Genomic DNA, 72089 nt, shown 5'->3' on the forward strand with positions numbered 1-72089 from the left:
CGAGGAAGAGGAACCGACGATTCAGTTTTCTAGAAGGAGGGCATTTATTTCTGTAAATTTTCAGCGATATCTATTGTAATTTCATTCCCCATTTTAACTTCAACGATACATTACAACCACCTGCGGAACGTTTTCCCGCGATATCGATGGAGGGCAGTTTTGTCATTTTCACGAACCGACGATTCAGTTTTCTAGAGGGAGGGCATTTATGTCCGTCCGAGGAAGAGGAAGCGAATGGTGGTAAAGGTTACTTGAGTCTTTGCTGCGGCACCAAATTATGATGCAATATGATGGCGACCCACATGGGGATACATGCCAGTCTGCATCTTATACGTGGCCCGGTTTGGAACCCCCGAACATGAGATCTCAGTACCGGCTCTGTAAATAATTCCGCAAATCGCTATAGCGATTTGTAGTGTCTTCCGCAAATCGCTATAGCGATTTGTAGTGTTATTCAGTAAGCAAATCGCTGTAAATCCCGACCCGAATTAGGACCAACTTGTCAGGGCCATATCTCCCTAACCGGAGGTCATATTCCAAATCCGTAAAAAATGGTGTCTTCGTTATTGAGTCTAGTTTATTTCTGTAAATTTTCAGCGATTTCTATTGTCAGTTCATTCCCCATTTTAACTTCAATGATACATTACAACCACAATCATCAAAAGAAAGATTGCCCAAGCCTTGCCGGATTCTGCACTGTTGCTTTAGAAATTGTTGGGGTCCTCTCGAGCGAGCTCTCCAAGCAATGGGAGTCCCATCATCGCCAAATCTTCCAAGGTGATCGTCATCTCTCCCCACGGAAACACAAAGGTGTTGGTCTCCCAGCACCATGCTTCAAACAGAGCCCTTATCACGTTGGCCTGACACTTTATGTTCCCTAAGGATGCCTTCAAAGCCCCGTAGATCCCAACCTTGTTCCAACCTCCTCCAAACTTGGGTTCCAGTCGCCGGAACCAGTCGGACAGTCCGGGCAGCGGCCTCGTTGAACCTTCTAACCTGCAATTTTTGGACCAATCTGCCCTGCCGGACTTGATTTCGGCTTCGAGGGGTGGCATTTCCATCGACGTCTCAAACGCCGCAACCTCCTCTTCTTCTTCCACCTCTCCAACGATTGGCTGCAACAGTTGGGCTTCACCCTTCCAAACAGCTATGCTCAGAGCAACATGTCAACGTCCCACTGATAGGCAAAACAACATTTCAAAGGTTATTTATCATAATGCCAGCTTTAGTTGAATCTGTTTTGATTGCAATGTTTGAAGCATCTCTTTCTTGCTTTGATTGTTTGTGTTTGTTGCTTGCTGCTTAAGTGCTTCTCAGTAAGCAGAATCTGACCCTCATGCTCATCTCGATTGGATTACTGAGATTCCACCAGTAAGATCCGTAGTCCTTCTTGATGCTAACTCTTTACATTTGCAGGTTGTTTCTTCAAATGATTATAATAATGACAAATATGCGAAGGAGTTCAGTATCAGTGTTTCTAATGCGCTTGCTACTTGTCCTGCTCGGGTTTTGCCAACTCCTCGTGTGAGTTGATCATATGTAATTTATTGTTTTGTTCATTATTCTGATCAACTCACACGAGGAGTTGGCAAAACCCGAGCAGGACAAGTAGCAAGCGCATTAGAAACACTGATACTGAACTCCTTCGCATATTTGTCATTATTATAATCATTTGAAGAAACAACCTGCAAATGTAAAGAGTTAGCAGCAAGAAGGACTACGGATCTTACTGGTGGAATCTCAACCCTCTAACTCGCTCTCTCTCCCTTCTATTTATGCTTCTGTGCACATCCATCAGAAGATCCTACATTGCTCCATCAAGCACCGACTGACCTGCACATTGACTGTTGTGGGTCCTTACTGATGAGCTGCCTCTAAATTTATTCGACTCTGGGTCCTTACTGCACTTGAAGTTGAGTCGTTGTATTTTTTGTTATTCGGTGGGTGGTGAGGCCCTCCTCTACTCTCTCAAGACTCTTAGCTTGGGCAATCTTTCTTTTGATGATTGTGGATACATTACAACCACAATCATGGTAGTCTATCAAAAGAAAGATTGCCCAAGCTAAGAGTCTTGAGAGAGTAGAGGAGGGCCTCACCACCCACCGAATAACAAAAAATACAACGACTCAACTTCAAGTACAGTAAGGACCCAGAGTCGAATAAATTTAGAGGCAGCTCATCAGTAAGGACCCACAACAATCAATGTGCAGGTCAGTCGGTGCTTGATGGAGCAATGTAGGATCTTCTGATGGATGTGCACAGAAGCATAAATAGAAGGGAGAGAGAGCGAGAGAGGGTTGATGAGCCCCCGGACCCCCCTCCTGTAAGGGCAAAAGGCCATGAACACGCTGGGAGGAGCCCTCAGACCCCCCTTCTGTAAGGGTAAAAGCTCTGAATCAGACTCCATAACTCTTCAAGTTGAATGATGCTACCCACACTGGGAGGAGCTCTCAGACCCCCCTTTCTGTAAGGGTAAAAACTCTAAATCAGACTCCACAACTCTTCAAGTTGAATGATGCTACCCACGCTGAGAGGAGCCCCCAGACCCTCCTCCTGTAAGGGTAAAAACTCTGAATCAGGCTCCACAACAGTAAATGTGCAGGTCAGTCGGTGCTTGATGGAGCAATGTATGATCTTCTAATGGATGTGCACAAAAGCAGAAATAGAAGGGGGAGAGAGAGAGAGTGAGAGTTGAATGATGCTACCCACGCTGGGATGAGCCCCCAAACCCTCCTCCTGTAAGGGTAAAAACTTTGAATTAGGCTCCACAACAGTCAATGTGCAGGTCAGTTGGTGCTTGATGGAGCAATGTATGATCTTCTAATGGATGTGCACAGAAGCAGAAATAGAAGGGAGAGAGAGAGAGTGAGAGGGTTGATGGCACTGGTTGGAATGTTTGTGAATCATTGCTTTCTTCCATGATGCCTAACGACAGCAGTAATGAAGAGAAGACACTGGAATGTTTTGTAACACTGGAACGTTGATAATGGGAGCACCGTTACAGCAGATGGCGCAGGCGAACGTCTCCACTTTAAATGGTTAACATCAAACTTTCTGGAATTTCTGCTTTTTTGTCCTTTTCCCCACCCGTCGTTTCACAACTTTTAAATGGAGGATATTTTTGTCATTTCTTCGAACCATCATTTCAGGGCAAGAAAAGCAAGTAAGGGTGATTAAGTCTTTGCAACATCACCAGAGTCCGATGCAAAGTTATGTCAACATACACGGGAATACGAGCCCCATGTGCTTGTATATGTGGTGCTCATTCAAAGCCCCAAACACAGACGTGGGATTCAGTGAATCATCGGGGGGAACATATAACCTGCTTCGTCCTTCGACTATCTGATTTTTGGTGTCTGGGTGGACAAGATGAAGGATCATGCGAGACAGATGAGGGTAGCGCGAATCTAGTTGTTTGTCAATTGCTCCGATTTGGTTCGTCTCCTTGCGTAAACGACTGCGTCGGACCTGGGAATGACGCTCGAGGTCCGGAGACGGACCGACTCGTTTGCTGGTAGAGGGTCTCTGTCCGGGTCTGGTTGGGCCTGGCTTAGAAAAAACAAGGTCTGGGTCCTGCTCCAAATGGCAAGAACCAGACCTGGATTAAGTTTTATACATCACCACTTTCTTATGTCCGTTGTTTTCCTTGTCAACCACTTTCTCCTTAGACCTTTAAATTGAATGAGGAACAAGAACCAGGAAACATAAACTATTACGTAGCTTTCGGTGGGTGGTGACAGTTCCTGGGATGGCGCACTTTTGAAGCATGTCCTTTTAAGCCTCGAATATTTATGAAAATCTTAAACCGTCCATTTATCAAAAAATGTGCAAAAATACATTTTAAATTTTCAATGGCGCTTCAAAATACCATTATAACCCTTTTATTTAATACTGGTTGCATTCTGCTAGGGCCTTTTAGCGGTGTTTTAAAGTGCCGCTAAAGGTCCCAGAGAGACTCACACCTTTAGTGGCGCTTTAAAAGCATTGCAAAAGCCCTTTTCTTGCATTTTTCTCATGTTGATTGTTCATCAACGCCCGACAAGTTAGGTAATTCATTTTGATTGAGACATTACTTGATTCATGATTGTCCTTTCATATTTATCCTCTCTCCTAGGATTTCGAATGTAGAGCCAATGTTTCTTGTTTGTTTTTTTAAAAACCCTATCATGTCCCATATTTTGGTTCTTCAGATCCCCCACTAGTACCAGAAGTCATAAACTTGAGTATATCGGTGATGGATCAAGAAGATAGTAAACCTGCTCAGAAAAGCAAACTTACTTGATTAGTAGTACCAGGAACCTTAGCTTGAGTATATCACGAAAGGTTTGGTATGAAGAAAGGTCATCTCATTAGATCCTATTTAGAGTGACCATATAAATTTTTGAATCTTTCAAGGAGATCTAGGAAATCTATTTTCAAAATCTTATTTTTTATGTTGTTTGATTGATTTGGATACTTATTTGTTAAAAAATCCTATCTTTTTTCTGCAAAAAGATTCAATGAATCCAAACATGAACCTAAACACTGGGATAGGTCAGGGTTCCCATAACCTAGACTAACCTAAGTCTATGACCATGATTTCACCTAAGAATATCCAAAAATTGAAATTCCACTAGAGGGGGGTGAATAGTGAAATATTGTAATGATCGATAAAATAAAAATAAAAATGCAATAAGGCACAACACATGAAACACAAAATTTATACTGGTTCAGTCAATTTTCAGACCTACATCCAGTCTCCAAGCAAACTACTTGAGCTTTCCACTATAACATTCGAGTTACCGGATAAATAGTACAACACCCTCTTCCTCAGAGGTCTTCTTCTCTCAACAGAAAAGGGGCACATCCTCTTTCACAGAGGTCTTCTTCTCTCAACAGAGAAGGGACAAACCCTCTTTCACAGAGGTCTTCTTCTCTCAACAGAGAAGAGACAAACCCTCTTTCACAGAGGTCTACTTCTTTCAACAAAGAAGAAATACAGTCAATAACAGAAAGTTACAATACTTCCTATAGAACCTTCATAATGATATGAATGCACGAATGAAGGATTCTCAGAATGTTCTCTTCTTTTTCACTCAGAAGATACTATTTGTCAAAGAGTTATTTATGACTTTTTCTCTTTCTTTTCTTTTTCTTTTTCAAGGCTCTTTTTCAAATATCGAATAGGAATTTTTCTCGTTGTAAGCTCACATGTCCTTGTGAAATAATTAATTTGATTGTGTTTATATAGCCTTAGAAAAATAGTCGTTGCCTTTTTGAAATGATAGTATTTTTGGGATGTGAGATGTCAAGTCATTTCAAAAAACATCTTTATGGATTTTCGAAAAAGTCTTCTTTCCATAAAAGTAGTATTTAGGGTACACTAGTCGTTGTAATATTTTAGGTATGATATATTTTATGTAAAAAGTCTTTTTCTTATAATAGTACATTGAACGTTGGATGTGTAAGCCATCATGTAGTTTTGTCTTTATTATAATTAAGGATTTGTAGTACTTAAGTATTTTATTTAGAAATTGTCACTTCTTTACTTAAATGAGTGTAAGTACAATAAATGCTTTGAGATCTTTATTTGTAAATAGTCATATCAAGAATTGCTTTATGATGCATTTTTCAATGTCTACAAAGAGAATGAAGACTTTAAGCAAGTCGACATTCTTGAGTGGGATTAAAATAGTTATTTCTAGAAAGAGTTGTAGAGGAGGTATTTAATGTTTTACAAAGAGAATGATGACTTCAAGTAAGTCGACATTCTTGAGTTGTAAAAAGGTAACTAAAGTCTTTTCAAAATATATTATATTTGTTTTTCTTTGTCTAGCCGATTTCTATGTTTTGTCTTTTTCTTACATAGTTGAAATCATTTCTTTTTATTTTTTCTCAAGTTGTCTTATACATGATAGAAGGTACAATTATTGCTTTTTGAAATCATGAGCTAATATATCATATCAAAATACCTTTTCCATAGAGGTTTGTAAGAAGGTACAATTATTGGTTTTCAAAAAGGTCCTTTTTAAACTATCGTATACTTTTATGAAATAAAACTTTTGGGAATGAGTGACTTTTATGATGAAGTATGTAATATGCATGCTTCTGAAGGTTCTGTTACATATGACTCTAAAGAAGAAAAAAAGTCTTCATTTTGAGGTAGCCGATCTCTTTAGATGATCTTTAGGAATGCATGGCTCATCAAGCTTTTTCTTCAAGGAGTATGATTGCACCACGGTTGTACTTAAACAGAAGGTCTTCATCCTTTTTGGGTGAGATATCCTTACATCAAATACTCGTTAGATACATGGCAAAGCATATTCAGTCATAATATAACATTTTTCAAGAAGACATATTATCATATCATATTAAATCAAATATGACAGTGTATCATATTGTATGTCATCAAAATATAGTTTCTCAACATTCTTCCCCTTTTTGATGATGACAAAATATGCTCCCTTTGTCAAAATAGACAATATGCATAGTAATAATAATATCATAAAAAAAATGTCAAAGAGTATTTTTCTCTTATTGGAGACAGGTTTTCTCCCCCTTTGTCATGGACAAAAAGGAGGGGATCAGAGTAAGTAGAGTTATTACAGACCAAATGAAAAAATAGTTAAAGTTATTACAGACGATATGAATGAAGAGTTCATTTTGAGCTGGATGAGGGGTGAAACTTCTTTAGTAATTCATCTTGGCCGATTTGCAGTGATGCTTGACTCTTGAGAAGGAGATCTTGGGTGTTCTGGACATTGACAAGTGCTGAGAAGATGTCAAGGTCAGAAGTTGTTGTTTGATCTGCTTCTTAAGGGCCTTCGTCGTCAAAGTTTAGGTGAGAGGACTCTACCTCATGGAGAGAGGAGTCATCAAACGTGCGGTTGGAGTGATAGACGACATCGGTTGCAAGAGGTATTTGGAAGAATTCAAGAATGAGGGTGATGAAGTACCCAAATGGAAGAGACTGAAAGGAACAAAAGTTGATCATGTTGTGGAAGATGACACTGGACCAGTTTATGGGAAAGGCACAGAAGATTGCATAAAGAAGAAGGGAGACTTCATTTGCAATAAATCTCCTTGAGGGCGACTTAGGGACTACATTGGAGGAAAGAATTTTGGACAGTAATAGTGCATGAGGCTTTAAGTTGCTTTCATGCCACTGAAAGTGGGTGGAGCGAGTGGAGAGGAGGACTTTCTTAAGCACAGATTGGTCGAGAGGAACAATGTTGGGAAGCTCAATCCCGTAGGAAGATATATTCAGAATGTGGCCTAGCTTAGAGATGTCGAAGGAGAAGACTTTTCCATGTACCATGGAAGTGATGATAGAGTGATCATGGTCGACAGAAAGGTTTGTGTAGAACACTTTGATAAGATGGGGATAGATGGGCATTAATTGTGGAGAGGCTAGGACATGAATAAAATTGGAAAGAGAAGATTGTAAATCAAATGATGGAAATGCTTCTAGATGGACTAATTTACCTGGTTGGATGGTCATGGAGTTTATGGAGTGATATGTGTGAATGAGATCTGGAAATCTTAACTTCGAAGCTTCAAGGATGTTAATGTCGGATGAGGAGGAGGATGCCATTGTAAGTACTTGAAAAGAGACTAAGAAAGAAGAGCTTGGGAAGAGTGATAGCTTGTATGAAGATAGAGAAATTCGTGTGGAATTGGTGAGGGATGACCCAATCTATTAAATAGAAGGAAGAAAATAATTGTGATAAGAAATGAATGACATTTGAAGTGTATGATTTTTAGATTTTAGTTGAATAAGGAAATTCGTGAGTATAGCATGTGAATGATAAATCAAATTAGTTTTTGGAGTATAGTGTATTATATAAGTATGTAGGTCAAGAAGGACATAGTTTTTAAATAATTTTTCTATATAGAGAAAAATTTACTATGGGAGAGTTTTTCGGATTGTGAGGTGTGTCATGAATTGAGTATGAAGTGTCCTATTGGACAAGGTTTTTAGATTTCAAAGATTTTCGTGAAACGAAGTGATGAGATGTAAAGATTGTTATAAAGTGAAAGAAATAATGGCCTAATAAAACAAACAACTTTTTATATGATGTTTTTACTTTATGTGAAAGCATTCTAAATTCGTAAAAGAGTTTGGAATAAGACAAAAAAGGATATTTGAGTGAGAGATGCAATAATTTCTTATTTAAGAAATGTTTTTATGGATATGCGTGGAAGGAGTGAGAATAGTCATAAAGGACAATATCTCTTGAGGTTAGATATGAGATGTATGACATAAAGTAAGGTTATGATTGACATGAATTGATGTTTTGCTTTAAAGGACATGGTTTTAATGAATCTCGTTTGGAGGGAGTTCATGGTTTTTGAAAAAGATTAAACATTAAAAAAATTGTAAAGGGGTCAATGGTTATGGTTGGAGGTTTGCTTCGTATGAAGAGAGAGAGAAAAAGAGTGGCACAATAGTACTCATGAGAATAATAACAAATGAAGGACAAGTTGTTGAGAATGAGTTTTTATAATTTTTCATAAAAGATGTGAAGGACAAAAAAATTGGATTGTACTTAAGACATGATATAAAAGATGATATAGTAAATATTATACGTGAAGATAAAAAAGGTGGTGAATAAAAACTAAGAAGGATAGTGACTCAAGTTTGAAAAACAATATTTCTCATAAAGTGGTTTTATCATGCTATTCTTTACTTAAGTAAAGTTTTAGTGAAGTGTGTTGAGGAAAGGAAGTCATGATAAGGGATATATCATTTGACTGTAAAAAGCTAAGAAAAAGAATGATCAGTAAAGGTCTAATAAAATAAGTGAGGATTACAATATCATGTTGAAGAGGGTCTAGTTTATCGTAAGAGAGGTTTTCACAAAAAGACAAAATTGATAAAAGGTGTTATGAGATGAGTGATGTGAACAAAGTCATGATAGCTTTACTTAAAGTAAAAGGAAAAAGGACAAGGAGTTATTATTGATGTGTACTTGAAAGATGACAAGTTGAAAGACATAAAGAATGTATCATGATGAATGTGGTTAGAGTATATGTGAATATGGAGACATAGTTTGACTATAAAGAAAATGTATATGATAGATAAAAAAGATCGATAAGAAGGAATCGGTTTTTAAAATAAATACTTTATCAGAACTCATAATATGTTTTAATCCAAATAAGTGTGATTAATTATAAGTCACTTAATTTGCATATTCCTAATTCTCTTCTAATTCGTGTAAAGTCTTCATGTTTTAAAGGTTTAGTGAAGATGTCTGCTAACTGTTGATTGGTGAATATAAATTCGAGTTTAATTATGTTGTTCAAGACTTGTTCTCTTAAGAAGTGATGTCTTATTTGAATATGCTTAGTTCGTGAGTGTAAAATAGGATTCTTAGATAAATTTATAGCACTAGTATTATCACATAAAATAGTTGTATTTTCAAAAATTAGACCAAAGTCTTTTAAAGTTTGTTTCATCCAGATGACTTGAGTGCATGCTAGGCTAGCAACTATATATTCAACTTCAGTAGTAGATAAAGATACACAGTTTTGTTTCTTACTGAACCATGAAACTAGTGAGTGTCCTAGCATATGACATGTTCCACTTGTGTTTTTTCTGTCAGATTTACTTCCAGCAAAGTCAGCATCGTTGTATGAGATTAAATCAAATGTAGAAGATTTTGAATAAAATAATCCAAAAATCAATTATGTCTTTTAAATATTTCATTATTCTTTTTACAGCTTTAAGATGTGATTCTGTTGGATTTGACTGAAATCTAGCACACAAGCAAACATTGAACATAATATCTGGACGGCTAGCAGTTAAATAGAGTAGTGATTCTATCATACCTCGGTATACCTTTGTGTCTACAGACTTACCATCTTCATCTTTGTCCAAAATAGTAGTTGTGCTCATAGGAGTATTCTTTGAAGCAGTTGAGTTCATGTTGAACCTCTTTAGAAGTTCATGAGCATACTTAGATTGATTGATGAAGACTTCATCCTTGGTTTGCTTAATATGCAGTCCAAGAAAGTAGGTGAGTTCTCCCATCATACTCATTTCAAATTCTTTCTGCATGGACTTAGAAAAATCTTCACAGAGAGTGTTGTTAGTAGATCCAAAGATGATATTGTCCACATAAATTTGAACAATTAGGGTATGATCATTCACTATTTTCACAAATAGAGTAGAGTCTGCTTTGCCTACAGAAAAACCAGTTTTTAATAAAAAAGTTTTTAGTCTGTCATACCAAGCACGAGGTGCTTGTTTTAATCCATATAAGGCACGTTTTAGTTTGAAAACATGATCTGGATATTGTTCATTTTCAAAGCCTGAAGGTTGTTTTACATAGACTTCTTCTTTTATAAAACCATTTAGAAAAGCACTTTTAACATCCATTTGATATAGTTTGAAATCCATATAGCTTGCATATGCTAAAAGCATTCTAATAGATTCAAGTCTAGCAACAAGAGCAAAAGTTTCATCAAAGTCAATACCTTCCTCCTGGTTGTATCATTGAGCTACTAGTCTTGCCTTGTTTCTTATAACATTACATGTTTTATCTAGCTTATTTCTGAAGATCCATCTTGTCCCAATGATCTGATGATCCTTTGGTCTTGGCACAAGATCCCAAACATCATTTCTTTGGAATTGATTCAGTTCTTCAGTCATGGCTAGCATCCAGAACTCATCGATGATGGCTTCATCAATCTTCTTTAGTTCAAGTTGAGAAATGAATGCCATGTTTGCAATCCGTTCCAGCTGAGCTCTAGTTTGAACTCCCTTGGTCAGGTCTCCCAAAATCTGCTTTTGAGGATGATCTCTGATTTCAACAAATGTTCTTTGATGATCATCTTCATTAGATTTAGTTGTGTTATCTAGGAACAAATGTGTACTTTCAACATCATCATCGTTAGTCTTATGAACAGATTGATCAATAGATTCACAAAAACTGACATGCATAGATTCTTCAATAGTATTTGAACTCTTATTAAAAACTTTGTATGCTTTACTATGACTTGAATATCCTAAGAATATGCCATCAACAGATTTAGGATCAATTTTATCAAGGCTATCTTTTGTGTTAAGGATAAAACATTTACACCCAAAGACTTTAAAGTAGTCTATTCTTGGAGTTCTGTCATAGAATAATTCATAAGGGGTTTTATTTAATAAGGGCCTAATAAGAACTCTATTTGTTATATAGCATTCAATATTAACAGCTTCTGCCCAAAAATATTTGGCAACATTATTATGTTGGAGCATAGTTCTAACTGATTCCTGAAGGGTTCTATTCTTTCTTTCTACTACACCATTTTGAGGTGCAGCTCTAGGAAAGGCAAAGTTATGAGCAATACCATGCAAGTTACAAAAATTTACAAAAAGTTCATTATCAAATTCTCCTCCATGGTCACTACGGATTTTTATAATAGAACAAGATTTTTCATTTTGTAGCTTTTTACATAAAATTTCGAATTCACAAAACGTATCACTTTTGTTTTTCAAAAATATAACCCAAGTAAATCTTGAGTAATCATCTACAATGACAAAAGCATATTTATTATGATTAAGACTAGCTACTCTAGAAGGACCAAAAAGATCCAGGTGGAGAAGCTCTAAAGGTCTTTTACTTGAAACAATACTTTTTGATTTGAAAGATGAGTTTGACAATTTTCCTAGTTGACATGCATCACAAAAAAAATCTTTTTTAAAAGATATTTTAGGTAACCCACATACTAACTTGTGTTTAGCTAATTTAAACATGTACTTGGAGTTGACATGACCCATTCTCATGTGCCATAAATGTTGAGTGTTGTTATTAGCTATAAGGCAATGTTCAGTAATGTTTTTTAGGTATAATTCATAAATATTATTTCTTCTTATACCTTTTAAAATGATGTTTTCGTTGGTGTCTGCTATAAGACAAGCATCATGTTTAAAGCTAACATTATAACCTGTGTCACACATTTGACTTATACTTAGAAGGTTATGTTTTAAGCCTTTAACAAGGAGAACATCTTTGATAAGAGGTTTATCAATATTGCCAATATTACCAATACCAATTATCAAACCTTTGTTGTTATCTCCAAAGGTGACAGTTCCTCCTTCTTTATGATGAAGAACAACAAAAAGATATGGATGTCCTGTCATGTGTTTTGAACATCCATTGTCTAGTATCCATCTGTTCTTCTTCTTTGGAGCCTGCAAAATATCAAGTAAAAATCCTTTGTGGTACCCAATCGGGTCTCTTTTTGTTAGACTTAGGAACCCATATCCATTTTGATTTGGGTTTTTCTATAACTATAGAGGAGTACAAGGATTTATAATAATAGTACTCCTTTTTAGGTTCAGAAGAACCTTTGACAAAAGTGGTCTTTTGATTCATACAAGAAGGTTTGTTAAAATGAGAGTACCTAATACCATTCTTGTAGAAAGAGACTTTTTGAGAGGATAGGAGTTTATCCATATTCTCTTTTCCTTTAGTAAACTTAAAAACTGTTTTCATAAGGTTCTCAGTTTTACTTTTTAATTCTGAAATTTCTACTTGAAGATTTTTAGTCTTAGAGCTAGTAGAAGAGATTTCAGATGTAATCAGAAAATTTTTTTTTTGTAACTCAGAATTTTCAATACTGAGTTTTTCATTTTTCAACATAAGCTCTAGATTTTCAGATTTCAAATGTTTATTTTTGAGAATCGTTTTTCTTTATTCTTTAAAAAGTTCCTGAAAGGCATTTTGAAGTTCTTCAAAAGAAAAATCAAGGGATTCACTTACAGAGCTTTCTGCCATGAAGCACATGTTGGCGGTTTTAGCTTCAGCATCACTTGACTCTTCACTTGTGGATGGTTCTGAATCATCCCATTGAGCATGCAAAGCCTTTTTCTTGAAGAGCCTTTTCTTTGGTTCCTCGGTTTTGGATTTTCTTTTTAGGAGAGGACAGTCACGTCTCATGTGGCCTGGCTTGTTACACTGATAGCACATGGAATCTTCCTTAGATTCTTTTCTTTCCTTGTGCTTATTTTGGAGCTGGTTCTTCCTCATGAAGCGCTGGAATTTTCTGGTGAGTAACGCAATTTCAGATTCTTTTTCTGAGTTCTCATTCTCAGAAAGAGTTGGGAAGGCTAGAGTTTTCTTTGTAGGTTATTCCTCTTCCCTTCTTTCCTTCATATGGACTTCATAGGCCATAAGATTGCCTATTAATTCATCCAGGGTAAGCTTGGATAAATCTTGAGCTTCTTTAATTGCTGTAGTCTTTTTCTCCCAATCAGTTGTGAGAGATCTCAAGATTTTCTTCACCTTATCTGTCTGGGAATAGGTTTCTCTCAGAGATTTCAGGTCGTTGGTGATGTTGGTGAATCTTATAAACATCTTTGTGATGGGTTCATCTTTGTTCATTTTGAACAACTCATATTTTCGGACAAAAGATGAGATTTTGGCTTCTTTCACTTTGTTGGTTCCTTCAATGCCAAATATCATATGCAGATTCACAAATAGATATTCTATTGAATTCATTTTGATCAATGGCACAATATAAGGCATTCATAGCCTTTGCATTTAGATTTGCCATTTTCTTCTCTTCATCAGACCATAAGCTATAGTCTACGGATGGAGATGTGTATGGATGCTCAACAATTTTCCACACAGCAAAATCTATGGATTTGAGAAATATAGGCATTCTGCATTTCCAGTATCCATAGTTGGAGCCGTTGAAGAAAGGAGGACGAGATACGTGTTGACCTTCAATATCACGAGCATAAGAGATATATGTCATTTGTGCTGGAGGACTTGTTATGTCGAAACCAGCAAACTTGCTTTGATACCAAATGAAATTCCACTAGAGGGGGGGTGAATAGTAAAATACTGTAATGATCGATAAAATAAAAATAAAAATAAAAATGCAATAAGGCACAACACATGAAACACATAATTTATACTGGTTCGGTCAATTTTCAGACCTACATCCAGTCCCCAAGCAAACCACTTGAGTTTTCCACTATAACATCCGAGTTACCAGATAAATAGTACAACACCCTCTTCCTCAGAGGTCTTCTTCTCTCAACAGAAAAGGGGCACACCCTCTTTCACAGAGATCTTCTTCTCTCAACAGAAAAGGGGCACACCCTCTTTCACAGAGGTCTTCTTCTCTCAACAGAGAAGGGACAAACCCTCTTTCACAGAGGTCTTCTTCTCTCAACAGAGAAGGGGCACACCCTCTTTCACAGAGGTCTACTTCTTTCAACAAAGAAGGAATACAGTCAATAACAAAAAGTTACAATACTTCCTATAGAACCTTCAGAATGATATGAATGCACGAATGAAGGATTCTCAGAATGTTCTCTTCTTTTTCACTCAGAAGATACTCTTTGTCAAAGAGTTATTTATGACTTTTTCTCTTTCTTTTCTTTTTCTTTTTCAAGGCTCTTTTTCAAATATCGAATAAGAATTTTTCTCGTTGTAAGCTCACATGTCCTTGTGAAATAATTAATTTGATTGTGTTTATATAGCCTTAGAAAAATAGTCGTTGCCTTTTTGAAATGATAGTATTTTTGGGATGTGAGATGTTAAGTCATTTCAAAAAACATCTTTATGGATTTTCGAAAAAGTCTTCTTTCCATAAAAGTAGTATTTGGGGTACACTAGTCGTTGTAATATTTTAGGTATGATATATTTTATGTAAAAAGTCTTTTTCTTATAATAGTACATTGAACGTTGGATGTGTAAGCCATCATGTAGTTTTGTCTTTATTATAATTAATGATTTGTAGTACTTAAGTATTTTATTTAGAAATTGTCACTTCTTTACTTAAATAAGTGTAAGTACAATAAATGCTTTGATATCTTTATTTGTAAATAATCATATCAAGAATTGCTTTATGATGCATTTTCCAATGTCTACAGAGAGAATGAACACTTTAAGCAAGTCGACATTCTTGAGTGGGATTAAAATAGTTATTTCTAGAAAGAGTTGTAGAGGAGGTATTTAATGTTTTACAAAGAGAATGATGACTTCAAGTAAGTCGACATTCTTGAGTTGTAAAAAGGTAACTAAAGTCTTTTCAAAACATATTATATTTGTTTTTCTTTGTCTAGCCGATTTCTATGTTTTGTCTTTTTCTTACATAGTTGAAATCATTTCTTTTTATTTCTTCTCAAGTTGTCTTATACATGATAGAAGGTACAATTATTGCTTTTTGAAATCATGAGCTAATATATCATATCAAAATACCTTTTCCATAGAGGTTTGTAAGAAGGTACAATTATTGGTTTTCAAAAAGGTCCTTTTTTAAACTATCGTATACTTTTATGAAATAAAACTTTTGGGAATGAGTGACTTTTATGATGAAGTATGTAATATGCATGCTTCTAAAGGTTTTGTTACATATGACTCTAAAGAAGAAAAAAAGTTTTCATTTTGAGGTAGCCGATCTCTTTAGATGATCTTTAGGAATGCATGGCTCATCAAGCTTTTTCTTCAAGGAGTATGATTGCACCACAGTTGTACTTGAACAGAAGGTCTCCATCCTTTTCGGGTGAGATATCCTTGCATCAAATACTCGTTAGATACATGGCAAAGCATATTCAGTCATAATATAACATTTTTCAATAAGACATATTATCATATCATATTAAATCAAATATGACAGTGTATCATATTGTATGTCATCAAAATATAGTTTCTCAACAAAAATAACCTAGAGGTTTTTTGAAATTGTGATCGTTGATTGAATAAGATGCATTTCAAGGACTAAAAGAGCCTTGCTGCCTAGATCCTTCAATCATTTTATGGATGCGAAATTGGATCAGCTACTTAGACAAAAAACAGATCTTGAAGATCAAGAAGAAGAAGAGAAAGATGATGAGATCTAATATGTAGAAACAGACAAAAGCAAAGAAATAGCCTATGAATTCTAAAAAAAAATCGCTTTGGAAAAGATGGAGAATTCAAATGCTATCATGAGAGCATTGGTGCAAGAGGTCCAACAATAATTCTTAGAAAATGACACTGAATTGAAACAGTTTGAACAGAGTCACAAGAAGAAAGTCCAAAGTGGTTTGATTTAGAATGCTCAACTCAAGAAAGCTAGGTCTATCAAACTTGTAGAAGTCATTGTCAGGATCCTGAATCCTCCACCCAATGAGTATAAAGAGTAGGTCCTAAATTTAGAAGAAGAATTGAGAAACATGACCCAACAAATGAGGAATGTCAAAGGGGAAAGAACACCCTATTAAATTTAGGACTTTGTTCTACGCCAAGATAACGATTCTCTGGGGATCACTCCCCAAAGGTTCATAAAGTTCAATGGGGCAGGAAATCTAGAAACTCATATTGCTTTGTTCCTGGATATCTGCTCCAATTATTTCAATAATAATTGAGCCTTAATATAATGGTTCCCAAGAAGTCTTGAAGGAGAGTCCTTGTCCTTGTTTTTAACTCTTGAAGTCCATTAGATTAGGTAATTTCAACTCCTCATGAATCCGTTCATTGAGCAATTTCAGTATAATATAAATACCTTACCAATGATTAGCCAACTATATGATCTTAGGCAGACGAAGGATGAGGATGCTTAGGATTTCATCAACCGGTGGAAATCAGCATATTATCGCATGAAAGACTCGATCAAAGAATTTGATACCATCACCTTCATCATGAACAACATTAATCAACCCCTCAAGTGCCTCTTAGCCACTTAAAGGTATGAGACCTTTGTGAATTTGATTGATATTATCACTTGGATGAAAGAAAATCTTAAAAGAGGCATGCATGATGGGATTATAGTCAATATTGAGTCTGAAAAAGGATAGATCCAAAAGGTATTAGTCACCCAGAAGACAGGTTAGTGTAGCCACAACTTAAAGAAAAAGGAAAAGTCTAAGTCTTTCAAGCAAAACCAGATGCAATTTCCTATTTGGATTCTTGTTTTTATTGTTTTTATTTTTTTTATGACTCTTTGGTAGACTTTATAAATAAGTGTTATTATTCTTGATTAATTATAAATAAAATTAGTGGTTTAATTTTTTTTGTTCTCTCTATTCTTGAGCCCTATTCCTAAAGGGAACACCTTTTCTCCCTCTACTCTTTCTCATTTTTCTCACCATTAGCTCACTCAGAGGGATTGATATTCTCTCTTTGCCTTGTTATTGGCCCTATCTAACCTAGATCCTAGGCAGAGCAAGAACAAATGTCTCTCTTTCCTAGCTTTTCTCTACGTTAGAGCCTTCTCGAAATCAAATTTGTAGAAAACTCCGCTCCCTAGGGTCGGGTTTCTAACAGGTTCCCATACATCATACTCCTTGGATAAGCATCTTGTGGTTCACATCAACCATAGGAGTTTAGACCCCAAAGTTGAATTTCACATCAATAAAATTGGGTCTTCTAAACATTAAAAAATGGTTGCAAACTCTAATCCAAAATGAAACCAAACATCTATAAGCTCTCACCATGTTACCATAGCATGTACCAAGTCTTAGAACAAATTGAACGACATATAAACTTCGGTTATCATCAACCGCTAAGGTCCGTCCCATGTTTTATGTATTACGGATGAAGGCACACCATGGAGACCTCCCTGAAAGGATGACAACTGCACAAGAGAGCGAAGAAACCAAGTGGCCAAGGCGAGTTCTCAAAAACTAGAAATTGTGGATCAATGTTAAGAAGGATAAGAAACACCTTGTAGAGTGGAATAAAGATGAAAACCTAGCTTAGAAATTTGACTACACCCTCCAGAATTGCTATCCAGGGTTCTTGCCTAGCAGACTAGGCAAATTTCAAGGGCGAGAGGATGATGCATATCCATTTGGAATCGGATCTGCCCCAAACTCACCCAAGCTGCCCTAAGATCCAATAGGCAAAGTGGGGCCCAATTGAAGGGGGTGAGTTGTCCATTTTTGTCATTTTTTAAAATATATGGGGTCTACCTTAGAGGTTGAGTTGCCCTATTCAAGTTGCATAGATGGACGTGAAGGCCCCTTGGGTTAATCCAAGAGGTGTTACCTAATTTTGGATTAAGTCAAGAAAGGTTTACCTAAAAGCATTAGAAGTGTTATCTAAATTCTAGTTTATGTTTATCTATTTTTAGTTTGAATTTGTTTCAATGTCTTATAAATGATGAAAGTTGTTAATACCTTCCCATTGACCTATATATATGCTCAAACTTATTGTGTTTAAGGAAAGAAAACATCATAATTGAACTTCTCTCTCAATTCGTCTCTCTCTCTCTCTATTCCTCTCTCTAAGGGACGAGTCTCTCTCTCTCTCTCACTCACTCTCTCTCTTTAAGCCCCTAAGTTCTTTTCTCTCACTTCTCTGCAGTGACTGTGTCATTCCTTGGCTGATGCCTTTTAGGCTCAGAAGATCTTCTAGGTTGCTGCCCCAAACAAGCATTAAGGCTCAATGTGCAGGCACACTAAGGACGATGGCTAAGTTTTTTTAACTCAACCAAAGATTTTGGAGCCCAATAGACCCTTACCTTTACCCAAGCTTAGTCTAACCGCTCTGCAATGCCCAGTAATTAGTCAGTCAACCAGCACCTTCCTTAGGCCTAACCCAAGCCTTATCCTTTTATAAAGACGATTGAACCCAAGCCAAGTCTAAATTCTATGGATTGTAACTTGCAGAATTTGACTTGCCTTCACTAAGTCATAACTCCCAAACCATACCTCCCCCTCAGCTAAAATTTGGACCTTAGCTTTCCCCACGTGTCCTAAGTCTTTTCACCAAGAACTAGAATTTTATTCCTGCCTAGTAGAGAGATCTAATTTTCCTACTAAACCTTGCCAGGCCCAAAAAACAGTCCAGTCCAGTGTAACACTTTATTTCAAAACTCATATCTCCCTAACCAAAACGAGTTCAATTTTGATTTTTGCAAAGAACCTTTTTCTACCTGTCCTCAACCCCTATACAAAATTTCAAATTTTTCTTGTACACCATTTTTGGAGAAATAAATTTTATTCTGAACTCTATTAGAGCAAGCCTCAAATCTGACCCTATTTTCTCATCCTGACCTAATCTAGACCTATGCTCAACCCTAGAACTACCTGTAGGCCCATGATTACAACATTTTATGCGCCCACAAGAGCAACATGTCCAACCAAAAGAAGGTCTAAAATCTACAACAAATAGTATTCGATGGTTTTCATAAATCGGACCTTACATATTATTTATTTAGTGAACATGTTTTGAATTATGAATTTTCAATGTTTAGATGTGTTCTTACCGTTCACAATACTTTTGTACTGTAAAGTTTTAAATGTATTATGAGTTATCTATTTTTCGCGTTTTGAAGAACATGCCTATATGTCATGAAGTCTTCATATAAAGAATAATTCTTAGTAAATAAATTATAAATAACAAATATATGAGGTCCGATCGATGAGATGCTCAAGCATTGGATAAGAGGAGCTATTCAATCGTCGTTGGTTGTAGATTTTAGACATTTGGTTGGACGATTCCCCCCCCCCTTCTTTTTATATATAGTTGTACTCATGTACCCATAATTTTAGAAATTGTTGGGTCGGACTCTTGCACCCGTACCTTTACCCGAATCTGCACCTTGTACCCATGTGACATATGTCATAATTGAAACGAGCATTGGCTATTCGGGTCATTTTTTGCTAAATCCATTCTAATTGGATATTGGCTTCCAGATGCAAAAAGGCTACATTGAATCTTATTTTTGTAGATGTAACTGGATTTGGAGATCCACCAAATCTGAAATCTGAATGCAATTATTAAACGGATTCAATTTAGCTCACCGGATCTGACTAATCGGAGTCAAACTCAGGCTGGGTGTTGGATGTAATCCGATCCGTTACCATTGACTATAAACCACTATGAAGTTGGACCACTGATCCGACCCGATGCTACCGGCCCAGTTACTGTCTCAGGTCTCGCACGTGATTCCAGCCACCACGCGAGACTTAGCATGTGATTGCAATCCGTACGATATGCTGCGTCGGTGCCACACGTGCATTACGCGTGTCTCACGTGGACTCGCTGATCACCTCGTCAGTGTTGGAGTCCTCGTCAGTGTTGGAGTCCCCGTCAGTATTCGTGGTTCGTATGCCAGTTCACCAGAAGGCCTACCAGGGTGAACCACGTTTGCAGAAACACGTGGTTACTGATGGACCGTACGCGTGGTGAGAATCCAGTCAGCCTGGAGATAGCTTGAGGGGTTGGGGTTAGTAACCCTTTTCGCTGGCCTTGGACGGACCCGAAGGTTCCCTCCTAAACCATGGTTAGATCAGGGAATCACCGGCTGGATTGCGTACGGCAGGTGCACGAGAACTGCCGATAGCCGGTTACCTTGACATTGGCCTTTGGGGATCGAGTAGAATTCGTGATGACCTAAATATCGTGCACATTTTGTTGAAATAACAGTTTTCGGATGTCTACAGCGAGCGCTTTTCTGAGGTCCAATTCGTTCTTCGGGTCCTATAACTGTATGATGTATGGACCTAGGGCTGTCAATGGGTTGAATATCTGAAGCTTCATTTGTGGGCACAAAAATACAGATCCTAATGACAGTGTTATTCAGGTAAACGTGAACCAAACCGCAATAACATTTGGGCCAGGCACGAGCTATGGCTTCGGATGTCGAACTGGACCCGAACCCGAACCCACCCAAGGTTTTTATACAACTTTTTATTGGTTAATTTGGTCTCCCCCATCTTTTCGACCGGCATAACCCAAATAGACTACAAGCCATCTCGGCAGAATGGAATACACCCTTATTGTATTTGTCCGATCTAGGGATGGTCTTAGATGTGATCCAATATTTATTTTGGATCCAGACCTCAAGATCGGATCCTTCATTTTAGTATAAGTGTATGAGGTGGGACCCAACATTTACTTGGACACATCTTTTGCAGAGCATTCGGATGACTTGTTGAGAAAAAAAAACCTCTCTTCTTTTTGGAAACATAGTTTTTTTAACCCAGTTTTTATAAACGCTAAAAACCAGGTTTTGTTGTTTGAATCATTGAATGACAATCTACTAACTTAATTTTATGCTTTTCTGCAACTCTTACAACAAAAAAACATTCACTTTTTAAGCCATACGTAGTTAGGTGAACGAGCAGAATACTTTATAAAGTACTTGGGCCACACAAAATGCAGAAAATCACTACATGCGCAGGTAATGATTTCTGGGTTTTGTGTAGCCCGAGTACTTTGTAAAGTACTCGGCCCAATCACCGATCTGCTCTGCTCATTCGGCTAGAAAGTAAGGTTGCAAACAGGTCAGATGAGAGTCAGGTCAAGGTTGATCTGACATTAGATCTGACTTTTAAATGAATGGGTTTGGTTTCAAATTTGGATCCAACTTGTATTGCATGGTAGAATTCTTTATCTGGATATGATCTGAGCCCCCTAATGTTAGATCCTTTGAAAACGGGTCAAGCATATTGGTTTTCCATGTGAAATAGATAAAACAGGTTGGGTCAAATCTAGTCTTGATTGGCTTCGAACCTGTTCACTTGCTTGATTCCAACACAAATCCAAGTAAACTTGATACTGTTTGCTTTGAAACCAACAAGGATTTAGAAATAGATTATCTGGATCTAATAATATACGCCAGATCCAGTTCAGATTAGTTTGGAGGTCTCACCAGTTTATCACTGTATTATTACAGATGACATCATGCAATTATCTTGACTTAGTCTCAATATTTTAGTAATTTCTCCTCTTCGAAAGAATACAAAACCAAGATTAATGAAATCATCTCTAAGTTGGATTTAGTAATTATTGTCTCCCTAAGAAGGAACATAAAACCTAGGATTTAAAAGGAATTAGAGACAAAGATACTCTTGTTATTTTCACAATTGTACCAATCTGTTTATTTAAAATGACTTCATGGTGTCAAAAACCTTGGATTCCCTTAACTACTTTGATACCCTCTAATTCCTCTCTAAATCATACTTTCCTGGCATACCCTAAGAGAAAAAATGAATTCCTTGTGTTTTTTTTTTGCATGTGCATATATTAATGCATACAATGTTTGTAGGGAGGCGGGCCTATTAAGCGACCCGGTTCTCGGTGAGGTTTCCTTCGCCATTAAAAAAAAATTAAATAAGTTCTAGATAGCAAAAGTAAGAATAATTTTTTTTTAAAACTGTATCTATTCAAATAATTTACTCCCCAAAGTATATGTCAACCCTTTTGCAAATATGAAGGGGATAAAAAGGTGGCACGGTACGCCATAGTGGAGCATCACAAAGATTAAGAAGTCAATTGGTCATAACCATCAGGATGGTTACCCATGTGGTCAGTAGTGTATTGTGTCAAGTTGAAGGCCTAGGTAGTCTAAGTTTTGGAAAACTCTTTTTAAAATAATATTTGTGATAAAATTCAAGTGAAAGCCAGACACAAAAAATATAAAAACCGGCTCACACGAGTGGTGGAGTCCAAGTCAATCTCAGTGAACAGAAACTACTTGTATTCAAACACACAATTACATACTTTTTATTGTAAAAAAAAAAATTAATTAAATAAAAGAATATTAAAAGAGTACTGCCCTACACAGAGGGCTTAAACAAAATAATTACAGAGGCCTTATACAACCCAATTAAATTAAATAAATAAAATAAATAAAATTTTAAACTAAAAAAAAAGGAAAAGTCTTCAGTGCTTGAGTCTTCTTATCCCCTTTGAGGCTTTGCTTTTCTTATTTGCATATCACTTTGTGGTCTTCTTGAGAGGCACTTATGAGGGTTCCTTGAGGGGATCTTTTAGGGACCGCGGAGGGCTTTTTAGGGACACGAAAATGGCTCTATTGCACGTTCCAACGCTTCCCTACAAAATAAAAAAGAAACAAAGCAATACGAGGAAAACTAAACAAGAATTTACTAACTAATGACTAAAAAATTCAACAAAAACAAGATTTGAAACCTGAATTAGACTATGAACAAACTAATATAACAACCTAACACTAAAAGATAAAATAGCTAAACAAACTTAACTAACTATAATTCAAGAACTAACTTTCTAATGAACTGACCAATACCTAACTAATTCAAGAAAGCAAGATTTCAAGAAGCAAAAGTAAACTAAAGAAATCAAGAAAAAAACTCAGCTGAACATGATAACTAATTAATTAAACTAATATTAACAAGTAAATCACATAAAGCAAGCAATTAACAAGAAAAAAAATATATCGGCTATATGGAACTACACTAATCGGTTAGCTTAATTCTACATAACACAAAGTATGATAATCAAGTTCTAAACCACACAAATGACATAAATCTAATTAACTAACTAACGTGCATCAATTAAAAAGTTGGTTGCTAATAAAAATAAAAATAAAAATAAATTAAAAGTACTCTATTATCTAATCGGCTAACAAGGATTGGTTAACACTAGTTATCAATGAATTTGCAAGCTAAAGAAAAATAATCTAAACTAATTGACTAGCTAATGCATGACATGTAATATAAGATGTTGTACAAGATTCAAACTGAATAATGAAAATCTGGAATAAAACAACTATATTCTATAACCTAACTTAATCTCAAGAAAACTATAGCTAAAAAGCAATCAGCTATGGCTATTTCCCTAATAAACAAGGTTGACGTCAGAAGTTGGGCTGGACTAATGAATATACAATGAATACCTTGACTAATCTACTTCTGAAATTAATAAAGTACTAAATGGTAAAGGAAGACAACAACCGAACCTACGTTAAATGGCCTACTTGCAAGAAAGAAAGCACTATATTATGTTCCACCGATTCTATTTTTTTCTTTTATTTTTTTTTAAATAAGGAATCTAACTAACCAAAAAAAATCTTTCAATAAAATGTCAACTAACTCAGACTCAACTTTAACCACAGGAAATATGTTCTACTTAATGTCAAAACATGATAAACAAAAAACAATAATAAAAATAAATAAATAAAATAAAATGGCTAATCCTATCAAAACAACATGTATTTTTTTCTTTTTGTTTATTTTTAGATGTAAAACACAAAATATCCTAGATGAATATGCAGATGCTATGATCGACTAAAAATATATGCTATGCAATACTTAATGTAATGTAAAACTCTAAATCTACAGTGAAAAAGAGAGAGAAAGAAACAACTTGTCACGGGTCACCTTCGATGGACGGGTTGAGAAGAGAAGGTGGTCAATCCAGTTGCATTCACGTTGCCCCGACGAAGAGAAAGAAGTTGCCGATGATGAAAGGGTTCGAAGCTTGAAGAAAAAGAGAAAGAAGAAGAATAAGAAGAAGAAAATGAGAACAAAGAGAGAAAGAAATCGGCAAAAGAGAGAGAAGAAGCAAGGGAGATAGACAAAAATGAGGCAAGGAGGGGCATGTTCTCCAATATGAAAAAACGTGTTCTCAATCCTCAACATAAACTGTTTTTTTTCAATGAATAAAAATAAATTGACTATCCTAGATGCTATGAATGCACTATGATTAAACAATGCTATGCCATGCTGCATGATGATGCATGCAATGAGCCTAAATGCTACAGAGATGGGGGGGGGGGAAGTTTACCTTCAGCTTACCTCCGACGGATGGGTTGAGAATGAGAAGAAGAAGAAGAAAGAATATGGTAGGCAACAAGTTGAGAAGAGAACAAGGGGAAGAAGAAGAAGAAGAGGTAGAGAGGAGAGGGGGGGGGGGGCGTAGAAAGCTAGAGGGAAAAATGTCTCTCTCTCTAAAATATTATTTATAGTCTTCTGATTAGTTTTTTAGAAATTCTTTTAAATAGAGTGAAAAGTTTTAAATATTTCAAAAGACCTCTCTTTCTAAAATATTTTCTAAAAATTTAATTATTTTCTCTGAAATACTCCAAAGAAGTTCAATTTGCTCAAATAAAACTTTGATGAAAAACTATGAAAGCCTTCGTAAACAAGCATTTTAAGCAATTATCGCACATGATCATGCATAAAAATGTATGAATTTATGCATAAAAATTATGCATGATCATTAACCTAAAAACTTTTATTATCTAAATTGTTACCATTTTCCTTGTAGAGTCTTGGCAGTATGATCATGTTTCCATTTTCTCTGATTTTACCATTTTTTGTGCAGTCTTGACACGTTGACCCTGTTTTCATTTTCTCTGTTGTTACCATTTTCTGTGTAGAGTCTTGATAAGCTAACCTAGTTTTCATTTTCTTTGTTGTTTAACAAGCTGACTTGATGATCTTCATCATTTAAGGCTGAGGTGCTTTCACTAGGATCAATTCACGCTGGTGCATGGAGACCATCATTGCTTTATGTAAGGCTGAGTGGTTGTGTTTTCAGCCCACAGTTTCACCTTGCAGGGGAAGCAACCTAATTAAGTAACCTAGTTCTCGATGAGGGTTCTTTCAACATCATAAAAAAAAATGACAATAACAAATGATGAGTTTGCCCGAGATCATGCAGTGGTTAGGGCGGTGCTTGGTAAGATGGTGAAACCCTTATTAATTACCCTTAGAATCATGCTGGTGGGTAGGTGTCTTTTGCATCCTAGGGCTCTTGTGGGGGAAGAGGGGAGTTTCCCTTAATCCTCACCATTAAAAAAAGGAAAAGGAAAAACTTGTAACAAATGACATTACTAAGTAATTTGCTTCTTAATTCATTAGTGCTTGCTCTCCCTTTAATACATCCTTTCTAATTTCCTTGTTTCAAAATTCAAATCCGACATGCTTTATCTCTTAGAAATGGATATGAGTTTCTTTAAAGGATATTATGGATAAGGCTCGACAAAGATGAATTCGCTTGGTTTAAAGAAGGGATTAGTATGGCCAACTGTTACTGGTAACATCATATCTCGATCTCACCAACCGACATCCTCTCGGTCAGTGGGCTGAATCCTTTGCAGACGACTTAAATATGTGATGGTGTAATGTAAGTGGCAGAGTAACCTTGCTATCATGATCTACTGAGATTCAGCATCTTGTCATTCATCCTTATAAAACCAATGGAGGCTCCCCTTGTTTGGTAGCAACGGTTAGCACAGTGACAAATATCGCGAGATTTATGAAAATCTCACGATAATATTGTGATAAATTGCCTGAAAGTTTAAAACAATAATTTCTCGCGAGATTTTCAAAATATCGTGAGATTTATGAAAAAAACATAAATACCGTGATTTAAATGTGATATTTACGTTTTAAACAACTATTTATCATAAAAAAATCATGTATTTTTATTTTTAAATAATTTTTATCAATATTTTTTTATAAAAATAAATTTTATATTTTTTAATTTATTTTTTTATTGCCAAGATTTTGCTGAAAAAAATGTGAGATTTATGATTTTTTTTCAATTTCTCACGAGTTTTTGAAAAACGAGAAATTGCTGATAAAAACGTTTGTCACTATGGCGGTTAGTACACATCTCCTTGTGTTGGGAAGTTTCAAGTTCAAATCCCATGATATCATTGCATAGCTGGTAGGGGTCTGCCTAACCCCAGCTTGCCTTAAAAAAAAAACACACATCATATCAGGATCTAGGTTTGGACATCAATAGCGGACAGCCTTGGTCCTATTTGCTAAAAATCTAGACCCAAAATACCCCATCATCTAATGGTACATAGGCCTAAGCTGGGTTTAGATACGTGACCTTATTAATCCAATTTTGTCCAGGTATGGACCCCAACCATGGGTAGAGTAACATTAAGGGTTCATTTGACTGCATCCATTCTCAAACCCTAAGTATTGTATATGAGGAGGTCCTTCGTTTTCAACAATGAGGATCTTTGGTCCGTTCCTCCCATGTTGGGCATGAGCAGGGATATCAATGGATCGGGGCGGGGGCAGGGGACAAGGTCTCTAACCCCACCCCGTCTCAAAATCCTGCCGTCCATCTTTGCACGGGTTTTGATTTTAACTTCCATCCCCGCCTCCATCCTTGCATGGGTCTTGATTTTAACTTCCATTCCCGCCTTCATCCCCGTTTCACGTCCTCCATCCCTGGTCCAAACGGGGCGGGGCCTTGTTTTCCCTCGGTCCACTGCCATCCCTAAAGAAGGATCAGAGTGGGGCGGGGTGGAGATTGGAGACAGGGACGGGGCAGAGCGGGGAAAAGCGTAAGTCCATCCCCACACGGGTTTTGATTTTAACCTCCATCCCCCGCCTCCATCCCAGTTTCATGTCCTCCATCCCCAGTCCAAACAGGGTGAGGCAGGCTGGGCCCTGTTGCCCCCCCCCCCCCCCCCCCCCCCCCTCTGTCTACCCTAAGCATGAGAACCTTGTATTTTGCTTTATATTGTATTATCTTAGAATTGTGCATTTAGCTTTGTGAGTACTTGAGATAAATTGTTTGAAAACCATGAATTTAAGTCTTATGCCCACTCAGCTCACTCATCTGGTAGGGCGGCTTGTCATGGGATATCACAAGTTTGAAACCCATGAGGAGCATCTCTTAACGTAAAGTGGAAGCTAAGTATACTTATCCATAGTCTTGGGGACCTCTATGGTTTTACCAACAGGAGGTCAGCTAATATGTAGTCAGTGAAGGATGGTTTTCCCTTGGACTAGCAAAAAAAAAAAAAAGTCCCATTCCACATCAGAAGCTGCTCATGCCATGTCAGATCCTCGGATCTATGATCTAAGACTCTCAAAGGCACTTTCAATGAATTGGATTTTGACCCACATAAAAACTTATTGGAATTGGAACCATATGTGTCATGCATGAATGCTATTTGGCTTTTTTGCTTTTGATATTGAAGATAAGGACCTAACAAATACAAATTAGATTATTTTACATCCAAATCAATGAGTCTGGCTCGTGAAGCCCGTCCAGAATAGGAGAGATGAGGCTTGATGATGGAGAGGATGATCAAAAGCAACCCTAACCCTAAACAAATAGGACCCATTCATCTTTTTCCCTCTCAATCAAAGTATCTGAAAATATGGTGATTTTGATATTGAAGATAAGGACAAAACAATCTTTGTTTAGGGAATGATGAAGATTGCCCTTGTAGCAGGCCATCTTTGGGGGAGGTCACCGACACCCAAGCTCTTACGGAATCTCCCAGTGAAAGGCACCCACACAAGCGGTGAAAATCGAACCTGGGAAGAAGTAATGATAACTGTTACAGGTGGAGATGCAAATGGGTCGGATCTAGTAATATGGTTTTGTGATTTTTATCTGTACCAATTATACAATCTTTCATTGGGTTTTGAAGTTGCAACGTCCTAACTAGGGGTGTCAATGGGTCGTGTTTTGACCCTAACTCAACCCGTATCAAACCCTATAGGGTCAGGGTTTGGTGATAAATAAGAAGACCCTATTAGAATCCGGGTCGGAGCCTGGGTCTGGTATAAAATTTCACAAACCACACCCGACTCTATGTATTAATCGGACCCTTCAGGTTTGACCTGGATTCTAATCGGGTCTTCTTATTTATCACCAAACCCCTAGGCCCAACCCAAGTTTCCATTAAGATCCACAAATTTTCAATGTAAAAATAATAAAAAATATTATTTTATCATGTATGATTGGGTCTGGTTAATGTAGTCCTTATAAGATTTGGGTATGATTTTTCTTATGATAGATCCGATTAAGCCTGAGTCCAAACCCGGTATCATCATCTCAAGTCTGGTTTGAGTCTGATTACACCTAAGTTCAAACCAAACCAAACCCGTTGACACCCCAAATCAAATTGACGTACACTAATCCTCCCCAACAAGTCTAGTTTTTTTTTGACGACGACGAATTTCGGCGAAGCGAGGAAAACCTCGAGTGGGCCCCACGCGTTTGCATCCCTAGTTACGGGCATTCAAGTAAATTAAAAAATTAAAAAGCCCAAATTGGTATAAACAAGCACTATATGGCGGCGATCAGCTGGCAGAGAGAGAGAGAGAGAGAGAGAGAGAATGCACCGTTGGAGTTAACCATGGTTAGGATCTCGGGTTACCGTCAGAGCCAAGAGAGAGAAACACAAAAAGTGGGGTGCAGTGTTAGATATAGAGAGAGAAACTAGAGAGAGAGAGAGAGAGAGAGAGAGAGAGAGACGCAAATCGCAGAAGGAAGGAAGGAAGGAGGAAGAGAGGAAGGGGCGGTGTTCTTCCTCACCATTGCGAATCGGAACCATACGCCATGACTGATTCGATCGGCTCGGTGTCGCTAGACATCGAGACGATACCTCTTGGTGGCAAGGTAGTTTTCTACAGAGAGATAGAGACTCATTTTGATTCTTTTGTTTTTTCTTCAATTTTTGTCGAGTGAAAATGTGTGAGAGACGATACATCTTGTTGGGGTTTTTGTGGGTGTTTCTTGGTGGGCAGGAATGCTTCGTGCGGACGCGTCTTGGTTCGATTTCCGTGTTTGTCTGTGGAGACCAGGAGAAGCCCGCCCTCATCACCTACCCTGACGTAGCTCTCAATTGTGAGCCCTCTCTCTGTCTCTCTTGAATTTGTGATTTGTGTTGATTCTAATATGAGTGTAGTTTTTTTTTTTTCTTTTCCATGTGGGCATGATTGAAACGGTCTTTTATAGCTGTTTATTAATGATGGTAGTCATTCTGTTTTTGATGGTTGGTGGGTAAGGATTGTGGTGTTTTTGTTTGTCTAATGTGCTGAAGGTTTAGTGAGAGAAAATGGCTTTTAGTGTATGTTGGATTGGATGAAAACCTGTTACACGAGTGGACATTTGCAGATTGCTTTACTGTTCACTTCTCTGATGAGACATGGAAATGTAACATTTGTTTGTTAATCAGTGGTCTCATTCGTTGGATATCTATCATTTATGTCATGGTTGGACGTGATTTGCTGCTAGAAAATGAATATTCATGTTGATGTAATGTTCAGGATCCGCCCCTGCCACGGATCCGCCCCACGATCATTCCCGCAATTGCCGCCCAGCTCCAGGACCCACCCTAGAAATCCCGGCCAGCCTGGGATCCTTCGAGGATTGGGACTCTGGCGAGACTCTCCCTAGGAATCCCATTTAGCACAGGACTTTATGCTTTCTTTTCCCTTTCTGTCCTTACATAGATTTTTTATAAACAGGTGTTTTTTGCTTTAGTTAATTTTGAATGAATTTCTGAGAGATTTCTCCCAAGTTAGATCATAGTGTTCTTTGTGTGATTGTTCCTTGAGAGAAAGACTCACGTGACCATCCATCCCACAGCCGTCCAGTCGAGATTGACAAATCTCCCTCCCTTCCAGCAGTGCCTTTGCTCCAGCAACATTCACCTCTTGATCCGCGCCCAGCAAGGAGAGACGCTGCTGCCTCTCTTTGCCGTCGAACCCCCTGCCTGGGATTCGGTCCCTCCTGCACATCCCTGCGTTACATGTCAGCGCCGAACACTAATGCGCATCTCCCCCTTGCTCTTGCCGTGTCTGCCTGCCTAGGACACGGCCTTGCACGACTGGATGCTGCATCCTTGGCCTAGCCACACACTGCAGCTCGCCCAGGCCTCCGCGTGCTGTGCCTGTTTCAGCTGTGTGCCAGTCCCCTGCCGCATGCCTTGCCTGTGCCTTTCCTCGCTCCGCATGCCCGAATCTGGTAGGATCGACCCCTCTGGGAATCATATCCTATCAATTGGTATGAGAGCATCTTCTTCCTGGCAAGCAACGCCGACCGACATCCTACACGGTCAACAAGGCCCCACGCCCTTCCCTGTCCGTTCATGTATATTCTCACACGTCTACTGAAATTCTGAGCTATATCATATTTGTTGCATTGGATTTTTTACCATACGTAGGATTAGGTGATCCATATTGAATAGGATTCGATTTAGTCCTTGTGTCCCATATTATTTTTTAGGTTTCCAAAGAGCCTGATGACCGTCCTGGTGGCCTTGTAGTTGTGAGGCTGATTTTTTCATAGTTGGCAAACCCGACGAGTTGACTCAAGAATCACCCGAGTCAACCCGGATCAGACCCCAACTGGGTCACCGATTCAGAACCACCGATCAGCATGCCACTTATGTGTCTTTTGTCATGCATTTCGAGGTTTTAATGCATAATGCTTATAAAAGGATATTTTTTTTTATAAATAATCATCTATTTTTAAATCATAGTATTAACAATTATGTATAGTTAGAATACTTATATAGCTTAGTCATTGATGTCATGTACTAAATTTAGTGATTACACAGTTTGGAGTTTGATTTTTTCCATGTCTTAACATTAAAAAATTCATGTCCTAACTCGTTCGAGTTATCGAGTCAACCCGCTGACTCGCGAGTCAAGGGTTGGGCTATCCAGTCTGAGTCACGAGTTTGCCAACTATGATTTTTTCTTAGCCTGCACCAAGCCTCATATGTATCTTGGTACAACCTAGGCCTTTTTGGAGGGTCTGACCAACCTAGGTGTTCGACGTTGTCCCAAGGCGTGTTTGTCTTGTGTATGGGAGCCCCACACCTACTCGATCATTGCGCACGCGGCGCTAGCGTACCATACCATACTCTTTTTTGTACCGCAGCGAGGGCCCAAACCCTTCTTGTTTTTGTAAGTATGACTAGGGCACAAGAGACACTCGACAAACTCCATGATGATTTCAAGGTGAAGTCTGCATGATTAGATGCGAGATTAGCCGAGTTTCAACTCAACATGGGTACTTTGAGTATGCATGTGAAAGCGCTCAATGGCAAGTTAGATGAGCGTTACCAACGTCTACTCATGACCATGGATACCATGCAAGGCCGGATCGGTCATCAAGACCGTAATGGGGAAACTAGTGGGAGTAGCCAAACATCGAGGTCTTCCAATGGCCCCTACCAAACTCGCCTGCCATGACTGGAGTTTCCCAAGTTCGCTGGATTCAATCTGACGAGTTGGGTGTTCTGGGCCGAGCAATATTTTTAGATTGCTCGAACACTGGAGAAAGACTGGGTGGCCTTTGCCTTTATTTACCTGGAAGAGGATGCCATCCGGTGGTTTCACTTGTTAGGGACGTAGTTGGGCACACTTACGTGGGAGGCGTTCTCAAGGGCTCTCGTGAACCAGTTCGGTCCATCTGCCTACATCAACTATCATGTGGCGCTGTCCAAGATTCATCAACAAGGCAATATTATTGATTATTAGGAAAAGTTCAATAGGTTTAACAACCTCGTCATGTGATGGTCTTAGGAGTCTTTGATCAGGACTTTCATTGCGGGTCTAAAATCAGACCTGCAAATCGAGGTCCAGGCCGCGAGACTTATCTCCCTGATGCAGAGTTTCGAATTGGCATGCGTGGTCGAGGAGAAACTCTTTCGGATGAACTCGCGCTGGACTCAACTAGGTGGGATGTCCTGTAATGAGATATGCGAAAATACAAAGAGTGCTATAAGCACTCACAATGTCCTACAATGGACAAACAATAGCGAAGTCCACAAAGGGACAATACATACACAACAAAAAAAATAAAAGTCTCTTTATTGAAAAGAGAGAGAGCTCTCAAGAATGATCAAATACAAAGGGGTTCACCCCTATTTATACAAAAGGAATAGGAGAGGAAGGGAGGCCATATGGCTTCAAAAGGAGAGCCAAAAGGGGGCTCCCATGGAGTCGTTGGGGGCCCCAATGACTCTATGGTGGGGCCCCTTAAATGGCTTAAAAAAATAAAAAAGGAAAAAACTAAAATAAATACAGAAAAATAAAAAAAAGAAAAACAAGTACCCCTATCAGGTACTTGTGAAAAGACCATAATACCCCTATTGGGTATTATGGTGTATTTAAATAAATACATATATATATGTATAGATACATGTATTTTAACACCCCCCCCCTTAAACTTTATGGGGAGATGACCGAAAGTTTACCAAGGAGAAACAAAAAGCGAGGAGCAGGAAGTGCTTTAGTAAAAAAGTCTGCGAGCTGATATTCGGATGTGACGTATGGCAGTGTAACTGTCCCACGGAGATACTCATCACGAACTTAGTGGCAGTCCATCTCTATATGTTTGGTCCGCTCATGGAATGTGTGATTGCTGGCAATGTAGATGACACTTTTGTTGTCACAGCAAAGCTTCAAAGCACCGGAAATTTCAACTCCCATATCTTGAAGAAGATTTCGAAGCCACACAAGTTCCATTGTAGTAGTTGCTATAGCCCTGTATTCAACCTTGGTAGATGATAAGGAGACTTTTTGCTGTTTCTTGCATCTCTAAGCAATTAGCGAATCTTTTAAAAAGACACAGAAAACAGTCATTGAGATTTTATCATTTGGGTTTCCTCCCCAGTCAGCATCAGTATAGGCAAGCAAATTTAATGAAAAGGGTGAGGATAAAAATAGCCTTTTAGTTATAGTGTTTTTATATAACGAATAATCCGAAGCACAACACTCATATGCACAGTTGTAGGACCATGCTGGAATTGGCTGGTAGAGTGAACAACGTGAGCGATGTCTGACCTGGTGATGGTCAGATAGGTGAGAGATCCAATGAGTTATCTGTAGGGTGTAGGATCATCCAAAAGAACCCCATCCTCCAACCGTAGTTTAGCGTTGATAACCTCTGGAGTCTCCACCTTTTTGTCATCAGAAATTTCAGATTTGAAACATATATCTGCAGCACGCTTCATCTGTGATAATATACACCCTCGAGGAGAGTATGCAACTTCAATGCCAAGAAAATATTTGTGAAAACCCAAATCAGACATATAAAAGTTATCTTTTAACATATTTTTAACATCAATAATACCACTTTCATTATTGCCTGTGATGATCATATCATCAACATAAAGTAAAAGAATAACAATACTATTACCTGCACTTTTAACAAAGAGAGCAATGTTAGTATAACAAAAACAAAATCCCAACTTAATCATGATCGCACTAAATCTATCATACCAAGCTTTAGGGGCTTGTTTGAAACCATATAAAGCTTTTAATAATTTAAGAGTTTGACCTTTTTCAAGCTTAATTCCCGGAGGAGGGTCTATATCTATGTCACACGGACTCGGCTAAGGAGGTGCCGCACTCGAGTCGACACGCCCTGACACGGGTGCGGACTCGGACTCGGTCAACGCCGAGTCGGACTCGGTCAACGAGTCGAGGCCGAGTCCGTCCACATTTTGGACTCGGTCAACTTTGACCGAGTCCAAAAATGTCCATTTTGATTTTTAAATTACATTTTGGATCCGGGTCGGGTTCGGTCCGGACCCGACCTAGATCCAAATTTCTTTTGCAGTCGAACCCTAAAAGGGGTTTATCGACAAGGGGAGGGGCTTACCCTCTCGATTTTGCCTCTCTCCCTCAGCCCCTGCAGCTTTCTCCTACACCCACGCCGGCGATCCAGACTCCGGCGACGGTACGCACAGGAAGCCACCGTCTCCCCCTCCGTCAACACTCAACAGGCATGTCAATCGACCCTCCTGCACCCTCAGTTAGCAGCCTCCCCTGCTCGCAGCCTCCCTCCTTGCACCCTCTGTTCGCAGAAGAGGGGCTCGGCCCCTCTCTGTGCCTCCTATTCACAAAGGAGGGGCTTGGCCCCTCCTTGTTTCACTTATGTCAGGCAGACCCCTCCCCTCGTACCCTCTGCTCGCAGAAGAGGGGCTCACCCCCCCTCCCTGCACCCTCTGCTCGCAGAAGAGGGGCTCGACCCCTCCTCCCTGTGCCTCCGATTCATAGAGGAGGGGCTCAACCCCTCCTCGTTTCCCTTTTATCACAGGGGTAAGAAGTAGGAGTGGGGGAATGAGGGGGCTCGACTGATAGTCTGATCCTTGCCCCGCTGAACAACAGGGGAAACGAGGAGGGGCCGAGCCCCTCCTCATTTTCCTTTTGTTCGGCGGGGGTAAGGAGTGGGAGAAGGAGGGGGCTCGACTGATAGGCCGAGCCTTGCCATGCCGGACAGAAGGGAAACGAGGAGGGGCCGAGCCCCTCCTCGTTACCCCTGCTGCCTTTGGCTTTTTGGCAAGGGCGAAGCCCCTGGCACGGATAAGGTTCAGCAGGGGCTTGCCCTGCCCCTCCTTTTTACGTTAGATAGGGGGTAGGCCGCCTATCTCGAACCTGGTTTGAACCTGATTTGCACAGGGGGAACGAACCTGGAGCTCCTATTACTATTATTTTGAAGTGTTTATTAACTTTATTTTATTTACTTATTTTCTTTTCACTTTTCAGATATAATGGCGAGTTCTAGTGGTAGTGTCAATACATTTGGTTCAAGTTCTAACCCTGAATTAGAAGTTTCTCAACCACTTTGGAGGCTTGTGACAAAAGGGGTAAAAGCTAGTAGTGGTGGTGGTGGTGGGAATGTGCAGTTTCATTGTAATCTATGTAAGACTGTTTTCACAGGTTCTTATACGCGTGTGAAAGCACATCTTTTGCATATTCGTGGTCAAGGAATTAGGGCATGTTCTGGGGTTGATAAAGACATGTTAAACAATTAAAAAAAGAACAAGAGGAAGTTGAAAAGAAGAAAATTGCAGAGATGAGAAGCGATTCGATTAATTTATCTTTTCCTACTGCTAGTGATATACAAGAAGAGCTTTTAAAGAAAAGAAAGATGGAAAACAATAAAACAATACAAGCGTCATTCAAAAACATAGCAAGAGCAGAAATTGATAAAAAGATTGGTCGATTCTTTTACTCAAGCTCAATTCCTTTTAATGTAGCTAGAAGTCCATACTAGAAAGATATGATTACATCTTTGGCTAATTGCAATTTGAGTGGTTATGTGCCTCCTAGTTCAGAAAAACTAAGAACAATCATTTTTGTAGAGGAAAAAAATAGAATTTTGAAGACTTGTTAGAGACCCAAAATTTGCATGGAAACGACATGGAGTGTCGATTGTTTCTGATGGGTGGACTGATATACAAAGGCGACCACTGATAAACTTCATTACTTACTCACTTAATGGGTCAATCTTTTTGAAGACTGTTAATGCATTTGGAGAGTATAAAGATGCTGAGTATTTAAAGAGATTATTTGTCGAAGTGATAAAAGAAGTGGGTGAAGAAAGTGTGGTGCAAATCATTACTGACAATGCTCTAGTTTGCAGTCGTGCAGGAATGAATTTGGCAAGTGAAGATACATTTTCACATATTTTTTGGACTTCTTGTGCAACACACAATTTAAATTTGGCACATAAGAGTATATGCAATCCATCAAAAGATGATCCACATGCACATGAAATGTGCTTATTGTTACGACACTAAAGTCGTACATAATACTTCAAGTACAAGGTTTTGATGATGAGCAAGTGAAATCAACTGCATTTCAGCTAAGACAATGAAGAAATTGAAGAATTCGATGAAGAATCTTTGAAGACTAGTGTGCAAATGTTAAATTCATTAAAAGTCGTAGATTCTTGTAAGAGCCTTACTTAGAGTGCATATTTAGGTTGCATTTTACCTAAAAAGTCTTTAGAATTTTTTTTCTAAAAGAACCCTTCATGAAAATCTTTTTAAAAAACTCTTTTCTTAAATTTTCATGTTTATTAGTCGACCAATAGATTCACCAGTCGACTAATCCTTTCGCGTCATATTTTCTAAAAAGTCATTTTTGTCAAATTTGTCGACCGAAGGTTTTATCAGTCGACTGGACAGAATGTCTGTTTTCTGGAATATTTAGCAGCAGCCGACTAATGACTTTATCAGTCGACTGGACAGAACATGTGTTTTTTGAAAATTTAGCAGCAGTCGACTAATGCTTTTATCAGTCGACCGGACAGAATGTATGTTTTTCAGAAGATTTTAGCAGCAGTCGACTGAAAGGTTTGTCAGTCTACTGATGATATTATCAGTCGACTAATTTTATCTCTAGTTGACTAAGTTTCAAATCTTCAGATTTTCAAACGGCTCGATAAACAGATCAGTCGACCGACGATAACTGTCAGTCTACTAATAACTAACTATTAGTCGACTAACTACTGTTCCAGTCGACTAATTTTGTCGTTTTTCCTGAAACTTCAAAAAGGCGTGTCTTTTCATTTTTCAAACGTTTTGATCGTTCAAAATGGATTGTTTTGACACCCTTTCATACCCTCAACGTATGAAAACTTTCAACTATAAATATGAGTGCATTTTACACTAAAAAAAACTTAAATTCAATCAATTTGAATCAATTACTCTTTGCTTTTCACTCATATTCATTTTCTCACTCACGTGATATTTTTCACTTCAGTTTTTCACTCAAATTCCTTTGAGAGATAGTGAATTCGTGAGTAGAGTATTTCAACAACCTCAAAAGCCAAGTGCATCTCATTTGCATTCAAAAGAAGGGCTCATAGGTTGTATTATAAGTTGTTACTTATTTTCTGTAAAAGGAAGGACTCCTTGGTTTAAAGGTGTTGTTTGCTTTCAGTAGGTGTGTTACTGGAAGTGAGACCGGATTTGGTCTGTATGATCTTGTAGTTACACAAGGTTGATAGTGGAAATCTCAAGCGGGTTTTTGCTTGGGGACTGGATGTAGGTCGGGAAAGACCGAACCAGGATAAATTATGTGTTCTTTGTGTGTTTGCTTTTCAAATTGCAAAATCCGTCAATATTCCGCAGACAATTTTTAAAAGAACTATTCACCCCCCCTCTAGTGCTCGTTGCCTCGATCCTACTGCACTTTCACTTATGAATTGAAGAAATAGAGCATGATGTTCGAAATATTAGAAATTTTGTTGTAAACCATCATCATGCCCTTTCTATATTTAATAAGCATTCTAATCTCAAGTTACTGAAAGTTGTTGAAACTCGTTTTGCTTATCTCATTGTTATGATAAAAAGAACTAAGCAACTCAAGAATACATTGATGATTTTGGTGGCTAATCAAGATTGAGATTTTTATCGTACTGAAGATGATGTCAAGGCTCAAGCTACCAAAAAATGCATCTGTGATGATTTTTGGTGGGATAAAATTTACATATTTTGTTGAATTTACAGAGCCTATTTGAGAAATGTTGAGAGAAGTTGACAGAGATGTACCCATGCTTCATAGAATTTATGAAATGTGGGACAATATGATTGAAAAAGTTCAAAGTATCATTTCTAAACATGAGAAGAAAGATATTGCACTTGATGATTCTGAATTTTACAATCATGTACATTCATTTTTAGTGAGAAGATGGGATAAAAGCAATACACCTTTGCATTGCATGACACACTCTCTCAATCCAAAATACTATGCAAAAAAATGGTTGACAACAGGTGTTGGTCGTGTTTCTCCAAATGAAGATCCTGAGATATCAAGAAATAAAGTGATATATTTAGGAAGACTTTTTAATGATCCTCACATGTTTAAGGTTGTAAATAGTGAGTTTGACAAGTTTTCTACAGAGAGATTTGATTCTTTAGCCGCACTTGTGGCAAGGGATGAGGAAGATCCTCTTAATTGATGGACCACATATGGATCAGAGACCAAATCTGCAACGTCTTGCAATGAAGTTGTTATCCCAACCTGCTACATCATCTTGTTGTGAAAGAAATTGGAGTACATATGCTCAAATTCACAACATTAAAAGAAACAAACTCACTAGTAAAAGAGCAGAGGATTTGGTTTATGTTCACTCAAATCTACGATTAATTTCTCGCCGCACCAAAGAAGAGTATTGGTACTTTTTTTTCTTTGTATTCAAAGTTTTAAGTTAGATACTAATATAGTCATTTTTTGATGCAGTTGTGGACCATCCAAGAATTGAGATGTAAATCCAGAAGATTTTGACTTGGAGGGAGAACATAATTTACATACTCTCAACATGAACTACCTCGATCCTGTTCTTCCCTCTAATTCAGACGCTGAGACAAATTTATGATAAGTTTTGTTGTTTATCACACTCACAAGCTTCTTTATGTGTTATATTTTGGTAAGTTTGTGTTGTTAAGAATTGCTTTTTTGTTTTTGCTTTAAAATTTACAATCTTTATGTGTTAATTTATTGTTATATATATAATTATATATATTTAAAATATATATATTTATATATAGCCGAGTCCCAGTGTCCAAATTTTTTGGAATTGCGCCGCACCCGTGTGGCACCCGCACCCGCACCCATGTGACATAGGTCTATATATACTTCTTCATTTAGTTGACCATTAAGAAAGGCATTTTTAACATCTAGTTGAAATATAAGCCATTTCTTAAATGATGCCACAACAATTAGAGTTCAAACACTAGTCGTTCGAGCAACAGGAGCAAATGTCTTCTCATAATCAATGTCGTATTCTTGTGAGTATCTCTTAGCTACTAATCTTGTTTATATCGTTCTAAGGAACCATCCCTTTTTGTCTTTACTTTGTAAACCCAACGGCAACCAATGGCTTTTTTATTTGGAGGAAGTTGAACCAATTCCCAAGTTTTAGCCTTCTTTAAGGCATCTAATTCTACCCTCATTGCTTCAATCCAATGTGATATATTTTTTGCTTAATTATAATGAGAAAACTCATAATATGAATATAAGGCTATTAAACAAGCTCTATAATTTGGTGAGAGAGATTCATGTGAAACAAACCTATTAGGTGGAATAGATTCTCTAGAGGGGAGTGCCTAAGGGAAGTTTCTTCTAGAGGTTCATTAAGCCGCAAGAAATTTTTTAAAGCATTAATAGGTTTCTCTTGCTCACGCTGGGTGTAAACATGTAGATTGTCACTATAAGTTAGTGATATTTCAATATTATGTGTGTCTTTACTATTATGTGTGTTTTCTAATATTTCTGAATGACTTAAAGATTCATCATTTGTATCTTCTAAAAGATCATTTAAAAACATATATTCAATTTCATTTTGTTTGTCTAAGATTTCAAATTCGTTCTCATCTTCTAAGAATGTCACATCTTTCGAGACATATAACTTATTGTTTTTATAATCAAAACATCTATAACCCTTTTGATTTTCACCATATCCCCAAAACACATATTCAATTGCTTTTGGTGATAGTTTATCTCTTTTATGTAAAAGAACAAAGCATTTATATCAAAAAATACGAAGACAATTGTAATCGGGTAAAATTTGAAAAAGTTTTTCATAAGGAGAGATATTATTTAATTTTGAGGACGACATTCGATTGATTAAGTAGGTGGAGGTTAACACGGCTTCGGCCAAAAAATTTTTAAGAATATTTTTAGAGATAAGTAATGATCTAGTGGTTTCTAGGATATGCCTATGTTTTCTTTCTGCTAGACCGTTTTGTTGTGGAGTTCTTGGACATGATCTTTAATGACAAATGCCATATTGTTTTAAATATGTTTGAAATTCATTTGATAAGTATTCTCCTCTGGAGTCAGATCTAAGAATGGATATGTGACTTTGAAATTGATTTTTAATTTTTACACAAAATTCTTTAAAAAAGGTAAAAACTTTCGATTTAAGGTTAAGAAAATAAATCCGTACATATCTAATATAATCATCAATAAAGGTTACATAATATGAATAACCACCTTTAGATAGAACCGGAGATGGTCCCCATACATCGGAATGCACCAATTCAAAAGGTCTAGTTGAAATAAAGGTTTTTGTATGAAATGGAGTAGACTTCATCTTTTCAAAAATACAATCTTTGCAATGGATATCTTTTTCTTTGCAAAACTTGTTTAAAAAAAAAAAAAGATACATTTTAGAATAACTTGGATGTCCAAGTCTTTTATGTCAAGTTTCAACACTTTTATCTTAGATATAAGTACAAAAAGATTTCGTAGAGAGTATCAAGTGATCCATGTAGTAAAGATCTCCCTTTTTATGACATTGCTCAATCCGCTTCCTTGACTGAAGATCCTGCACAAAACACCCTTGAGATGAGAAAGATATTTCACATCCATGGTCGGCAATTTGGGAAACGAAAAAAAGGTTGAGATTTAGTTTAAGAACTATTCTTTCTTTTGGAATAAAAAAGTTTTGAAGATTTTTAGGATCTAGAGTTCTAATGCCATTTATTTTGAGAAAGGTTCCATCGGCCGTAGAAACACAAGATGTTTTTGAATTGGTACATACGTTGTTTAAAGCATTTTCATGGAGTCATGTGAAAAGATGTTTCAGAATCTAAAATCCAAGAATACGTACCGGGAGGAGATGAAACGGCAATGGCGGCACCGGAGGTGGAGAAAGTAGCATTTAGGATTTGTTGGAGAGCCAAGGATATTTGACCAAGAGTGTCTTTGAGATCCCCGTTTTTGCATTCATCTTCTTTAGTAGAGGATTCCTCAACGGAAGCCACCTTAGGCTTGAAGGTTCCATTTAATTTTGGGCATGCGGGTTTGATATGTCTCGACTCATAACAATGATGACATATAATCATCTTCCTTCCACCATTCCCTTGTTTTTTAAAATGAAGTGGCTTGTAGGTTTTAACATGATTGTCGGGTTTAGATATGACAAGAATATCATCCACGCTTTTATTCATGCCATGCCGAGTCTCTTCTTGAGTAATTTCGGCAATGACATCCTCTAATGGAGGAAGAGTGGATCTATGAAGGAGTGAGGATCTCACTTGTTCAAATTCGGGACGAAGCCCAAATAAAAATTAAAACAATCTATCTTGTTCCATTTATTTTTGTCTAAGCTTAACATCCTCCATAGCCACCCATTTAGGCTCTAAAAGAGCCAATTCATCCTACAAAGGGTTTAGAGCACTATAGTAATCTTGGATGCTCATATCCCTTTGTTTTGTAGTTCTACCTTTCTCTTGCAAGAAATAGGCTCTTGCAAGATCTTTTTGAGTATACATACCCTTTATAAAAAATCAAGCTTTATTGGCTCGGCAAAATTTTGCAATATTTGCACGTACCTTAAGTTCAACATTATTCATAAACCATGCTAGGATTTTTGCATGGTTGCTTTCCCAATCTTCCACTTGCCGTTGATGGTCTTCTATTGCTTTGAGGTATCTCCCTCAAGAGCTTTTTCTTGACCTCCTTCCATCTTTGTGAGCTTAAGTTGAGGTTCCAGAACGATCCCCATTACATAACCCCACAGCTTCTTCCCTTTGAGATTATTTTCCATTGCGGATGCCCACATCATGTAATTTTTTCCATTGAGCTTGAATGATAGGTCGATCTTGGTCTCCATTGCTTCAATAAGAGAATGTTGTAAAAGTGGAGAGAGAGATAAGATTTCACCTTGGAAGAATCGGATGGCTCTGATACCATGTAATGAGATATGCGGAAATACAAAGAGTGCTATAAGCACTTACAATGTCCTACTATGAACAAACAATAGCCAAGTCCACAAAGGGACAATAAATACAAAAAAAATAAAATAAAAGTCTCTTTATTGAAAAGAGATAGAGCTCTCAAGAATGATCAAATACAAAGGGGTTCACCCCTATTTATACAAAAGGAATAGGAGAGGAAGGAAGGCCACATGGCCTCAAAAGGAGAGCCAAAAGGGGGCTCCCATGGAGTCGTTGCCCCCCCCCCCAACGATCACAACTCTATGGTGGGGCCCCTTAAATGGCTTAAAAAAATAAAAAATAAAAAAATAAAAAAATAAAAAAATAAAAAAGGAAAAAACTAAAATAAATACAGAAAAAGAAAAAAGAAAAACAAGTACCCCTATCAGATACTTGTGAAAAGACCATAATACCCCTATCGGGTATTATGATGTATTTATATATATATATATATATATGTATAGATACATGTATTTTAACACGTCCACCCAAAGATACATGACCCAAGGGAATTCATCCTCTGGCAAGACCAAGTTTCTCCCACACAGGAGATTGTGCTTCTCGGGTCTTCAAAAAGGGCCCTTGATCACCCAGCACAGTCGGCACGTACGTCGGAAGCGCGCCCTGGAGTTTAAGTTAAGCGACCCTCCTGTGAAGCGATGACAGAGCACTGGAAGAAAGGCCTCTGCTATAACTGCGATGAGGTTTGGGAACCAGACCACAAGTGCAAGGTTCTGAACATGTACTTGTACGATAGCGAGGCTGAGGAAGAGATCAGTGACACCAAATTGTCAGATTCTGCAGAGGATGTTTCAGAGATATCGTATCATGTATTAGCCAACATGGAAGTGCCCAGACAATGAGGGTATCGATTTGAATCGGCCTGTTGGTGATTTCAGTGTTGATTGATACCGAATTGACACACAATTTCGTGTGTGCTTAGACGGCTACACGAGCCAAGTGCACGACTACCCCTTAATAGCCCTTCGAGGTAGTAGTCGGGAACACTAGCAAACTCAGATGTATCGCTCTATGTCCTGAAATCCATCTGGAGATCCAGGGAACTATCCTGACCACAGATATGTACATAATGCCGATTAAGGGTACAAACGTGGTTTTAGGAATGCAGTGACTCCAATCCTTGGGTTCTATCTAGTGGAACTTCATGGACAAAATTATGGAGTTTGATTACGGAGGCCATCAGGTATCGATTTGAGCCCCTTCATGGACACTTGCTTCTCTGACGGAGCCTAAACAACTCACCAAGGTGATCTGGGAGGGTGTGTCGCATATGTTTGTGATAATGACAATGGGTGGGATGCCCACAACCCCAATTGAGACACAAAACGATTTGGAGTTCTTGCTCCAAGAGTCTGAGACAGTGTTCGATGAGCCCAAGGGCCTATCGCCCTCTTCGACACATGACCATGCGATCCCGATAGAGTTGAGGGCCAAACCAGCTAATGTTAGACCCTACAAATATACACACACGTAGAAGTTGAAGATTGAGCGTCTAGTGAAGGAGATGATCTCGACATATGGGGAAACCCTGCGCCTAGTGTTTGACTCTGGAGATGATAAAGATCAGTTGTGACAATAGTTTTCAGAGAGCTCTTGCCTTGGGGTCAAGGTGAATTTGAGAGGGTGGATTGTTACGGGCCCTCACCAGGATCCGCCCCTACTATGGATCCACCCCACGATCCGTCCTGTAATTGCTTCCCAACTCCAGGACCCATCTTCGAAATCTTGCCCAGCTTGGGATCCTTCCAGAATTGGGACTCTGGCCAACCTGGCATCTTTCCAGGATTTGGACTATGGTGGGACGCCCCCTAGGAATCCCATTTAGCATAGGACTTTATGCTTTCTTTTCCCTTTCTGTCCTTACGTAGACTCTATAAATATGTGTCCTTGCTTTAGTTAATTTTCAAGGAATTTATGTGAGATTTCTCCCAAGTTCGTTCCTGGTGTTCTGTGTGTTTTTGTGCCTTGAGGGAAAGACTCTCCTCCCTCACGTGACCATCCATCCTCCACAGCCGGCTAGTCAGGATTGACTAATCTCCCTTCCAGCTGCGCCTTCGGTCCAACCGCATTTGCCTCGTGATCCACGTCCAACAAGGAGAGGCACTGTTGCCTTTCTTTGCTGGTTTCCTGTTGGTCGAACCCTCTGCCTGGGATTTGACCCCTCCTGCACCTCCCTGTGTTACCGTGTCAGCGCCCTGCCCATCTTCTTGCCCTTGTTGAAAGAAATCACCACAGTTAGTATTCAGTTGAAAGAGAGAGAGAGAGAGATGCTAAAAAATGGCAGCCACTAAAGAGATGGCTAGCCCTAATGCTTTATTATGTAACATATATTACAAAGGATTTAAAATACAACCAAATAACAGAAATGCCATTACATAAAGAAAACACTCTAAGAATAATAAGATGCACGGATCTGGATCTGATCCAGATCCAATGATGTCAAAACACATTTTATCACCCTCCCTCAAGTTGTGCACAGTCATGGACCATGGACAACTTGTTCTTTAAGAACCAAAATTGATGCTTTGTTAGGCCTTTGGTGAACAAATCTGCAACTTGGCTTTCTGTACGAATGTGATGAGACTCAATCTCTTTGTCTTCAATCTTCTGTCTGATAAAATGTTGATCTATCTCAATATGCTTTGTACGACACACTCTGATTATCATACATCAAAAATGATTGTGAGATTCCTTCTCCAAGATCTGCAAGAAGATGTCTGACCCATGTAGCTTCAGCTGTCCTAACTGCCATAGACCTATATTCAACTTCATTATTGGACCTGGCAATGACTCTTTGTTTCCTGTTACTCCATGACACCAAATTTTTTTCATTAAATATATAATATCTAGAAACAGATCGCCTTTCATCCGGATCCCCAACCCAATCTGCATCAGTATAAGTGATGATCTCATGTTCCTTATTGTCAATCCAATTTCTTTGATAAAGAAGACCATCACCAATAGTTCATTTCAAAAATCTTAAAATTCTTTTCACAGCTTCAACATGACCTGTTCTTGGTTCATGGATGAATTGAGAAACTTGATTAACAGAATATATGATGTTTGACTTGGTAAAAGTGAGATACTGAAGCATTCCAACGATACTCCGATATTTGGTCGGATCATCATATAAGTCTCCATCATTAGAACTTAGTTTTTGATGGAGAATACAAGGTGTTTTCAGGGGTTTACAACTCAAAAGATCAAGAGTATATTTATGTTGAGTAAGAGTTAAAACATCATCTCTTCTATCCACCTCAACCTTGCGAAAATACCTTAAGTCACCAAGATCTTTCATCTTGAAATTTTGCATCAATAGTTTTTTTACAATCTGTATAGACTGTTAGAATTGTCTATAAGAATTATGTCATCAACATAGATAAGTAAAAGAGTAGTGACATCTTTATCCTTGAAAATGAAGAGAGCATTTGCGAAAACCATAGTTTTGAAATTTGAGAGAAAAACTCTCAAACCAAGAACAAGAGCATTGCTTTAATCTATAAAGAGCTCTTTTCAGCTTACAAACATAATCCTTGGATTCTCTTTCAGTAGTATATCTAGGAGGTTGCTCCATGAAAACTTCCTCTTTCAAATCTCCATGTAAAAAGACATTTTTAACATCAAGCTGACTTAACTGCCAACCCTAATCAACAACCAGAGATATAACAACCCGTATTGTTCCCATCTTAACAATGAGACTGAAAGTTTCATCATAGTCTTGTCCATATTCTTGTGTGAAACTGCATGCCACAAGTATTGCTTTATATCTTTCAATACATCCATCAGGTTTATACTTAATCTTATAAACCTATTTGCATCCAACAACATTTTTCTTTTCAGGTCTAAGAACAATTTTTCAAGTTTAACATTCATGAAGAGCTTTCATTTCCTCATTCATAGCCTCTATCCATTTACACGATTTAATAACTTGATGAAAGTTAACATGTTCATCATGCTTCTCTACTTGAGACATGAATAACTGAAAATCCATAGAAAAATTATCATAGTAGACCCATCTTTAAATAGGATAATGTACCCTTTTCGATCTTCTCAAAGAAGGTGGACTCATACCCTGCTCAACATTGTCCGTGACATTATCTCTTGCCCTTCTGACATAAACTTGACCAGAAAATCTCTGGAATTCTCCAGGCACTTCATTTTCAGAAGGATGTGAAGGTTTGAGACATTGTTCATTTGAATTCAATTCTTCATAGAATGGCAAACAAGATATCTTTTCACTCTCAAACAGTTAAGCACTTAACAAGGGATCATAAACTTCAACATTTTGAGATGAGTTATGTTCTCGGACTAATGACATGCTCTCAAAATTCTGTTCATTAAAGACAACATTTCTGGAAATCTTGATACGCTTGGTCATCGGATCATAACATCTGTATCCCTTATAATTATCTGCACATCCAACAAACTTGCACTTCACAGTTTTATTCTAAAATTTATTCCTCAGAGATTTGTTAATATAAATATAACAAACACAACCAAAGGTGTGCAAGTTGTTATAAACAGGATGCTTTCCAAGAAGGGTAAAATATGGGGACTTGTCTTCTAAAATTCCCATGGGAAGACGGTTAATCACATATACAACAGTATGAAAGGCTTCTGTCCAAAAATTAATAGGAATGATACTATCATGAAGTATACTCATGGCACTTTCAACGATATATCAATGTTTTCTTTCGGCCACTCCATTCTGTTGAGGAGTGTGTAGACAAGACACATGCCTACTTATCCCATTATTTTGAAGAAAATCAACAGTCATTTGAAGAATATTCACCTCCACCGTCACATTAGAAATGCACAACATTGGAAGAGAAACGATTCTTAACAAGGGTACAAAAGTCTTGAAACAATCTAAAAACTTCGGACTTATGTTTCATGAAATATATCCAGGTGAAACGAGAATAACTGTCAATGAATAAAACATAATATTGACTTCCAGATGAAGAACATACAGGAGCTGGCCCCCATACATCAGAATACACAATTTCAAAAGCTTTTGAGGCTTTTTCATTAACCAAATTAAAAGGAAGAACATGACTCTTACATAACTGACAGCGTGAATATTTTTTAACATCTAAGACAAAATGTAAATAGGACTTTGCAATCAAATTTTCTGACACAAGTTTTTTAATGAAACCATGGCTACAATGACCCAACCGACTGTGCCACAAATTTGGCTTATTACATTAAAAAAGACTAAAAACATCTTTATGACAAGACTTGAGACTTTGAGATGTCAACTTCAAAAAGAGGACTTCAAGGTAGAAGAAGAATGAGAAGTTGGATCCTCCTTGAAGATGTACATGTTTTTTCGTCGCTCCTCTTCAGCGAATGTCTCTTTCGTTTGAAGATCCTTAACATACACAGAGGGAGTAAATTCAACAGAAGAATTTGTATCATCAATAAGTTTAGATACAAAAACAATATTCTTTTTAATATTAGGAGCTAAAAGAACATTGGACAGATTAAGAGAGGTACTAGGCAAAGGAATTTGTGCACTTCCAACATGAGAAATGTGATGATGTGTTCCATCTCCCGTGACTATTCTACCACTTCTGAAATAAGAGGATAAATTCGAGAGCTTATCAACATTTCTTGTTACATTAGTGGCTGCTCTAGAATCCACGTACCATTCACCTTGTTCATTTTGCTTAATACTCATCTAAGATAAAGCCGACAACAAAAGTTGTTGCATATCTCCAGAAGATCTCTGTCCATCAGCTTCTCTTTTGTTTCCTAATTTATTATTCTTTCCTTTGTTTTGAGGGTTAAACCAACAGTCAGCTTTCACATGTCCTTTCTTATTACACTGAAAACATGTAGATACCCTTTTTTGATTCCCTGTATTGAAAAATCCTGGTGTAGTTAGAGTAGGAAGAATACCACGACCTCCTTGACCATAACGACGTCGACCTCTGCCACCTTGAAGACTATTACCTTCATGCCCAAAACTGTGAGATATATCTGATGCCAAGACATTATGAGAATCTGCATGTTCATTGCCTTCCGTCAAGTATTTTATGCTCATTTCATATTGAAGAAGTTTAGCTTGAAGATCCTCAAAGTTCAGAAGCACAACTAGAACTGATAAAGAAGTAGAGAGAACATGATAATATGGACCCAGTCCATTTAGAGTTTGCTGCACTTTTTCCTTGTCAGAGACATCACTTCCAACAATAGCAAGTTGATCTGTAACTGATTTCACCTTGTTTAAAAATTTCATGACTGTCATAGAACCCTTTTTAAGAGTCTGAAACTCCCTTTTTAAAAATAAAAGTCTTGCCTCTGAAATCTGAGAATAGGTTTGCGCAAGCGTATTCCATAATTGGCTAGCAGTACAATCATCTGGAATTGAAATCAATACTTTTTGAGATAGGGTGGAAGTAATATATGCAACCAATGCCTGATCACACTTCATCCATGTTGTGAATTCAGGATTTGAAACATAAGTAATCAGAGCATCTCCTTTATCATCCTTTGATTCCTGTGGAATGAACTGTGGTGGAACTGGAATTGATCCATCCAGATGCCTAAATAGATCTTGGCTCCTTATGAAAGTAACAATATGTCTCTTCCAGGTCAGAAAATTTGAGTGATTAAGTCTTTTATAGACAAGCTGACTCAAAAAATTTGAAGAGAGGCCAGCATAGGAAGAGGAATCCATTTAAAATATATGAAAGGATAAAAGAGGAAAGCTAAAGAAAGAAGAGAATAGATTTCAGTTAAGAGAAAATATGCAGCAACACAACAAAAGGATTAGGTAAGATGCATAATATAATATAAAATTTAAAAGGGCGCGATTCCGGACTCAGTCTGATTCCTGCAACAGACCAGCAAAAATCAATATGCTGCTGCTAATACGCATATGCTGAACTAAAATATATGAAGCAATGGAGAGAAATATTGAAACCGAAAAGAAATATCAATAATAAAACAAGATTCTAGAAAAATGAAATCTGGAAAAGTAGCGAGAACAAAAGCTTTTCCCTCCCCTTTTTTTTAGATTAAGAATATTGGAACTAGAGTTTGGATTAGGATATTCGAAAGCAACCACCTCTATTTTGACATCAAATACACTTTTTTTTTTGAATTGACGCCAAATATAAAACCACAATATTGGATGAATAAAACAAGGAATAATCTGCTCTCAGTAAAGAAAGACTGACAATAAAGAAAAAGAGGAGAAAGAAGACAGATTAGAAGAGAAAGGAAGAAAACAATATTTGATCTAAAGGGGCATACCTTTTGGAACAAAACCGAAGTCCTGATCTGATACCATGAAAGAAATCACCACAGTTAGTATTCAGCTGAAGAGAGAGAGAGAGAGAGAGAGAGAGAGAGAGAGAGAGAGAGAGATGCTAAAAAACGGCATCCACTAAAGAGATGGCTAGCCCTAATGCTTGTTTATGTAACATATATTACAAAAGGTTTAAAATACAACCAAATAACAGAAATGCCATTACATAAAGAAAACACTCTAAGAATAATAAGATGCACAGATCTGGATCTGATCCAGATCCGATGACGTCAAAATACATTTGATCACTTGCCATGTCCGCCTGCCTAGGACATGGCCCTGCACACCTGGACGCTGCGTCCCTGGCCTAGCTGCACACTGCAGGTCGCCTAGGCCTCCCATGTGCTGTGCCCCTTTCAGCTGTGCGCCAGCTCCCTGCCGCATGCCCTTGCCTGTGCCTTTCCTCGTTACGCATGCCCAGATCTGGTAGGATCGACCCCTCTATGAATCAGATCCTATCATGTAATCTCATTTTATGTCACTCGGTGACTCAATTTAGATCTTGTTTTTGAACCACTCTACTGGGTGCTCTTTATCGATAATATACTGGATTAGTCCTTTCTATGGGGGAGGAATTTGTATTTCATTATACAATGTTTTCGGCAACAACTTGGATTACTCGGCCTTAATCTTTTTGTTGTGTTTTCTGAGTGATTGATCTTCTTCATTGTTTTCCTTAATTACTTACAAAATGTAATTGCTTGTTTAAGAATATCTATTCAAAATCTTGGCAGACATGTCTTGTTTCCAAGGCCTGTTCTTCTGTCCGGAGGCAGCCGCTTTGTTGCTCCACAATTTTTGCATCTACCACATTGATGCACCTGGGCACGAGGTCGGTATTGATGATACATTGATACTTGGATTTCTTCTATATTACTATTGTGTGCTTTTGAATTGAAGTAAAAGTTTGGGTTATGGCTGAAGTGCTTACACTCGTCACCTTTGCTTAAGAGTTTTGCAGTTGGGAGCTGCTTCTATGTCTTCTGATGTTCCTGTGCCTATTGTGGATGAGTTGGCTGATCAAGTGGCAGAAGTTCTGGACTTCTTCGGGTAATGTTGATTCTCTGGCATTTGAATCATAAACACTTTTTTTTAAATCTGTGTTGATTAGTATTGGTATGCAGCTAGTTAATTTGTTTTGCTCCTTTTTGCTACCAAAACATTGTCTAAAACGAATATCATGGGAGAGCACATCTTCAATAACTGAAGTTTTGGCACTATGCACTATTTGATGCGTAGTGTCAAGACTTTGCCTGAGAATGTTCAGAAAGGAAAATGATGATTAGCCAGCAAGTATGAGAGTACTAAATCAAGATGGTGAGGAAAGGGATTTAATTCTCTGAAATGTTGTTGTAATCTTGTGGTGGGTGTTGGGTCATGACATTTATATCTACACTGTATAATAACCAGAACATGAAATGTTGGCCATTCATAAGGCGTACGAGATGGTTTACTTGCTGATTGAACACGTCTTTTGGTTTTCATTCAACAGGAGCAAAATTTCTTTGATGTGTTTCTATCATGCAAATGGACTGTTTTTCTTTCCAATTGAATGTTGTTTTTTCTGTTAGGCAAATAAATTGTTTTCTTTGTGTAGTCTTTATGTATTCATTCTTCCTGCAGGCTTAAAGAGGTCCTTTGCTTGGGTGTCACAGCAGGGGCTTACGTTCTTACACTTTTTGCTGTAGGTTTTATATCTTCCAGCTTGGTTCTAGCATGTCTTTCACATTCCATATCTCTAATAGCTAACTAATCATTAGGTCTCTCATTTTGTGATGCAGCTGAAATACAGAGAACGTGTTCTTGGTCTGATACTTGTTTCACCACTTTGCAGAGCCCCTTCTTGGACAGAATGGTTTTACAATAAGGTATTGACTGTTGCTTTGATGACATATCTCCAGGGCAAACCGGTAGTTCAGTTATGGTATTCAAATACAAGATGTTGAACTTCAGAACCCCACAACTCTACTAAAATCACCTTGAATCCAAGTCCTAATCCTTTTCAGAGTCAGGATTATTGTTGTTGTTATTGTTGTCTCCCAGCTTCACTTGTCCCTGTTAAGTCCCGAGTTCCAAATTTGCATAAATGCATTCTTCTGTGACACGTTTGTGATTCATGGGGTGATCTCTGCAGGTGATGACAAACTTGCTCCACTTCTATGGTATGTGTGGTGTGCTGAAGGAGTGCCTGCTCCAGAGATACTTCAGCAAGGTTGTTGGATGTTCATATTCCTGCTGATCTTTATCCATATAACATGGTCTAAGCCTAGGTGGTTATCCTGTTTCAGGAAGTTCGTGGTGGTCTGCAAGGTGTGGAATCTGACATTGTGCAAGCATGTCGAAGGGTAAATAAATTTTGTTTCATTCTTCAAAAAATAGTCGAAAACTCTGATGTCAACTGTAGTGAGACCTTGCTAGTTTTGAAAGCATGCAGAAGTTCTATAATGTTTTGCAAATACCAGGTTAACAGTTGCTTAGGACCTACACATCTTCTTTTTCCCTCTCTCCCTGGTAAAAGAGAAAATGGTGTGTACCGTAATCCATGTAGAACTGATCTAGAATTTGGGATAATGAATCTAATACAGCTCCCAGGCACATTAATCTCTCAGATATATCTGATTCTCTCTTGTTGGCTGCTCTGCTAATATGGCATTCTGACAATGTTTTTTCTTTTTACAGCTGCTGGATGAGCGGCAGAGCACAAATGTAATGCGCTTCCTCCAGGCTATTAATCAGTAAGTTCTTTGCATGGTAACTACCTTCTTCTTTATTTCATTCCGCCAGGGTGGTCTGACTTCACTTGTTGTGCTCCTTGATTTCTCTAAGCAAAAGGAATCTTGCAACCGTTGCTTGCTAGGGTGAAGAATCCTAGACATCATTGAACCTCAGTGCATGGTTATAAGAAGATTCTAAATATCATGAATGCAATAGGGTTGGTTGTTTCACATCTCAGCACCATAGGGTCAATACATTAAAACCAAACAATTAGTTGTCAACTCATTGTTTGCCTTGCTTGAAGTCGATTGTTGCATCTCTGGGCTTGATTTTTGTCTGTCGATCTGAAAACTAAATATAAGCTCTGAATTTTCCTCTGTCAATCTGATAGTGTAAGATAAAGATTAAAGTGCATTTGTTGGGTTGAGATTGCATATCCTGGGCTGAGTTTAGTTGAGTTACAAAATCCTGACTGATATTACAACCAGGTGCATGTGATGTTCTTGGCTCCATCCTAGATTGTTTACTTATCCAATGGGATTGGCCCTATGCGTAACCTGATAGAAAAGATTAGACACAATGAATATGTTAAGCAAATGTTCTTGAGACTAGGTACGGACCACTTGTTTGTCAAATGCACACCTGAATCTCATCTCAGAGCATCCTTGTCATTCGAGATCTGAGTAGACCACACTAATTTTAAGGAGCTACTGAAGATACCTGTCTTCATTGCCCAGCATTGCTTTGTAAATTGTAATTGACTGATATGGTTACCTAACCTGGCCAGTATTAGTCTTTGCACACTGGAAGTCATGCATAGTCAACTTTATTCTGTTTCCCCTATTTTTTCTGTTAGAGAACATGAGAGATAGTGTCTTCCACTTTTTTAACAGCTCTCTTGTTGCATATATGTCCTACAATGGCTAGACCGATGCCCTACTGAGCTATATTTAAAATCTAGGCTATGCAGCAACTTGTCGAAAGCTCAAATTAGTCTCTTGATCAGATCCCACTGTGTTGTCTTTGGTGGTCAATGGGGGTGAGCTGACTAACCAAAGATTATTTGTTTTCTCATCAAAACCCCTTTCTTCATGGTCATATTTCTCATATTTTTTGTAGCAATAAGCTGGCCCTGTACGTGGCCACAGCGATAGAAATCTAGTTCTTCCCAATAATTATGAAAAATGAAATGGTTGATAGTTCTTCACCATATTCCTGCACGTGGTCATGTCTGTGCCAGTTTCCCAGCTGGAGTTACTTGCAAAAGGACCATTATCTGTATGTTGATGCATCATGTTACCTACTTCTTTCGTCCTAACAGACAGTAAACTGCCAACTATAATCATTTGTATCTTAATATAATGGAAGACCATGAAATGGTCATCTTGGTCCTCTTTTTGTCCTGTGTCCCTTTTGTATGCATGCAAATGTGGTGGTAGGGATCCCCAATGCATGTTTCTTGATTTTTCCTGGGCATCACCTGCTGTTTCCTTGTTGTTATGTGATGGTTTTCATGATTTCAGGAGACACGACCTCACTGAAGGCCTGCAGAAGCTGCAGTGTAGGACCCTCGTCTTTGTGGGTGAGAACAGCCCTTTCCATTCAGAGGCGCTGCACATGAATTCCAAGATGGACAAGAGGATCAATGCCGTGGTCCAGGTACACACTCTCATTTAGACATACTTGTCCTGCCATGTGTTAATTATGGGCTGGACCCTCCACGGTGTATGTTGTTTTTGTCTTGAGTTTCAGATTCTGTTTCCACATCATTTTCTGGAGGACCAACATGCCCCTTTTCTGTGTGACTATTTATGGTTTACACCTTTTGTGGATTAGTGGTATCACGTGCTGATATCTTTGGACGTTCAAAAAATAGCCGTTCTCTGATGGATTTTCTTTTTGCATGTCTGTGTTGGTATTGTGAAATGACCGAGTTGAGTTTGTTCTCATTCTGATTTGTGGAATGGCAAATCTGTATAGGACCACTGCTTCTCACCCCATCCTCATCCTTGTATCTCTGACCACATCAAACTGGTTTCTTTACCTAACAAAACCTATCTCTGCATTGCTTTTGCGTTTACAAGCAGTTTATACACTTGTGAATTCTGATGGTTTGCTTTATGATTGGATGCTGATATTCATTTAATTAGTTGGTGGTGGTGAAAACAGGTTCAAGCATGTGGGTCTCTAGTCACAGAAGAGCAGCCACAAGCAATGCTTATTCCAATTGAGTACTTCTTGATGACATATGGATTTTATAGGCCGACTGTAGTGTTTTCACCTAAGGCAGTCTCTTGCTCATCTCTCTCAGTGAGTCCATGCATCTCACCTGAACTTCTGTCCTCAGAGAGCCTGGGTGTCAAGCTCAAGCCCATTAGAACACGTGTATCCATGGAAGATTGATGCAGATCGCATTTGTATGAAGTTTTCTTTGCATGTTGATTTTGGATTGTAGCTTGTGGCTTGCAAACATGCAGCACCTGTAATTTAGATTTGTGGTTGGGCATCTTGGGGAAGCTTATATGGGCATATTGAAGAGGACCTCCGAGGTTTTATTTGTATTTTAGATGATCCACACTTGAGGCAACTGTAGGTTGTAGTATAAAGATTTTGAGTAGTCGATTCTTTGGGGGAGGGGAGGGGGAAGATGTTACATTGCATTCCAGCTTGTAGAGTGTGGGTCAATGAGAAATTGCATCAGGCTGGACTTTGCGTATTGCAACATTCAATAACGGCATTATTCTTATGAATTATGATTCTTGGCATTATTCTTATGAATTATGATTCTTGGCATTATTCTTATGAATTATGATTCTTTGTTTTTTTTCCATGTTTTGTTACCCGGCCTTCTTTCACATGGTATAACAAATCATTTTTTAAAATGTGTCATGGCACCCAATGTGGTGCAACATTCAATAACGGCCTTCTTATCGCCTAAGCAGTTGGCCCAAAAAGCAACACGTTGCCTCTTGAAATCCCTGCCAAATTGGGTGCTGTTTTGAGTGATTTTTTTGACGTGTTTGTTGAGCCCTATGGGTTGCCTCCTATCAGGTCACGAGACAATGTTAGACCCTATCAATATGCACACTCCAAAAAAGATGAGATATAAAAATAAGTGGGAGAGATGCTGCAACAGTGGATCATCCACCCTAGCATGAGTTCTTTCTCTTGGCCCTTGCTTTTTTGCTGAAAAAGAAAGATGTAACATGACACTTTTGCATTGATTATCATGCGTTGAATGAAATAACAGTGAATGACAAATTCTCGATCTCGGCGATCAAAGAGCTTTCGGATGAGCTATATGTCACCTCCTTCACTAAGTTGAATCTTCATTCCAGGTACCACCAAGCAAGGATGGCTGATGATGACATCCACAAGACAACATTTAGGTCGCATGAGGATCTATACGAGTTTCTGGTCATGTCCTTTGGGTTGATCATTATACCGGTTACATTTCAGGCCATAATGATTGATGTTTTCAAATCACACCTCCGAAAGTTTGTGCTTGCATGTTTTGATAATATATTGGTGTATAGCCAGTCTTGGGAGGATCATTTGCAGCACGAGAGGTAATAAGAATATTAAGAGAACCATTTGATTGCTAAGATATTCAAGTAAATTTTTTTGGACAAACTAAGGTGAGTTACCTTGTCCCTATATATTCGGTTTTAGAGTTCAGGCTGACCCAGACAAACTGGAGGCTATGAGAGCATGACCCAAGCCACGGTACTGCATGAATTCTTGAGGCTAATCAGCTATTATCGAAGGTTTGTTCGAGATTATAGTATTATTGCTCAGCCATTAACAACCCTCTTGGAAAAGGACAGGTTTAAGTGGTCTGAGAAGGTTACCCGTGCCTTCGAGCAATTAAAGGATGCCATGTGTCATGCATCAGTGCTAGCTTTGCCCTATTTCTTTAAGGTATTCATAGTTGAAACAAATGCTTGTGACAACGGTATGGGGGTTATCTTCTCCCTAGAGAGACACCCAATAGCGTATATAAGCAAGTCTTTGCCAAATTGGAGTCGTACCTTTTCACTTACGACAAGAGAATGCTTGCTATGGTGCTAGTGGTGGAGAAGTAATACCCTTACCTACTTGAACAATATTTTTTTTGCTTTGAACTGATCATTAAAGTCTGAAATACTTCTTGGAGTAAAGGATCACCACAGTTAGTTAGCAGATGTGGGTTGCGGGTTGCCGAGTTAATGGGATACAACTTTAAAATTCGGTATAAGAAGGGGGTAGACAATTGAGTTGTCGATGCTCTTTTTCGGGTATTCAAAGAGGCATCAATTTTGCACACACTCACCACTGTGAATTGTAATGTTTTGATCCAGGCATGTAACCCCCAAAAGGGGTATGATATTATTGAAAAGGTGGTGTGTGAGTTGGGTAAAGATCTAGGAAGTCACCCTAACTACACATTTAGAGGTTGGATCCTTTTCTATAAGGGATAAATCTATCTTCCTCCCAATAGTGATGTGATCCTGGATTTTCTTTTTGAGATGCATGATTCATTTAGTGCTGGACATGGGGGTATGTCCAAGACCTACCAAAGAGTGAAATCTCTCTTTTATTGGCCAAGCATAAAGAGATATGTCTGTTAATATGTGAAGAAGTGTCTGGCTTGGCAGGCCAACAAATATGAGGCTATGAAGTCGCTTGTCTTGCTTCAACTCCTGTTGATTCTAGATTGAGCTTGGCAAGATATTTTCATGAATTTCGTGAAATCTCTCTCACTGTGTGAGTGAAAGGAGGTTATCATGACTGTAGTTGATCAATTCTCTAAGTATGCACAATTTATTGCCTTGCCTATGGAGTATTTTGTCGAACTTGCAGCTAAACAGTTTTTAAACTATGTAGTGAAATTACATGGAATGCTCCAGAGCATCATGAGTGATAGAGACTCAATATTCTTGCGTTAGTTTTGGACCACATACTTCAAGTTAAGTGAGACCAAACCGAACTACAGTACAACCCATCACCCACAAACAAAGATTGTTAATAAGACTATAAAAACTTATCTTCGTTGTTTTGTGGGAGACCACCCAAATTGTTGGCTCCAGTTCCTTCCATGAGCAGAGCATGCTCACAACACCAGCCACCACACATCCATAGAGATGACACCCTTTGAGGCCTTGTATGGCTTTCCTCCACTTGCGATTGTTGCATATGCGCATGGGAGTGCAACTTTTCCCGAAGTAGATCATGATCTCTAAACACGCGATGAGATTATGACAGTTTTGAAACTGAACATAGCCAAGGCCCAACAAATGATGAAACAATTGTGTGATAAGGACCAATCAAACCGTGCCTTTGATGTGGGTGACTGGGTTTGGCTGACACGGAGGCCCCATGGCTAGAAGACATTATTAGGGCAAGAGTAGTATGGGCCATACAAGGTAGAAGAGCGAGTTGGGAGGCTTGCGTACCGACTCATGCTTCTCAAAGAAATGAAGATACATCCATTTTTCATGTGTCTCACCTCAAGCCATTCCATAGTGAGCCTCTGAAGGTTGTAGATGTGCCCCATCCCATGACCATACTCAAAACAAAGAGGTTGCAAAAGTATGATCGGATGATGCAAAAGCACCTCATTGAGTGAAAACTTGAAGGAAAGAAAATGACTTCATGGGAGTGAAAATTCAATTTGAAGAAAAAGTTTATGAACTTCGAACCTTGGGGGCAAGGTGAATCAGAATATGGTGGATCTATTATGATCCACATTTTAGAACCAACACCTACTCCTAGGATCTAGGTTCCAATGCCCCATCAGAGGGCTATGACATGGTAAAGTGGGTCATAAGGAGTTGATCTGGGGGCTGAGGTGGCATGTGAAGGCATGAAAAAGTCAAAGGACATTTGTGAACTTCTAAGTCAAGCTAAGGAAGATGATAGGGGTCTCACATGGTGGACACATGTCAAGTTTGGTGAAGTTTCTACAAGAATAGCTACTTTCCCAATTCAAGAGGACACATGGCAAGAAGACAAGGAGAAAAGGAAAGACAAGTGGAGCCACCAAGTCAATCTAGTGAGGGCGATATAGGGCTCTTTAAATAAGAAGTAAGATAAGAAGAAGAAAAAAAAGGGTGGGATGCCCCTCTACTTTTCTAATTAGAGGGGCAAGGCTACCTCCTCTACTTTTTATTTCTTATGACTAGATTATTTTTATTTTATGTTTTTTGGTCTATCATGATTTGTTTTCTTTAATTTAATTTATGTTTTTAGCAATTTAGGTAACTTAACTAGAATTGACTAGGGAGGGTCACCGGTTGGGCTAACCAACCCCCTCTTTGGTTTAGTCCTAACAGCCAGTTAGGATCCAATTTTGGCAGTTAAGGGTGTATGGAGGATATGGGTTAGATTTGCTATTTTAGGATCTCGACATAACCCAAGCCCACTCTCTATATAAAGTGGCTTGAGGAACCATTTTAAAGTTTATAAAGTATTGAATTGGAATTCCTTCTCTCTCATGCACTCCCTCTTTCTCTTCTCCTCTTTGAGACACCGAGTTGTGGTTCTCTCTCTCTCTCTCTCTCTCTCTCTCTCTCTCTCTCTCTCATTCTAATCTCCTTTGATCCACATGAAGACCAGGTTCTCAAGGACTGACCATTCACCCCTCGAAAGAGCCCAAGCCTTCAGTGCTACGGACCAGACGATCTAGCTTCTCGTCATGAGATCTGGCATTATAGTGTTGCAAATTGTATGCCTAAATTTTAGAATGTGAGGACATTTTAGACCTACATATTAGTGGTAAGTGGACATCTGCGCCTACCCAAAACATTACCCAAGCCTTAGAGCCTTTTCGAAATCCCAAAAACCAAAACCGCACTACCTGGGAGCCTAATAGGGCTGTTTTGCCTGTTTCGACTTCCCTAGACTACCTTCAGCCTAACCCATGACCAAATATCCCTTACACATCATCCTCCATGTCCCTAGACCCCATATAAACATTTTTTACCATGTCCCAAAGTTGTTTTACCTGGTTTCACATTAAAACATGAAATCGTACCACTACCTGATTAGCTTATTTTGCTGATTCCCTTGTCCAAACCATCAAAATAAAGAACCTAAAGCCTCTACCATACCGTACCAAGTGAGGTGCGGGTCCTAGAACCCCTCACCCACATGTCCCAGGACCTTTGTCTAGCAGGTACGAACCATTGGAAATCTCATGCATACATTTAGAGTACCCGTCTGTTGCTCGGCCTGGTATCCCGACCAGTCCATCTTCCCTAGTGAATTCAGTTTTGCCTGCCTCAAGTGGTGAAAATTTTGAAGTCACCACATCGTGCAAGGATTGAGGTTTCCAAAGGCCACCACCACAAATGTCGAATTGTTTTGTGATTCAATCCTCAAAACCAGCCCATATGGGCTTACCATGTACGAGGTCGAACCAATCGTACCATCGAAGGGTGCCACCTTTAAGGGCGGGCAACCGCTTCGGCAACACGTGCCTCTGGAGGCACGTGATACATGAAGAAGTGCTTGAGATTATAAATCCACTCATACACATTTTCACCAGCAAAAGAAGGGGCTTCAAATGGAGGCTTCTTACCCATGTCTCGTGCAAACTCATGTGGTGGCTCCCTAAGAATTGGTTCGATCGGGTGTCTTCTTTGGCCAGCATTGAAGCTAGCACCTCGGTCAGTTCCATGCCTTTTCTTCTGGAGAGTGTTTAACTAATCTCCTAGGGCTTCTACAACCCTCTCAATATGCTCCAAGTAACTGGTTTTATTGGTTCTCTCTTGCCTTCACCGATACATCTTGGCTTGGGTTTGCTCGACAATCATTCGAATATTTTTGATAAGCCAACGAATCTCTTCGAGTTTATCATCATAGAAGGATTGGGATCCCTCCATGGTATGTTGTTCACTCTTATACCAATTTGTTGCACCCTCTCCAAAAGCTGAATAAGATGGCTCGATAATTGGACCTAAAGGGAGCCTCAAGCTGGCAACAAATAGTACTCTAGTTGGAGTTCGATATAAGCGAGAAGATCGTGCCTATGGTTTCTGACATGTCTGGGGTGTTGTATCCTGATTGATACAATATAGTAAGGGTTTGAGGTTGTAAACACCCCAAAATTTTCACCTTCACTCACAAGCCCTTTTCTCTTACCATTGGAGCCTTCTCTCTAAATCCTTCGGGAAACCAGTTGGTTGAAACTTGAGCCAGGGTCATTCAGAGCTCAAATTTCGCTTCAAGTTCAAACATTTTAAGATTTAGTCCCTATTTTGTCTCAATTTCAATTATCAATTTTCATCTTCAGACATGAATTTCCAATTCCTTGTCTCTGCCGGGAATCTGGGATTTCAAATCCCTCGCCCAGGGTTTACCTATTGTAATCATTTCATATCATTTTGGGTCACTTTATCGCATTGCATCACATTCTCGAGATCCAGCACTCTAGTTTTTTAAAAATCTTCAATCCAAATTCGATTTTAAACATTTATCTCAAGATCAATTTCAAAAACCTGGGTTTTAAATCGACATTTGCCATTTGGCCAACCCCCAGAGCTTTGCATTTCTTCTTTCAGAAACATCTTTTTCAGAAAAACAATCTGAATTTATTTTAAACTCATCTTTTTAACTGATTTCAAATCTCAGACGAGACCCATCTAGGTGGTGTCATTTTTGGATCATTTCTTTCATTCAAATTTCCCAAAATTTCAGTTATTTCAGAGTTTTAGTCTAATTAGGACTCTGTCTTTTTACCTTTTAAACCCTTTTCAAAATTTCATTTTGATTTTAAATCAAAGGTAGTCTTATCCCTCATCAATTTCTTTCATTTTGGCCAAAATCTCAGAGTTTCAGTCGGACTAGGACTCTATCCTAGAGTTTCAGTCGGATTAGGACTCTATCCCAATTTCATTCTTTATTCTTGTTTTTTACTTGTTTTCAAAAACCTTCTCATTTGACTTTCAAAAAAGGTCAAAACTGTAGAGTTTTAAAAATCTAGAACTCTTTTCCAGAGTTCCAGTCAGATTGAGACTCTATCTTTCATTGCTATTTTCACCTGTTTTCAAGAAAATCTTTTAAAATCTTTCAAAAGAAGTCAGAGTTTTTAGAGTTCCAAAAATTTAGGACTCTGTTTAAGAGTTTCAAAAATTCAGGACTCTAACCCTGACTTTATTTTTGAGAAAATCTTTCAAAAACTTCTTCATTATCTTTCAAAAAATCAAAATTTGAAATTTTGAAACTTCGTTGTAGAGTTTCAAAATTTTAGGACTCTATTCCAGAGTTTTAGTCAGTTCAAAACTCTACTTTGATGTCATCTTTTACATCCATTTTATTTGTTTTGCAAAAACAGACCCCATTCTCAGAGTTTCAAAAATTTAGGACTCTATCTTAGAGTTTCAAAATCTTAGGACTCTGCCCCAGAGTCTCAATCGGGTCAGAACTCTACTCTGATTTCATCCTGTTACTTTTACTTTACTTGTTTTTCGAAAGCAGATTCAGTTCTAAGAGTTTCAAAATTCTGGAACTCTATCCTAGAGTCCCAGTTGATTAGGACTTTGACTCTGGTCTCGTATTTTGTTCACTTTCAATAATCCCTGAGAAGATCTTTCAAAACCTCTTTATTTTCTTTCAAAAAACCCAAATTTTAAGAGTTTTAAAATTTTAGGACTTTAGTCTAGAGTTTCAGTCAATCTAGAACTCTGTTTTCAAAACTTCTGATTTTCATCTGGTGATTTCAACTTCGTTTCAAAACCCTTTTCAGTCTTTATTTCAACTTTTTCAAAACCCTGGTGTGGGGCTCATGCAATTGGTGCCATATCTGGAAGAGTTTCAATCCTTTTAGGACTCTAGTTGATTTAGAATTTTAGTTTTATTTTCAAACTTTCTTTCAAAAACTCTCTTTCTTAAAACCCTTCATTTCAAAAACTTGATTTTCAAATCAGTTTTCAACTTCCTTCAAGCGGGGCCCACCCTGCAGCGATGCAAAATCCTAATTTTCAATTTTATTTCATTTTACATCTTTCATATTTCAAAAATACAAAAAAATATTAGTTAGTTTAGGTGTCTTTTGAAGTTTTTGAGAAAAATCGTTTTAACTCCTTTATTTTTCAAGTTTTAAAATCATTTTTTGAAAACCCAAATGGGGCCCACAGTGGGTGGCACCACATTTGAGGATATTTAGGTTAGTTCAAGTTAGTTTAGGAGTTTTAAAAAAGCCAAATTGATTTTAAAAAGCTAACCTTTATTTTCACTTTTTAAAATCTTGAAATTAGGACTTTTAAAATCAAATGTGAGCCCACAGTAGGTGGCGCCACATTTGAATTTTTTTTCTAGGCCAATTAGGACTCAATTAGGTTTAATTAGGGTTTAATTAAAAAGTTTGAAAAGTTAAACCCCTCTAGAAAAATCGCCTCCCACTAGCTCTTATCTTAATTAATTAACTAGTGTTTTAAAAATTTTGAACTCTTTAATTAAGAGTTCTAAAAAAACTCTATAAATAGAGCATTAAAGGGGGTCGACCCCCATGTTCTCTCACTCTCTCTCTCTCTCTCCCAAATTCATGATCCTCTCTCTTCCCAAGCTTCTCCTTGCTCCATTGTTGCAGCCCCTCAAGGTAAGTGGTCTTCTATTTCTTCTTTTTACGTTTTAGTTATTTTTTTTTCACTATTGTCGCCCTTATGCATGAGCCCCTTCTTTATTTTTTTCATTTAAGGAACCCTAAAACAGTTTGATATGATGATCTACAGATCATCCATGGCTGATTGCATGTTTCTAATCCACTGAAATCGTTGGTTATGAGTTTATTATATCAAATGCCCCAAAAAGATCGAGATTCGACAGTTCGATGGTTGAATCCCTCTTTTAGTGGCTAAATCAAATTTCAACCATCATTTCCCTGATTTTTTTTGTCTTATTAGTCATATTAGTGTTTATTTTACATATTCAAGCATAAAAAATTGATTCGTTACATTATTTGTATTTTTTTATGGTTTTTGCATTCTTAAATTAGGTTTATTCATGTGCTTTTTATATAATATGCATTTTTATTACGGGCACGCGGCAACCATATTATTTAATGTTTGATTTTTTGTCAAAAAAATATGATTTTTTTAGAATTGATCCATGTTTTTGTCAGTGATCTTCCACTAAAAAATCGGATTATTTTGGGTTATGTAACCTTGTCAAAAAAATAAAAAACCGAACTATGCTTTTTAAACCGTGAAAATGTTATGTGGAATTGAGAGGGGATTGTTAGAATGATATCTCCCTCATCAGAGATTTGATCGATAATTCGTAAGTTGCAGTGTGTTCGTTATTATGTCTAGTATTTTCTATAAAATTTTCAGATTTTTATGTCTGTTTGTCATTTTTCCTCTGTCAAAAACCAAAACCTGTTTTTGTCAAACCGTTATGCCGTGTTTAAACCCTAGATCAACTTGGGCAGATTGTATCTCTCTTGTCGAAGATCCGATTAATGATCCGTAAAAAAAAATATCTTTATCTGTGTATCTAATGTCATCTGCTAAAATTTTATAATTTTTTAACATTGTTTACTATATTTCCTTGCACCCTAAATCAGATGTATTTATTTCAACTCGCTACATATAAGTCAAAATCAATCATATATTGTCAGAGAGATATCTCCTTAATTGGAGATGATTTTTCTAATCTGTAAAAAGAGAAATATTTGTTTATCTGTCTAGTATCTCTTTGTAAATTTTTATAAATTTCTATGGTGGTTTGATACCTAATTTGGGTGTGAGACTGTGACAGATATGTACCCATGGGTAAAATCACGTGTTTGAGGGTTTTATTCAATTTTCATATTATCGTGGTATAAAACTCATGAGTCATACTATGAATCTTTGAGAGAAAGTGATTGAGTCTAGGTTGAGGAAGGTTGTCATGATATCGGAGAATCAATTTGGTTTTATGCCTAAAAGATCAACTATGGAAGTTATACATCTTCTTAGACAACTTATTGAGAGAAATAGAGAGAAGAACAAAGATTTGGATATGGTTTTTATTGATTTGGAGAATGAATACGATAGAGTACCTAGGAACGTTCTCTAGTGGACAATAATGAAGAAAGGTGTTTCTCTCAAGTACATTAGTATAATTAAAGATATGTATGAAAGAATAGTAACCAATGTCTGCACTTGTGGAGGGGTGACTACCAATTTTCTATAACGGTTGGGTTACATCAAGGATCTGCTTTAAGCCCTTTCCTATTTGCTATAGTGATGGATGAGATTACGAGATCAATTCAAGAAATGTGTCATGGTGTATGATGTTTGCTGATGATATTGTTTTGATTGATGAGTTTAGAGCTGGGGTTAATGCTAAGTTAGAATTATGGAGACAAACATTGGAAGCAAGAGGTTTTAAGTTGAGTAAGAGTAAGACAGAATACATGGAATGTCGGTTTAGTAAGCAACAAAATAGTGATGGGAGTGTAGTGAAGTTGGTGAGCAAGAAATACCGGTGGATGATTGTTTCAAATATTTGGGATTTATCATTCAAAAGTATGGAGAAATTGATGGAGATGTAAATCATAGGATAAAGGTTGGGTGGATGAAATGAAAGAGTGCAACTAGAGTGTTGTGCGATCATAGAATGCCATTGCGGTTGAAGGGAAAGTTTTATAGGATGACTATTAGGCCCGCTTTACTATATGGTACAGAATGTTGGGTTTCCAAGAGACATCATATTCAAAAAATGAGTGTAGCTGAGATGCGTATGCTGAGATGGATGTGTGGAAATACAATAAAAGATAAGATTCAGAACGAGGAGATACGTAAGAAGGTAGGCGTTGCACCCATTAAAAATAAGATGAGAGAGAATCATTTACGGTGGTGTGGACATATTCGGCGAAGGCCTAATGATGCTTCAGTTAGAAGGATGGAGAAATGGGAAAATATATTAGTTAAAAGAGGTCGGGGTAGGCCTAGGAAGACATGGATGGAGGTGATAGGAAAGGATATGAATGCTTTGAACCTCACCAAGAACATGGCATTTGATAGAAATGATTGGAGGAGAATGATTCATGTGGAAGACCCAGAATGATTTTCTTTTTTTGGTTCATATCCCCGACCCCAACTATTTTGGGATGAAGGCGTAGTAGTTGTTGTTGTATTTAATTTTCATATTAAAATAATGTCAAAAATATATTTTTTGAATGCAGTTTAATTTTAGGGTTATCAAAACTATCCATGTTAATTTTTATAGATTTTTGAATTCATTTGATATATTATTTAATTAAATCATGAAAATAGGGTGCTTGTGGAGTTCCAGTTCGAGTAAAACATTGGTGAAAATCACCAATTTTGTGATATTTTAATTTTTTATAAAAAGTTTTATATTTTTAATGTTTAATTATAATCATTCTAGGGTGCTCCACACCCGATTTGATATTTATTTGAATCCATTTATGCCACAAATCCAAAGTTTTACAAAAAAGCTTTTCTGAAAACTTTGATTTCAAGGCCATAGTCTTGTTTTCAGGGGCATTTTGGTCATTTTTATCAAAATTCCAAAATTTAAAGTTGTCTATCTTTATTATTTATTCAATTTTATATCATCTTTTATTATTTTTATCCCAGGAAAACATAGAAAAAGGCTTATATCCGGATAAATCTAGCAATTTCTAGATATTATTGGATAAATCCAGAAAAACTGACATATTTTCACTAACAAGTTTTTTTAGTTTTGCAGGGACATTCAAGACTGTATTTTATTTATTTTTTTTCTTTATTTCAATTTATTATTGATGTAAATTATAAAAATTTGGAATAAGAATTTAATTTCCTGCTGAGAATAGGAATGCATTGCATATAGTGTATTTTTCAATAATGTCAAGGTGTGATGGATGATGATTCATGTATATTCAAATTCACCATGGTCTATACGAATGGCACGTGCACTAGCTTCTAAGAAGTTGATAAACTCGGTGGGTTTCGTAATTGTGCCCATAGTCAGAATACGAATGAAACTCAGATTTATCATCTTATTTGAAGCCACAAATGACCTACACTCTTAGGCATTTTCAGAAATCATTGCATATTTTCAAAGTTTTCTAAATATTTTTTTCTTTTAAAATCAAATGAACTATATTCAATACATATTCGTGGCCATAGTTAGGGATATGTAAAGAATCTATTTCATCTAAGTTCTATAAGGCACAAATTATTTTTTCTCAAAGATTTTCCTAAAAAATTCTTCAGAAAATATCTTTTACATGATTGCATTCATGCATCACTTAGGTTTAAAATGCATCATGAAAAGAGTTTCACAAGGCTACACCCCTCCTTTTGATCAAATCAAAAATTCAATCCCAGAAAATTGATTTCTCAAAGTTATCCTGAATTTTCTTCAAAAAGTGATTTTCTCAAAGCATTAAGGTTTCACTTTATTAAAAACGATTTTCAAAGATTCTTCAAGTACTTTTCTAGGTTCAGTTCATGATTTTCTAAATTCCAATTTCGAAGTTCAAAAGGAATCAACTTTCTCAAAACTATTTGAGTTTTTCTCAGAAATCGATTCTCACAACACACCAAGATTTCTTCAGAAATCAATTTTCTTTTCTTCAAAAATGTTCTCTCAACATGGTTCACGATTTTCAAGGTGTCTCCTTTTCCAAATATTTCAAAGTATTTCAAGCATACATCATGTTTTCAATCTGCATTTTCAGAAATTCATAGCATATGCTTGATTCTTTGTGCATTTAAGAAATAGAACATCGATTTAGACAAGTTGAGCAAAGCAAAGTATTAGATTGATCATTGGTTCGATTACCCCTGGTTATGGCGCCAGGAACAGTTGAACCTTGTACTGACAAGCGAGTCCCATTCTTCAAAATTATTCTGCATTTTAAAACGAAGGTGAGTTATTTTCAAAACTTTTTCAAATGTCAGTTTGACTTGCAAAAGTAAAATTTTGCAATGATAACAGAGGTCTCTAATGATGACATATTAGGAGGTACGAGAAGCTACAAGATCAATACAACTAAATCAGATAGGTCAAAACTAGGCCCGATACACAAATCAAGAAGGTATTTTGATCCAGATCTGAATGACTTAGTCCAAAGCTTCTAGAGAGATCTAGGGTAGTGTGTTATGGTATTGTATATGTGCTAGAGGTCACATATGTCACACTTAGTTGTTGGAGAGGTAGGTGAGGTCAAATGGTCAAAACTACATGTTCTTTTTTTTATAGGCAAAATGAGGTTAGGTAGACCTCCACCAGTTACACAACATACCATAGGGTTTTGAACTTACAATGTCCCAATACATGGTGATGCACACTAACAACTCCTACCAAAAAAATAGAGTCTCCCATTGGTATGACAATGTGTTATGCTGGATCGATAGGGTACAATTTTGGTATTTTAGGTCCCAAACTTGGGTAGGGTATTAGCTAAAGTTGAGATCAGTTACAGGGGTTGTGTAATAGGTCTAGGAGGGTCTTAAATGGGTCTACATGTTCAGATGAAGTCAGGGTATGTACAAGAGATTAGAAAAGGAAAAACAACTCATAGAATGAGACTATACTACTCTTTCGAATGTGGTCTTGGTTAACACAACTTAGAAAACTTTAAGAAAGGTTTAAAACTGGTCCTAAGGTATGTTAGAGGTCAAAAGAGTATATAAATACCTAGGATAAAGTCGGGAGGATGACTGATCAACAGAACCATGACTGACAGAGCTCTTATATTATCTTCCGCAAGTAAGGAGGCGCTTTATTGCACTTCGGGGATACAAGAAGGACTTGGGCCATTAGCAGAGGTGCACAATCAGATTCAGGAGTCTAATCCATACATGAGCTCAGAGGTGAGAGATGAAAAGATGTGAGAGCAGAGAGAGACAATAGAGAAAGAGACATCAATGGGGGTCAGGACATTGAGGAAGAGAGAGAAGAGGGGGTGACTAGAGAGAGCTGCTAGAAATCAATCGGTTCTATTCATTAATTAAAAAGAGGTTCTCCAGACCTCTATATATAGCATGAGGGTCTGAAGTAGAGTCCTAACCCAATAATAAAATTAAACTAATCCTTAAGCTACAAAAGAATTTATTGTGAAACAAGAACTAAACTAGAAAGATGATTCTAATGTCCTACTTTTGTCATGACTCTTCTAATTAAGTCATAATTAATTAAGAAAGAAAACTTAATTAGATTTTACTTAATTAACTTGAGAAACATCTACAGAGGAAAGAACGCCCTACCATGTTCCTCCAATTAGACACCCATATGTAGGCTACACCAAGTGACTCTCCTTGGTTCTGATGTGAACATGTGTCAGACTCTCCTTCCTTATAGTATGAACATGTATCCATTGATTTTTTCACACTATATTCAACTATATAAGCTTACACATCAATATAGTGGACCCCACACATAAGTTAGAATCATCTCTTACGGGCATGAGGTGGCGCCTAGGATTTGAAGCGCAGATCCGGGGGTGTCTCTTAAAAATTGGGTGGTAACAATCTCTCTCTCTTAAATTTGTCCTTCTCTTTGTTCTCGCAAATCCCTACCCCCTGACTCGTCTCTTTATCTCACAAAGGCTAGTCGCTTCTCTCATTTGGTGTATTGATTCCTAGTGGGTCTGCTTACTAAAGTAGATCAAGGCGATAACCAAGGCCCACCTTAATTCGATGAGCTCACTCTTGAGTTTCTGACGATCTCACCTTTCCCAAGCCAATCCCGTGAAGACTCTGACTTTCTCCAGCTAAACCAACCTCTGTAGCAGTCCCTAACCAAGTCAGCCTAAGACCAATAAGTCGTCCAAGCTCTTTCCTTGACCTCAAACCTAGTTTAGAACCCCTCGAACCCACTTTAGCTCAAACAAGAATTCTGACGAAGCCTAAAAGTTGTTAGACTTTCAAAATTTACCCGACCGAAGCTATAATGTATCTGAGTTTGAAATTTATACCCAATACACTTTAGGGTGTCTAGTGTCTACCTTTCAAATTTCACGATTTATTAAGATCTCTTTAAAGAGAACTAGATTTTACAAGTCAGGCTTATCTGTCTCAAAACCCAATTTGTCCTTGTCATGTCCTGTCTAGTTTGACCACTTCTAAAAATTGCATCTCTCTGTTCATGTGTTATCTGCTCTTGAATATTTAACTGAACCTAGTTCAAGGTATCCAAAATCATCTTTTCAAATTTAGAATTTTTTTGTGATACCATTTGGGAGTTTTGATTTTCTTTCAAAGTCTGTCAAAAAACCTGACCCTGTTTATCCAAGTTGACCTTTTGACGTTGATTGAACCTAACTGAGCCTACACCTGCACAAAATTTTGTAACCTAAGCCCAGGCAGGCACACATCAATCTACACTCTTGGAACACTCTTGCATCCCATGCCACAAAGAGGGCCTTGAAGATCCTTACCTTTGTCCAAAACCCTGCTTTCCATTAAGACGTTTGAATAGAATGACATTGAAACAGCCTTATTATCACTACACTTTCAGGCCTAAATCTGTTCCATCTACCGTAGCATCAGTTTCTCGTTGGCAGTTAAGTGGGTGTTGATTTTTATGTATATATACTGAGATAATGGGCATAATTTGTGTCATCTGTTGTGTGAGATTTTGAACACTTGGGCATCCCTACACATTTTCTTCAAAACATTGGCTTTAACTACGATTCTAATTTGGTTAATTAAAATGGTCCAACTACATGATTTCTATTTCAACTAACATGGCTCAAAAGGATCTGATCAATGTCCATGAATGCTAATGGAACTGCTGAATAAGAAAATTACAGTCACCTTCTTGTAAGATCACAAGTTGGAGATAAGCAAACTCAAACCGCTGACATCTGCCGCAGGGTACACAGACATCTCTTAGGCCTCTGTAGAGGTCAATGATACAATGGATCCCTTCTCCGAACACCGGTTACAGCTTCCATCATATTATGCTCTGCAAAGATAGGTTGTAATCCAAGCCGTTACCTGTTGATGGATTTCGCGAAGCATAAGTTCAATTTATAAGGTTGTATATATGTCGAAGTGGAGATAAGGGTTACTTTTTGTTTATAGTTTGCACAATCCAAGCATACCTGTCTTCCACTCAACTAATATAGGACATGTAGATCACATGCAGGCCTAGCTGGAACTTGTCGTTAATCCACCCATTCCAAAGCTGTAGTAAATGTCCATGGGGTATATTCAACTCTCTCTCTAACACTTGATTTACAAAGTTTTAATGTCAAAGCAAAAACTCTCTTGGATCATGTTTAACATGCTTTATTTATTATTTTCATGTTAAAATTGATCCAACATTATATTTTGAGCAACTTTTTGAATCATCTTTATGTTCGTGAATTGTAAGCCATTGAATTTTTTACCATATTGAAAATGGAATCTTGTGACATAAGTGATACTTAAGCTTGCAAAGTGCTAACATAATAAATAAATCATGGCTATTCACATCTCCATGGTTAGGTCTGCCATTTGGTAGCTACATCCATCCAAATCGAAAAGTTTATTACCATATGGCGCAATCTCTCTCTCTCTCTCTCTCTCTCTCGAAACAGTTAATTTTTATATATATTTTTTAAAAGCCCAGTCCTAGCCCAACCCTGATTCCATATGAAATAGATTTTTATCCATTTTTTTAGCCCAACCCTGACTGCAGCAAATAGTTTGATTTGTCCATATGAAATAGATTCTTATTAATAATTGTAGCCATTATTTATTTTATCTCAAAAAAAAAAAAATTCGGGGGCACTACCCCCGAACCGCCGACTATCACACCACATTTTTTTTTTGCTACACCCCTGTTTGCCCCCTCCTCATATGAATCCTAGCTACGCCACTATATATATATTCACTAGAATATGAGAACTAATGTGTGAACCGTGATTTTATGAATTTCTTTTTCTTTTCTCTTGAATCTAATGATACAAATGTGTTCTATATGCTTGGTTTTGTACAATCCGCTCTTAAATCATTCAATTTTGATGCATAAACAAGATTTTTTTTATGACTTTAAAATCAATGGCTCATAATCTTCATAGATATTCACTACAACAAATCAGTGGATTAGCAACGCCCTAAATCTGTCGCTAACCACATTAGCGACAAATTAGCATCGGAGTAGCGACGACTATCTTCCATCGCGATTTTTTCAACGCTAATAAGCGACGACATATATCCGTCGCTAAGTAGCGATATATTGTATCTGTCGCCAGTTCCGTCGCTAAGTTGCGACAGAATAACAAATGACAACTTTCGTCGCAAGGCCGTCATTACTAAACGACGACTTTGGTTTGGCGACAGTTTCACAACCATCGCTAACTTCAACAGTAATAATAAATAGCGACGGATATATCCGTCGCAAACAAGGAAAAAAATTTAAAAAATTTATTTAAAAATTAAATATCGAGAAAAAACTTCTCGTGCCACAATTTATATTTTCTGTGAATAAAAAACAAAGTACACATAAAAATACATATAAAAGGAAACTAAAGCAATTAATCGTTCGACTTTAAAATTCACAAGTTTTAATTATTTACAATTCAACATTTACATTTTTGAAACAAAAAGAAAGTAGAACAAATTCAACACATTAATCTAATCATCGCCAAGATTTTGTGTGTCTTCTTGTTCATTGCCTTGATCTGTCGCTTCAGCTCCACTAGGCTGATTATCGCCAACAACCTACACAAGAAAAGAAATGTCAGTATTGATAAACAAAATATATTGAAATAAATTATACACTATATGTGATTCTATCATGAATGATATGTGTTTTAAGGCAGTAAAAAAAACTCTATATGTGATTATATCATGCTCATATATGTTCTAAGGCAGTCAGAAAAACTCTATATGTGATTCTACCATGCTCATATGTGCTCTAAGGCAGGCAAAACATTGTATATATGATTCTATCATGCTCATATGTGTTCTAAGGCAGTCAAAAAACTGAATATTTGATTATAACATGCTCATATGTGTTCTAAGGCAGTTAAAAAAACTTTATATGTGATTCTATCATGCTCATATGTGCTCTAAGGCAGGCAAAAAACTTTATATGTGATTCTATCATGATCATATGTGTTTTAAGGCAGTAAAAAAACTCTATATGTGATTATATCATGCTCATATGTGTTCTAAGGGAGTCAGAAAAACTCTATATGTGATTCTAC

General features: G+C 37.6%; 1 long non-coding RNA gene and 1 pseudogene across 2 annotated transcripts; both read left to right on the forward strand.

Annotated features, from left to right (window-relative positions):
* Positions 1-29191: 29191 nt before the first annotated feature.
* LOC149828088 (uncharacterized) lies at positions 29192-50338 on the forward strand. Its single transcript, XR_016434716.1, has 3 exons — positions 29192-29291; positions 49990-50087; positions 50217-50338. It is a non-coding gene; the product is annotated as an uncharacterized LOC149828088 (long non-coding RNA).
* A 1187-nt stretch (positions 50339-51525) lies between these two features.
* On the forward strand, positions 51526-54720 carry LOC149828089 (protein NDL2 pseudogene; annotated as a pseudogene). The gene is made up of 3 exons (XR_016434711.1): positions 51526-51600; positions 51935-51990; positions 53494-54720. The product of XR_016434711.1 is annotated as a protein NDL2 pseudogene (transcript).
* The last annotated feature ends 17369 nt before the right edge of the window (positions 54721-72089 follow it).

Source organism: Nuphar pumila, chromosome 10, assembly GCF_984573655.1.
Source record: "Nuphar pumila chromosome 10, dmNupPumi1.hap1.1, whole genome shotgun sequence".
Taxonomy (NCBI): Eukaryota; Viridiplantae; Streptophyta; class Magnoliopsida; order Nymphaeales; family Nymphaeaceae; genus Nuphar; species Nuphar pumila.